Source organism: Periplaneta americana, chromosome 2 (assembly GCF_040183065.1).
Source record: "Periplaneta americana isolate PAMFEO1 chromosome 2, P.americana_PAMFEO1_priV1, whole genome shotgun sequence".
Classification (NCBI taxonomy): domain Eukaryota; kingdom Metazoa; phylum Arthropoda; class Insecta; order Blattodea; family Blattidae; genus Periplaneta; species Periplaneta americana.
Genome location: NC_091118.1, coordinates 34896488 through 34968576, shown reverse-complemented (window position 1 = coordinate 34968576; position 72089 = coordinate 34896488). Strand labels below are relative to the sequence as shown.

The following is a 72089-nucleotide window of genomic DNA, read 5'->3' as shown; positions in this document are numbered from 1 at the left end:
GTCTCACAAGTTTAAAATATTGTAGTAGGTTATTTTGTATGTTCTAAATATCAATTTCAAGGAATACTATATTTATATCTTTCATAGTTTAGCAGCAATCAGAATTTAAAATATTGGTTTAACAAAGAACACGGTTTCGTTCATTGAAGTTTTCTTACTATGTAAAGAAACATGGAAAAATGATTTCAATGCAATTCTAAAAAGGAGAGCCTTGTTTATAAATGCCCTTAAAATGAATATATATATATATATATATATATATTAAATGGTTGCCCTCCGTAAACTAATTTTAAAAAAATATAGAACACAAAATTCAATTCATTTTTAAGGCGCGTCTCCACTATTAAACATTTAACAACAACATGTTAAATTTAACATGTATATGGAAATTTCAATTCTCAATGACTTAACATGTTACTAAGTATGTTGAATTTAACACTTTTAACATGTTGGCATGTTTTCCAGCGGAAATGGAAAATATGTCAATTCATTTGCTCGTGCAGCATCGGTACAGTTCGGCAAAGTTCGTACAGTTTCCATAGCAACAACTATAAGTTCCGATTTTGTGGCCCGTATCTTGATCATTTTTATACTATCATTGGTCCTTGGTGTTGGCTGTAAGTTGTTCGAAATAATGGAGTGGGCGAAAGAAAATACATTAAAATAAAATTAATGCACTGATGGAAAGGCCTTGTTTGTGGGATGTGTCTGCAAAAGAATACACGGGTAAAACTAAGTGGCCGACTGTTTTAGAGAACTGGAATTATGATTTAATTTTATTGTTCTCGAGAACACAATAGAGAGTTTTCGCATTCTCTAAACGTTAATGCTATGTTGACGTTAGTAATAGTCGTATTTGGTGATGTATGTTAACGTTCGTAAAACTTCGGAAAGAATAATTATACGATATTACCCACTCCTTTAACATCTATCATGTCGTAGGTCCTATGATAATCAATCGCGCTGCAATTTTTTTAATTGAGATGAAATGGCTGCTCTTAAATTGTGTCTTTCTTTGATGTAACAGGAAATATTTTTGCAGCACTATATTAAAATCGTGTTCTGACATTCTCAGCACGTTTTCGAATCCAAATCGATACTGTATTCAACTTTAAGCTCGTTTAGAATGTATCCTGCATAGTGTCTTTTACTAAGATATTGCCGCATCCACATTCTCATTTTCTTCCTTTTCAAAGCCTTGTAACAAGCAATAGAGACAATTACAAAAGTCATAGGTATCATCATCTGAGTCCATTCTCCAAGGTTTGAAAATAAAACACTATCTATATTAAAATCTCATAGACTGTTTATGGTGGACTACGCAAAAAAAGTCAAGTTTAACATGTTTAACAATGTGGACAAAGTGTTAAATGAAATTAGCATTAACATGTTCAATCAACATGTAGGAATGTTAACGGTAAACAATTTAACATTTAACATGTTGTTAAATGTTTAATAGTGGAGACGAGCCTTTACAAACTAAAAAATATGTGTTTAATTCTTTTGGGTATATTGATTCCACTGTGAAAATGTCAGAATGGCGACTTAAATATCATACCAGTTTTTAATAAAAAAATAACTCACCGGAACAAAGGAGCTCAGCAGGTAGGCTCTCCCGTCGTACACAATGTTGCGCGATCAAGGTCAGAGAGACGGACGTTTGAGATTACTCATCGTTACGAAGTCTCGCAAACGCTGCGACCGCCACACAAAGCAAGCGATTTTCAACCGTCGGAACAAAAATTAATAATTTTATTAATTTAATTATCCACAGGTTTTTTGAGATAACGTCATAAAACTTGGGAGATGGATTGGAAATAAGATTTTCTTTAATACGAATGAAATTCTCATGAATTTAATTTCTTGCATTCGAATATAAAACTATTTCTTTTTTTCAATGAGGTGTTTTTATGAGCATGCTTTAACATATTCGGATTAATCTTTAAGGGTGCTATTCATAGACATTTCGCAGCACGCGCTACGAGCGTACTAAGCTAGCCCCGGCTATCCACTGGTTACTAGTACAGAATTCAAATCATATCCTATCGCTAACACTGGTTTATGAATACGAAAAACGCTGATCATCCACCGGAAACCCGCGCTAAAAATGTCTATGAATACGGACCTAAGGTATTAAAATATGGTTATTCAGGTTTACAATGGCGTCTGTTTAGTTTCGATGACACTTCATATAGGGTGTCTAGAATATTTTAAATAATGGATAACATGTAACTGCCACCCATTTTTAAGTCATCCGCATGACTAAAATATTAATGATATGGTGGTCATAGTTGGCAGTTTAATTTATTCTCATAATAACATTACTATATTAAAATCCCAAAAAAATTCATGACATCGTTGGCATTTTCTTAAAATTTTGTATGGAATGACTCATATATATTAAATGCACATCTTAGTCACAAATTATTCAGCATTTAGAATTACACATAGAATACAGGTACAGATATTGATTCATATTCGACATCGTACCTTTAAAATAACAGAATCACAATGAGAAACATAGGCCTACCTCATGTGAGAGACAAGAGCCATTCAACTCCCATTTAATTCAGTATAATATAAACTATGAAGTAACTATAGCTTTGGATAATAATTGTAAATTCTTCTGAGTGTTTGAATGTAATAAATGTTTTATTTATCACTTATAGGTCAACCTCTGAACACTACAGGGTACATGAAGTGGGCTCCGAACCAACCTGATAACGGCAGGGAGGGTAACTGTGGCATTATGGATCGCACTGGAGGTCTACACGATGTATCTTGTGGGCCTGCATTTCCTACCTTTTGTGAAAGAGAGTTGTAAATATGGTGGTAATTTGTTTTTAACTTTCATTATTCACTTTCTAAAGCTGCGCCTTCACTCACGACGTGAAAAACGTTATCTTTGCCAATGGAATTCTATGTCGTGTCTGCAAGAACTGAAAATCCATATTTATTTTCTCCATTTTCTCGAAATAAATATTTCATTCATTTCATTCTCTACGATTCTTTCAGTAACGTTTAAGGCCCATTCACAATGAAAATTAAACATAACCGTAACATAAACACAGAAGTTTGCGCCCAGGCTACCAAATGCGATCATTCACAATGATTCACATAAGCATTGACATAGGCCTAAACATTACCGTAAGACGTTAACATGAAAGTCTGCAAACTCCAAACTTTCATGCTTATGCTTACGTGATTTGCAAACAGAACACAATCGTGGAGCGATGAAGTATACAACAGAATATGAGAAAATGGCGTCGTTGTTATGTTTCCATGGTTACCAAGTATGTTTGCGGTTATGTGTATGTTCCCATCGTGAATGATGGTATGACTTCTTGATTTTATCGTAACGTTTATATTCTTAAGTTAACGCTTACGTTATGTTTAATTTTCATTGTGAATGAGCCTTGACTGATCTTGATTTTACCGTAACGTTTATTCTTAAGTTAACGCTTACGTTATGTTTAATTTTCATTGAGAATGAGCCTTTAGTATTCCTTTTATTTTCATTGTACCGAAATTACGACTTTCACGTCTTGACCGTTTTTTTCACATTTCTTAAAAGTAATACAATTATGTAGTTTAGTTTCCTTTGTTGTTAGATACACAAATATCTTTTTCAAATTCTAACGCAAAACAAGCGGAACTTATACATCTAAGTATGTCTCCAATTACCACTACAGTACTGTAATTATGTTTAGGGAGGGAATAGTGTTGTCACTTCAGACAAAATATACAGGCTACTGTAGTTTTGTTAATTCGGCCACAGAAGACGGTCATATTATGTTAGTCATGCAGAGAATGAAATTCATGACCGTAAAAAGTGCTGCTTGAAAGGATCATCATATAAGCAGCAAAATTAGATTTGTTATATTGCATCATTTCAAAGTTACAATTGCTAGTTTGTTAAAATGTGTAGGCCTATATGATAACGTTATGAAATTTGTGTACTTTTGTTTTGTGTGTTTTTGGAAAATATAATTTCAATTAATGCTCCATCATAAATGTTGTGACTAAAACCTTGTGCATTCCTCGTATTTATCGCACGGCTCGTCCTCCCCCCACACGTTACCAGCATTTTGTTTACGTTTTCACTGTGCCTAAACGAGACGCTGTACTGTAGCGTAGCCGAAATAATAGTAATAATAATAATAATAATAATAATAACAATAATAATAATAATTATTATTATTGTTATTATTATTATTATTTCTTTCAATCTGGCAGAGCTAAGGCCAGCAGGTCTTCTCTTCCGCCCACCCAAACTCTAATTGAATACAGTGGGTTTATATATGACAATATAGTAATTAATTACTATGATATGTCGAATGTATAACAATATGATATAGATTCTACCAGAGAACAGGGTGGAGCGAAGTATTTGTCCAAGGAAGTACCAACCCTTACAAATATACAGAGTGTTTCAAAAATACGGGTCATAATTTCAGGTATGTATTTCCCATATGTAGACAATCAAAATAGTTCATTACAACACTTGTCCGGAAATGCTTCATTTCCGAGTTATGGCCTTCACAACATTGAAATTCACCGGAACGTTTTTCTTTCCGCAGGTCGTCATTACAGAAGATATTCAAAATGTCCACCTCCTGCTTGAATACAGACCTCACATCGATGTCTCATTGACCTGCGAACACGATCCCAAACTCCAGCGCAGCATTGCCGTCCGCCTTACCGTACATGAAGTGTAACTCTGCCAGCTCTTGATTTGAATACATGTCGCACAGTCTAACGCCTACACAACACTGAATGTAACCAGAGCAGTGTATATTAGAGAGTACCGCATTCTCGGCGGCGGCAGCCATATTTACTCCTGGCTCGGCACAGATGCATAAGCAGTAATGCTAGAAGGAAGGTCATTAAAGGCGATATCATACATGTTGTTGTGGTTTATTGAATACAGGAGACGAGGATTAGTAAACATTATTGTCATAGTGGGATGACTGATTAGAGATAACACTTTATTATTGATATAATGTCCATTTCAATAGGGATAACATCAGCAATTTTCTATGCAGTTCTCGTACCAACACTTCGATTGCCACCATTTAGCAGATTGCTGTAGTGCATTTGCTATAACAGACAATTTTCTTAACAATAAATAGGCCTACATTCTAGTTCTAAAATACAGTGATAAGACTTTTTCAAAAATATTATGACAAGTTGGGAACGTATGAGTTGAAGTGTTAATAATTAAAGACTTCAAATCCTTTACTGTAAACTCATTTTCTACCAACGTTACACATTTTTCTACATTTACAGATTTACAAGGGCATACAAGTGACATATCCTTGTACGACTTGAGAGTCACTAATGTGCTAATAAAATTTACAGATTCATCCCTGTTATCAGTTATTACTATTAGAGATGAAAAACAGTTTTCACAAATACGATATGCCTATAACTTATTTTGTTTTATTTTGAACAAAACTGATCCCAACAAGTAGTAAAGAGCTTGTTGTTCACTCAAGTTAATATTTCTGTTTTCAATTAAATTACAATTTAGCCTATATCAATTTCCTTTTGCTCACATTCATCTTCACTAGACCTTTCTGCTTCGGGTTTACTTACATCTGTACTTAGAAACTCAACTAATTGTTCAGAATCACAAACTGCGTAATATCCATGCTCCGTTTATGAGAAAAATTGAGAAATCGTAATGCAGTTTTGAATTATTTTGCATCCGGGATTGGATTTATGGAATGGAAAATAGAAAATAAATTTTCTAATGCATCCTGCGTCGATCTATCTAGCATAAGATATTTGAAGTTCGCTTTATTATGACAACTTTCTTGAGAATCAAGAACTATTTTTTGTTACCAGTATTATACCAGTTTGGAATGGTTTCTAACGTCCGCTTTTACCCACCTTGATGTTTTCAATTATAAATATTATGTCATTACATTACTTACTTACGACTCACATAAGCTCCACATCGGTCCCTATTCTGTGCAAGATTAATCCAGTCTCTATCATCATATCCCACCTCCTTCAAATCCATTTTAATATTATCCTCCTATCTACGTCTCGGCCTTCCCAAAGATCTTTCCCCTCCGGCTTCCCAACTAACACTCTATAGGCTATGCATTTCTGGATTCGCCAATACGTGCTACATGTCCTGTCCATCTCAAACGTCTGAATTTAATGTTGCTAATTATGTCAGGTGAAGAATACAATGCGTGAAGTTCTCCGATGTGTAACTTTCTCCATTCTCCTGTAACTTCATTCCTCTTAGCCCTAAATATTTTCCTAATTACCTTATTCTCAAACAACCATATCCTCTGTTCCTCTCTCAAAGTAAGAGTCCAAGTTTCACACCCATACAGAACAAACCGGAAATATAAGATTTTTTGACAGCAGACTAGATGACAAAATCTTCTCAACCGAATAATAAGAAGCATTTCCCATGCTAATTCTGCGTTCAATTTCCTCCCGAATGTCATTTATATTTGTTACTGGTGCTCCAAAGTTATTTGAATTTTTCTACCTCTTCGAAGGATAAATTTCTAATTTTTATATTGTATTTCCATTTCGAATAATATTCTGGTCACGAGATATAATCATATACTTTGTCTTTTCGGGATTTACTTCCAAACCTATCGCTTTACTTGCTTCAATTCCCGTGTTTTCCCTAATTGTTTGTGGATTTTCTCTAACATATTCATGTCATCCGCATATACAAGAAGCAGTAACCCGTTCAATTCCAAATCCTCTCTGCTATACTGAACTTACCTAATGGCATATTCTAGAGCGAAGTTAAAATGTAAAGGTGATAGTGCATCTCCTTTCTATAGCCCGCAGTGAAAATATTATGTCATTGAGAAATTAATCATTGAAGTATATTCCTCCTCTTGTTTGTGACTAAGTGCTAATTTTGTACATCGACAATTGATTACACATTGATTAACTGACGACAACACGGCATTCTTCAAGATAACAATGAAATATCTCACTAGAAACCTCTGTTCCTACGCAAGTCTTGCGTTGTACAGTCTCTCCGCAGGAGTAAATATGGCTGCCGCGGCGGCATTTGTCGGATCAAAAGAATGCGGTACTCTCCAATATACACTGCTCTGAATGTAACCTTCGCCTCGGAATGAACTGTCAGAGTGCCCTCTTAATGTCTCCTTTGACGGCAACGACCTGCGGAAAGAAAAACGTTCCGGTGAATTTCAATGTTGTGAAGGCCATAACTCGGAAATAGAGCATTTCCGGACACATGTTGTAATGAACTATTTTGATTGTCTACATGTGGGAAATACATACCTGAAATTATGCCCCGTATTTTTTAAACACTCTGTATTTGCTACGAGTAGATGAACTACTGAAGCAAGTCATTAAGGATTTAAGAACAAGAGGAAAAAATCTTTATACAGTATGTCACTGATACACTTCAATTTATGGAGTAGTGATTTTAATGTAAATTTACATTATTAAGAAAATATTATAATAATTGCAATGTAGTTATATATGTATATATAAATGGTTTGTTTTACGACGCTTTATTAACTGTTGTGGTTATCTAGCGTTCGAATGATATGAAGATGATAATGCCAGCGAAATAAGCCCAGAGCCCAGTGCCGAAATTTACCCAGCATTTGTTTTAACGGATTAAGGGAAAACCCCGGAAAAACCTCAAACAGATAACTTGTTCCAACCAGAATTTGAACCCGGACCCAATCACTTCAAGGTCAGGCATACTAACCGTTACTCTACAGTGATAGACGATTGTATATTTTTCATGCAAGTCTGTTATATTAAATACATCAAATACCTTGTAATCGACAACAGAAATTGGAGTTGCGACATGCGATATTGCCACAGTCTAGTATATACAGTCGCGAAGCTCAATACGTAGTAAATATGCAAACATTAGATAGTTGCTCACCACAGGATCGCTAATATCGCCTCATTACAGGCAATGCAAAATAGTACCGTCACAGTCTATTGTTTCTAGCACCCTCAAAACTGAAGCGTCGTGATTGTATATAGTAGACTGTGATATTAGAGTGTGCCACCTCAGTCTGCTGGGCGCATGGCTGGCAATCAGTATTTCAAGATCACTTGTCGTCATTGTAACAAAGTTTCTCAACCGAGTTCCATCATTAGAATATATTCAGCATTTTCAAGACTTGGTTTAGAAATTGTCCAATGTCCTTTATTGCTTTTCTTTATTTGAACGCCAAAATTATGTAAGCGACACAGGTTTGCGACTGTGGGTGTAGACATTCTTTCAATATTTGTGCAAATGTTCGTGAGGCACCACAAACTTTACAACAAGCAGAGAATAGTTTTGGGTTAACCATTTGAAAACATTTATATACTAGCCGTACCCGTGCGCTCCGCTGCACCCGTTAGAAATAAATATAAAGTAATTACATAATTAAAATAGGACATTTTATCCAGGGAACATTCGTGTTTGATAGAAGGATAAATCGTTTAATATATTACTTAATTTAAATTGCATCCAAATAATTAAAATGCGATCATTTTGGTCCAGAGACACTCATTTGGTGCAATGACAATTCCTTTAATATGTTTCTTAATTTTTATTACATGCAACCATAGTTTAATGAAGATTGACATCATTTAGATTTAATGTGTATATTTTATTTTACTTGTTATAGGTTTCCATTGAATTATGGTAATAACTTAATTTTAACCCTTGTTTTCTACGTATTCAGTAAATGGCGCTTGGCCCACTATGGTTCTGAACCCTTCAAATAACTTAAATTATATTATATAATATTACATATTATATTATATTATATTATATTATATTATATTATATTATATTATATTATATTATATTATATTATATTATATTATATTATATTATATTATATTATATTATATTATATTATATTATATTATATTATATTATATTATATTATACATTATTATATCATATTATATCAGAAGTTACTGTAATAACATTATAGCATTATGTCCATCTAGAGAAACTACACTTTCCAATGGTGAAATAATAATTAATTATACAAATCGGTTAATTTAGCTTCCGATATTACTTCATACAAACACAGAAACATTCTCTGTAGGCTATCTTTCATAGCTTTCGATTGTTGCTGTCCAAGGCCCCTGATAGACGAAGCCATTTTATTTCATTACACGGCCTTAGATGGCAGTTATTTTAATTTTAAAACTCATTTATCTCATTAAATATCACTCCTATCAAAATTTTTCAAGGAATAAAACTTATCGCAGATTATTTTTAAAGAAACTTTTGTTATGTAACATTTTTCACAAAAATCAATAATAAGCGAGATATTTCGACTTATTTAATTCAGGCCCCCTTATAACCCCACTTTTAAATAATGTATTTTGAATGCCATATACCCTAAAATCTAAGTTACAACGAACTTAATTTATATTCCAATTTTCATCGAAATCCGTTCAGCCATTATCGCGTGAAAAGGTAACAAACATATAGACAGACAGACAGACATACAAACAAAAATTTCAAAAAAGCGATTTTCGGTTTCAGGGTGGTTAATTATATATGTTAGGACCAATTATTTTTGAAAAATCGAAAATTACCAGAAAAATTTCGGCTAGAGATTTATTATTAGTATAGATTTGTTTGCGAGTATTTGTAGATACGTGTGCACTAGGCCTAATTTGTGCAATTGCTTTTCAGACTAAAACCTTCAAAATCCAAAGAATACGTGAAAAGTAAAGCAAATTTCTATCATTTTAGAAAATTCAACCTAAGTGTATCTAATTTTTGCTGCTTTTATTACAATTCTCTCTGTATTTGAACACTAAAAAAACGTAATACCCTCGCTCTGCCTAAAACAAAACACTTCACAAAGAATTATATCCTCCTAAAACCAGAAGAAGGAACATAGTCCAATGTGTTAGCATACTCTGGAGGAACCAAAAAGTGCTGTACTAACACTATGTTCTTGGCCCTTTACTATTTACAATTTATATCGACATATCAGAATCTCTAAAGTACTGCCGACACCATCTCTATGCAGACGACCTTCAAATATACATAAAATTCCACACTGACGAAATAAATTATGCAAGAACTAAAATCAGTGACGATCTGGACTCAATCTGGATATGAACACGGAAATTCCGACTTAAACTAAATCCAGAAATATCACAGTCAATCATTGTGGGTCATTCACGTTTGTTAAGCACTATTACCATACCAAATTTGTCCCCGATTAAAATACACGGCACCGAAATTCCGTTCAGTGAATCAGTAAAGAATCTAGGTGTTTATATGGATAAAAGTTTAAATTGGAACATTCAAGTTGCAGAAACGTGCAAAAAAGTATTTTCATTAATCCACTCGTTTAGACGATTGAAGAATTTTCTACTCTTTTCCGTGAAAAAAATGTTAGTGCAAACACTCGTGATGCCCCACTTCGATTACTGTGATATTCTGTTTACTGACCTAAGCGTTACTTCGGCGCAGAGACTACAATGTGTTCATAATATGTGCGTCCGTTTCGTCTGCAATATTCGCCGGGCTGATCACGTAACACCATCCCTCGAAATGTTGTCCTGGCTCCGTCTAGAAGATCGTAGGAAAATCCACTGTCTTTCCCTTCTCTTTCACATATTGCATTTCTCCACTCCTGTCTATCTTGCGTCTCGTTTTCAAAATTTATCCACCCATCATAACCTAGACATACGATCACAACACTCCTCAATATTATCCATTCCCTCCCACCGAACATCCTCAAATTCATCTTCTTTCACTGTGGCTGTTCCTCGACTTTGGAATTCCCTACCGAGTAATGTCAGGGACTGTCAGACATCAAACCAATTTAAGAATAGGCTAACGAGATATTTTTCTAACAATTCTTGTTAACAATAATAGCTGTTTCAAGCTTCTCAATGTTTAATTTTTATATATTATATATATATATATATATATATCACAGATAAATATCTAAATTATCTCATTATTATTATTATTATTATTATTATTATTATTATTATAACTATTTCTTACCAATGTTTATTATTGTCACACTAACATTAGTTATCCAATTTTCATTATTTACTTTCATGTTGTTTTATGATCTAGATATTAATGTAATAATTTATGTAAGCAAATGTATTTAATTAGAATTAGAGTCTGGCTGGGCGGAAGAGAAGGCCTACTGGCCTTAGCTCTGCCAGATTAAATAAATAAATTATTATTATTATTATTATTATTATTATTATTATTATTATTATTATTATGTTTGAAAATCTGTTGAAAAAAATCTCTAATTCTTTGTGTTGTAGTCGATGTGTCCTATTGTAGACTAACTGCTATCAAATAGTGTCCAATCTTATATTACATTATTTTATAATTCATACGTTTCTAAATACAAGTGCATGAAAAATTCACGTTACAGATAAGATACCACTCTTAAAGAAGAGGAGACAAATGATTTGGTAAAATATGTAATGATGACATTTACGGCATTGCTTCTGTGAAAATAAAAGTAAGTTAGCCAGTTCAAGTACTTCGGTAATTTTATTGTAAAAGAAACTAGAATTTAGTTTATGCGAAATAAAAAGAATTAAGAGGAAAGTATTTTTATTTCAATTCAGCTATTACTAAAACTGAAGCCACCTTTTCTGATCAAGCCATCACGAGCGCTAGTGTAGGCTTGCTATGTCGTCAATCAGATGCATGTAAAATAAAAAATGTTTCTGTATTGTCGATGATAAAGTGTATCTAAATTGAGACACTAAAATATCAACACATTGTATATCGCATAAAAACAGACGTGGGCATTTAAAGAGATGCGCCGTACTACTCTGATTGCTGCAACACGCATCACCTGTTAACGTAGTACTCAGCGGTGGATCGCGTGAAGTATTGGAACACGGAACGTTAAGTAATTAAGCAAGACAAAAAGATACACAATTTTCTACAAATGTTATTTTTATGAATAATGACAATGAAAGAAAACAAATTTTCCAAAACAAATACAAACTATTTTACAAAAAGCTGAAACATAACTGTATTTCTAATGTAAACAATTACTGTAAAAACCTTATAAAATGATATAAAACGTACAATTCCACAACAGTTAAAAAGTAATGCCATAATCTTAACCTATTTGTTTTGAAAGGGCATCAGTCACTAATTTGCATTATTTGAAAATAAAATTAAGAAACTAAGGAAAAATAGATTCTTAACAAAATATCAAGCAGATTACTAAGAAACAGAAAAACAACAATTAGGCTATTTTTTAAACTTCTTACTGTAGTTCTTTGTTGTTTTTGTCAATTTACGTCAATTGACTCATGCCCTTAAAAGAAAGGATTCGTTTATTCTTCTTCGTCACGTAAATCAGCAAGTGTTTCAAAATTTGGAGTTATGTCAGACATTGCAATTGTGAGCTGATAGAATAAATTTTCGTCTGAAATGCGTGATCTTGATTTTGATTTTACAATGGCCAACTGAGGAAAAAAACTGTTCACAGATAAAGGTTGAGCCAAACAAAGAAGCAATTTTCATAACAAAATTCCGAAGATGTGAATATTTTACTTTGCAAAGTTGTTTAAGCTTATTTACATCTAAACCAGCCATATTTGTGCACTTGCACTTGGGGTTTCGCGGCCAGACGCGCTAACCGTTACTCCATAGGTGTGGACTACTATTATTATAAAAAATAAAATTAAAAAAAATTGTTCCATTAACACGAGTCTTTTCATAATGTCGCTAACGTGCTAGTAAAATTTTGTAGCATAATAAGCACCTAACGCTTTCCCCTTCTTCGCAACAAAAGAATTCATTTTCCCATTCTTTGTGGAAAAAATATTTTTGGACTTTTTTTACTTCAGGAGCTTCCTTAGAGAGCGACATTTTTATAGTGAAATCCACCGCTGACTGCAAGTACTTCAACCGGTCGGACAGGTACCCCAGCTAGGGGTGTGGAGGGAGGGAGATCACGTCCTTGCGTTCGACTCCGTTCGACATGTACTACTGATGCCCACGTCTGCATAAAAACATGTATGAAGCTAATAATAATCCATAATTTTCCAGGTAGAGTAACATAACAGATGTTTCAATTAAAAATAATCCAGCATCTTGATAATACGATTTCAACAGCAGTATATATAAGCAGTCGAAATAGGTATCCACGTTAATAAGTTCAGCAGTACTCAGAAGAATACAGCTCCAAAACTTAGCTACTTCCAAGGTAAAAAGAAATTTACATCTTCGAAAAAATTGTTAACATAATGGCTTCAAAATTTCCACAAAATTATATCAAATTCCTACTTTATTACACTTTGTTCTGAACAGCAAATATTAATTTCCAACAGTATTTGGAAAGACGTAAAATCTGCTGTGTGGTGTATGCTCTAGATCACGGGTGTCCAAACGCCTAAAGAACCTGGAGATATTGCAAGTCAAGCATGCTCTTCAAACGTCAATAACTGTCCATATAAAATAGGAAACACTACCTTAAAGAATATGCGCTGCGGGTTGCTTACGCCAGGGGTTACCTCGTACGAGTAACAATTGGATATTGCTATTCATAGACATTTCGCAGCACGCGCTACAAGCGTACTAAGCTAGCCCCGGCTATCCACTGGTTACTAGTACAGAATTCAAATCATATCCTATCGCCAACACTGGTTTATGATCATCCGGAAGCCCGCGCTAAAATTGTCTATGAATACGGCCCCTATGCTCTAGATCAGTGATCATTAACTCGGCCGAAAACGAGCAAGGGCGCTCAACGCTGCTCCCGTGCAGGGCAAGAGGGCATCACCTCATCCTCGGCATTATGCAACCCTATCTTCCTTTCCCTAGAGACGTTAGCCAGAAGCTAGCTGCAATGTTGAACGTCGTCGTCATCTTCTGCGGGAGGAATTTCATACACGACTTCAAGACTTGAACGTATGAAGTCAGATTTTATGATTTTCATAGCATAGTGTTGGGAAAAGTCGTTCTCTGTCCGGAACTTTTCAGGGTGCTCCGGTTCCAAGAAAGTGTTAGTTCCAAAGAACAGTTCCGAAATAACAACAAGCATCTGACGACGTAATAATTACCAAAATTAATTTTTAATTTATTAGTCTGACCCAATATTTTGGGTTTAACTTGCGACATAGAGTAGCTCACAATAAAATTTAAAATGAAAAATTATATACGTAGGTTTCAAACGTAAGAAATTAATACATAAAGAAAAAACTAAACATTTTTCCCCCATTACTACATATGCTAGTGGATTGTGGTGATTTTCTAGTTTGCAGGAGACTGGGTCACCATCTTCGGTGAGATTGGAGTATTTTTCCAGATATGCATGCTAGCAACTTAATAAAGTGTACTGGAAAGTAGTTTCTCTGTTCTATAGACTTGTTTCGTTTGTACCGTACTTATTCATCCACAACTTCACGTCCATAATTTTAGTTACAATAAACAACAAGCAACTTCTCAAGATTAACGCACAAACTTCTGTCACGTTTCTTGGACAAAATCAGTGTGACTGTGATTAATGTAACAATAATGAGACGTCGGTAGAGCGACGTCCTACCAGCAAGCACCGTCTTTGTCCACCGCAAATTATAGTTGGACTCACTGGGATTCGAAACCTGGTTATCAGCGTGGAAATACAACGCTTCATGTATTCGACTATTAACTGATGTTCTTTTGTTGTTTAGTCAACCGTACGAAGACAGGTTTGAACCTCACAAGTGACACCAATAAGACATCACTCATGAGGCAACTAACCCAGGAATTAATGGGGTAGGTCAGTGCTGGAGTCAGGTAGCAGTGCCGGGTAAGGACAAGGTCGATTCCGGAGTAAGCAAAACAACACTGCTGTACTGCAACAGGGTGTCCCATATCTATGGCTACTATAAAAACTGCAATTTTCTTAGTTTCGAACGCAAGAGACCAAGGCGCTTAATTCGAGGGGTTTCGTTCTTGGACGACAATCAAGACCCCACACAGAAAGAGACACTGCGGAACACATTCGTCGTCTAGGATGGGAGAGATTGAAACAACCGACCTACAGCTCCGATCTTGCCCCGTCGGACTTGAATCTTTAATTTAATGATCTCAGTAATGAAAAATAATTGGAGGCAGGTGTTTCTTAAAATAATCTGAATAACTCAGTTATTTTTGAGCGGCGAGTTTTAGACTTCGTTGCAGGTAACTTTACAGGAAAAAATTCAACTGCAACAGCATTACTGTAAATGCTGACAACCATTTGGTAATTTTTATATTATATTACTGTAAATTGAACAAAGAATCATAATACATTTTCATATTTTTTTTACTACTAAGAAAATTATGGCATTTATGCTTAGGGTACTAGAATGGAAGTATTATGGTACACGGTATAATCAACTAAATTATGGTATGCCTACTATAATTATGGTACGGTTGGCATTACTGAACTAATGGCAAGAGAAAAAGTGTGCCTGCTCTAACGTTGCGTGTGCGTGAGTTCAGTTTTCTTCTTTCTCCTGTAAATCTACTTTGATGGCAATTACAACGTTATGGTTTGGCACCATTTAATTGGACGGAGTTACGCAACAATAGACGAACCTACAATTAAAAAAAATTAGACATTTGCACAAAATATCTGTTGTTGTCTGGATTATTTAACTCATAATAAAAATCAATTTTGCACTCTGCTGCCATTTATAAGCAAAACTTGATAATTGCATAAAACTCGTTAATTTATTTCGCTTTGCAATACTAAATCAACTGCTGCTATGTTATTAAAAATCGACTAGCCTCTTTTACTACTTGTGTTATTTTTTCTAATAGTAGGTTCCTTAAAATGTTTAATAAATGAATAGATTTATTTCAATGTCAATATCTTGAAAACAGTTTTTGTTGGTCTCTCATTGCATAACTCGAGATCACTCTCTTTCAGAATTTCTGTATGTTTATAATAATAAAACTGTTTACAATTTACAATTTTATTATTCTTATTCAATATCAAAAGCACCATATTGATTCAGTTGATTGTTTCATAGGGAGGACCACATGATTTTTCACTGAACTTCTATTGCACTTTGCTTCCACTAGCATTGGAAATCTATTCTTTTCAACTTCAAGGAGTGTTCAATATTCCAGGTTCTCAATAATATTTATATTGTTTCTTACTTACTTACAAATGGCTTTTAAGGAACCCGAAGGTTCATTGCCGCCCTCATATAAGCCCGCTATCAGCACCTATCCTGTGCAAGATTAATCCAGTCTCTATCATCATATCCCACCTCCCTCAAATCCATTTTAATATTATCCTCCCACCTATGTCTCTTCCTCCCCAAAGGTCTTTTTCCTTCCGGCCTCCCAACTAACACTCTACATGTATTTCTGGATTCGCCCATATGTTCTACATGCCCTGCCCATCTCAAACGTATGGATTTAATGTTCCTAACTTTGTCAGGTGGAGAATACAATGCGTGCAGTTCTACGTTGTGTAACATTCTCCATTCTCCTGTAACTTCATTCCTTTTAGTCCTAAATATTTTCCTAAGAGCCTTATTCTCAAACAGCCTTAATCTCTGTTCCTCTCTCAAAGTGAGAGTCCAAGTTTCACAACCATACAGAACAACCGGTAATAGGCTATAACTCTTTTATAAATTCTAACTTTTAGATCTTTTGACAGCAGACTGGATGACAAAAGCTTCTCAACCGAATAATGACAGGCATTTCCCATATTTATTCTGTGTTTAATTTTCTCCCGAGTTCATTTATATTTGTTACTGTTGCTCCAAGATATTTGAATTTTTCCAGCTTTTCGAAAGATAAATTTTCAATTTTTATATTTCCATTTCGTACAATATTCTGGTCACGAGACATAATCATACACTTAGTCTTGTCGGGATTCATTTCCAAATCTATCGCTTTACTTGCTTCAAGTAAAATTTTTGTGTTTTTCCCTAATCGTTTGTGGATTTTCTCCTAACATGATAACAAAATTATCACTTCTTGAGATATTTTTGACAGTTAACAGAAATCTAACTTCTTCTTTTATAATCGAGCTTTGTTGTTTTGTTTCTTCTTAATTTCACTCAAGTACCTTTTTCATATGTTAACATAAAACAAGTTCACATCGTTGGTCAGGAAACGCGTTTCGCTCAGCCAAATACCGTTGACAGTCACTCCTATAGATCGAACGCTACTGTCATGTCGAGGAGATAGTGCGTACATTTCCCCTGGATCGAGAGTGACGAAGTAATAACTCTCCAGATAGAATAATATGGTTAAAGTCAGACATACTGTAATCTAGTATCAAGATAATCCGATTTCAACATCCAGTTACGGCACTTATAAGGTAAATCAATATTACTTACTTACTTACAAATGGCTTTTAAGGAACCCGAAGGTTCATTGCCGCCCTAACATAAGCCCCCCAGCGGTCCCTATCCTGTGCAAGATTAATCCAGTCTCTATCATCATAGCCCACCTCCCTCAAATCCATTTTAATATTATCCTCCCATCTACGTCTCGGCCTTCCTAAAGGTCTTTTTCCCTCCGGTCTCCCAACTAACACTCTATATGCATTTCTGGATTCACCCATACGTGCTACATGCCCTGCCCATCTCAAACGTCTGGAATTAATGTTCCTAATTATGTCAGGTGAAGAATACAATGCGTGCAGTTCTGTGTTGTGTAACTTTCTCCATTCTCCTGTAACTTCATCCCGCTTAGCCCCAAATATTTTCCTAAGCACCTTATTCTCAAACACCCTTAACCTATGTTCCTCTCTCAGAGTGAGAGTCCAAGTTTCACAACCATACAGAACAACCGGTAATATAACTGTTTTATAAATTCTAACTTTCAGATTTTTCGACAGCAGACTGGATGATAAGAGCTTCTCAACCGAATAATAACACGCATTTCCCATATTTATTCTGCGTTTAATTTCCTCCCGAGTGTCATTTATATTTGTTACTGTTGCTCCAAGATATTTGAATTTTTCCACCTCTTCGAAGGATAAATCTCCAATTTTTATATTTCCATTTCGTACAATATTCTGGTCACGAGACATAATCATATACTTTGTCTTTTCGGCATTTACTTCCAAACCGATCGCTCTACTTGCTTCAAGTAAAATTTCTGTGTTTTCCCTAATCGTTTGTGTATTTTCTCCTAACATATTCACGTCATCCGCATAGACAAGAAGCTGATGTAACCCGTTCAATTCCAAACCCTGCCTGTTATCCTGAACTTTCCTAATGGCATATTCTAGAGCGAAGTTAAAAATTAAAGGTGATAGTGCATCTCCCTGCTTTAGCCCGCAGTGAATAGGAAAAGCATCAGATAGAAACTGACCTATACGGACTCTGCTGTATGTTTCACTGAGACACATTTTAATTAATCGAACTAGTTTTTTGGGAATACCAAATTCAATAAGAATATCATATAATACTTCCCTCTTAACTGAGTCATATGCCTTTTTGAAATCTATGAATAACTGATGTAATGTACCCTTATACTCCCATTTTTTCTCCATTATCTGTCGAATACAAAAAATCTGATCAATAGTCGATCTATTACGCCGAAAACCGCACTGATGATCCCCAATAATTTCATCTACGTACGGAGTTAATCTTCTCAAAAGAATATTGGACAAAATTTTGTACGACGTCAACAAAAGTGATATTCCTCGAAAGTTACCACAGTTGGTTTTGTTCCCCTTTTTAAAAATAGGTACAATTATGGACTCCTTCCATTGTTCTGGTACAATTTCCTTTTCCCAAATAGCAAGTACAAGTTTATAAATTTCGTTATATAATGCACTTCCACCCTCTTGTATTAATAGGCTATTGTAATGTGTAAGTCGTGAGATTTTATTGCCGAAAACTGACGCGCTGAATCATCACTTCACGGACTGTTACCTGCGCATGTCACTTTTCAAACGCCACCGAGCAATCAACACGTACCATTACGCCATAGTCAAGCAACCATCAGATTGTGTTAAAAAGTATCTTGTGTTGCAAGAAACTACCAGTGGGAGATTATAGTAATATACGTTACAAGAGAGGTATGTTGAAGTTTTCATGTTCGAGGAAAAGTTTGAAAAAGCGAAACGTAGTTGAGTTTTTTTAATTTCCGAGAATTGAAAGAAAACATACCGCTCGTGTATCGTACATTATTTTGTGCGATGATTGTTTATTACATACCTGAAAGAGGAATTTCTAATTAGTTGCAATGAAATCTCCATCTTGGTTTCTGTTCAATGACGGCAATTTTGGAAAACAAAAATATCTATCTTCAAAATTGTTGCTTTAAAATGTTTTCTGTGTTTACTATACTCCACCAGGTCGTGATATATGTCTGTCTTTCCCCCCCCCCCCCAGTCTATAAATGCGAACTTAAAACAAACGGCTTCCTTAATGTTACATGCATCACGAAATGCAGTAACTTTAGTGGAGTTGTAGAGTTTACTTAATTTTTCCAAATATTTAAAAACAATAATTAACAGTGCAATTTAGGTGAAATTGCAGTGGTAAGTTTCCAATTTATAATTATTACTATATTAAACGTCTCTAAAAATAATATGTTAAAAGCCTAAAGCAGTAAAATCAATATGTCACTTAAGCGATAAGAAGAGGGAAATTGTTATGTGTGTTCGGTGGGAATACTGAATGTGGAATTTTAGACTTACCGCGGGTTGGTTTTGTGCGGAAACCAAGCAAATACGCACGATCTCGCACAAAAGACTTTTCGGTTAGCGCGTTTTGTGATAGAGCTTATATAATTCGGAAATCACGCAAAAACTACTTTCATTGTTCACATATTATGAGGAACACATTTCTGAATTTATGCCTCTTATTTTTGGGACATATATAAGTAATCCACGAGTATTCAAGACAATTTAGTATGGTCTTCAACTCTATATATATATATATATATATATATATATATATATATATATATATATATATATATATAATAGGCATACTCCATATTCCTACTGAAATAATAATATATCCTAATTGATACTAAAGTCATGAATCGAAATAATTTTATTTTCGGTATTTGACCGATAAGCCAGAATAGTAACTGTAAAACTGAACTATTGTACTAGACTCTGAAATTATGATTAGTTTCCTCAACATTTTATTCTAAAAAACAAACTGTAGCTAAATCTTCACAAGGACTTGAAAATAATACTAGGACTAAAAATATTAATAAATGATTACTTTTCAATTCCATTTCGCTTTTTCCTATAATAATAATAATAATAATAATAATAATAATAATAATAATAATAATAATAATAATAATAATAGGTATTGTAATTATTAAGAAAGGATCTAAGTATTTTAAACCAGTCCAGTGTTAATAAGCTTATAATAATAATAATAATAATAATAATAATAATAATAATAATAATAATAATAATAATTTGAGGGAAATTCAAGTTTCAAAAAGAAATTCTAATAAAAGAGAAGGGAAGTTTTACCAAAGTAACTTAAAATCACGGATGAGGCGGTTGGAAAACATTATTTTATGATATTAACATAAATCATATTTAGACTATTATTAACGGAGAAAAATTCGCTTCGACACTGGGGTTCGATCCCAGTAACTTTAGCTCTACGCAATGAATGCTCTACCACTGAGATAAGCCGGGACTCCATCCACAGCACCGGATCGAACTCCTGTCCTTGATTTTCCATCATTAAAATAGTGTTGATTTTGTCGTGCATGTCTTGTGCATTCATTATAACGGTGCAGTTTCCTTGATCTGCTTTTACAAACAATAAATTGTGTGCTTGTTGTTTTGATTTCATGTTTATCGGTTATCAAAAAATAAAATAAATACAATTCAACTGGGATTTACAAATTAAAATGCAATAACTGTTCAGATTTCCACATAGGACGACCTGGAAGACCATTCAAAACAAGGTACACATTAAAGCTATAACTAAACCATACATGACATCAAATTACGCACATCACATTACTAACAACAATCACAATTACAATAACATAGAAACAGATATGGAGATACTACACATCATAGCAATAAGTCCACAATTCAACATATTAGAACAATATGAAATCTACAAGCATATAATAGCATATCCACAACATATACTTAATACACAATTACAATTCAGCACACACACATTATTTGATCTAATAATACCCAACATACAAACAACCTCCACCACTGACAACAGCAATCTACAAAAATCAAGACGAACTGGAGCAGCAGTAGTTCGAGAGACACTCATGATGACACTACACTGGTGTAGAAACGTACCAGGCTGTCAATAGTGTGTATTATCTTTTTTAAAAGTTTTAACACTTCTAGGCCCAATTGTATAAAACTCCCTGACTAAAGATCAACTTTGATCGAAGATCGAAAAGTGAACCGAGTTCAGACACTTCTTCTATTGTATAAAACTTTTCTGCGATCAAATTACCTTGGTTCAAATGCAATCTAAGTTCACGTGAAAAGGATTTGGCAACATCGCATAAACAGGTGAAATACGTGACGCGCGGACCATGTTATACAGGTTTGTTCAGTGTTGCCAATCTAGCGACTTTAACTCTTTTTCAACATCAATTTCTTTTAACTTTTATATTGCTTAAATAGGGATTTAGTGACCTTTTTAGCACCCCATAGTGATAAAATTTAATCTTTCTTTGTTGATAATGAGAAATCTAGCGACTTTACAACTACTTTTTGGCGACTTTCCGTACACTCTGTTGGAGACACTGGTTTTTTGTGCAATGTAAATAATGGCGGGCAATAAGAAGAAGGTTGACTGTTCTCCGAGTTGTTATCATGTTATGTTTGATACTGCTAAACATAATGAAGTTTTATAAAACGACAATTTTCGTTTAGTAATACAGTTAATTGAAAATTTATGAATGTACTTATCATATCCATTAATAATTAATGGTTGTTATACACATAATATAATTATAGGTTATGTTATTTGATACTGCTGAACACGATAGAGCCTTATAAAATATAAGATTGTGTATTAAGGCAAGAAATTGAAAGAAATATATATAAAAGTACCTAACATATCTATTAATATTAATAATAATGGATATTTTATTTGCACTAGTTGTCACTCGTATATTTCAAACAGAAAAGAAATAACTGAACTTGGATCATCTAACTTACTTACTTACTTACAAATGGCTTTTAAGGAACCCGAAGGTTCATTGCCGTCCTCACATAAGCCCCCCAGCGGTCCCTATCCTGTGCAAGATTAATCCAGTCTCTATCATCATACCCCACCTCCCTCAAATCCATTTTATATTATCCTCCCATCTACGTCTCGGCCTCCCTAAAGGTCTTTTTCCCTCCGGTCTCCCAACTTACACTCTATATGCATTTCTGGATTCGCCCATACATGCTACATGCCCTGCCCATCTCAAACATCTGGATTTAATGTTCCTAATTATGTCAGGATCATCTAACTTAATCGGAGAAATTTCTTCAGTCAAAGTTGACTTTAGTTTGAGACAAATTAATCTCAGATTGGACTTTATACAACACAAAATTCCAAGTTCAGCTGAAACAAGGATCAATTTAACCTCTGATCTAAGATTAAATGGTTTATACAATCGGGCCTTAAAGTTTTAATTTTTAAGAAAGTTTTATATTCTTGCACAAACTTAATTGGCTTTAACTTCCCTTTTCAAGTTAAGTCGTCATTAGTTAAAGAGACTAGTGATATGTTTGTGAAACTGACCCTAAATAATGAGGAAAAAATTATTTTTTTTTTTGTCTTTGTTTGAAAAATTGTATTATTTTGTAATACAAAAGTACGAGACAAAATACGACCCTGTAAAAATTCATAGATGTTAGATATATGCCACAGCAATTTCCAGAAATCTAGATTTCTCTGACAATATAATGTTAGATTAATTTTCAGACCTTAATAGGTACATATAGGCCTATAACGAGAGTTAATTAACCACTGGCGTGACGTTTTTCGGTTCTCCTTCATGCAATGTCAAGTGGATACCGTATGAATTATGAAAATGTCATGAGTACGTTATCAACACAGATAAGCTACTTGCTACACTGTGTCAGCTATTATTGTGCACAACAGTTAAACCTTGGGTGTTAACGTTATGTGGGCATTTTCAGTATTCACAGGTCTCATGTCAAAGAATTTACAGAAGAACAAGAGATTTTACAGACAGTAACTACTTTCATGCAAATAAGAGTCCAATGGCAGAAAAAATATTCAAACATTGTGTTATAACAATACTCAAAAGAATGATTCAGTTTGGAATAGTCATCATCAGAAAGTAAAGAGGTATGTTTAAATTGTCAGTTCATTATCGATTAAGGCCAACATTACAATTCTTAGAGATGGTATCTAATTTTCGCAAATCACGAATTCGCGAAATACAGTTTTTCAGCTGATAATATAAAAATTTCACGTTTCAAGTAGCCTAATTCAGATTAAAATATCTTAAGCTTAAAGTCCGGAAATATAGCGAAATTGTGTGTATAGGCTACGCAAAAATTTCGTTTTTAGTACGAATTTATTCGAAATTACTGTTTTCCAAGGTAAGATAGGCTACATTTTATTATTTTTTTACGAAATTTTTATTTATGGTGCCCAAAAGATATCAATCCATCCATTTCTTTTATTGGAAATCACAAATATGTGCGCGAATTAATACAATAAGCTTCGATGAAGCTACGTTTTTTGCGCGTTGTGCTGTTGGAAGGCATGGCAGTGATTGGAGTTAGCTCGAGTTACAATTTTGTTTTAATCAGGTAATGGAATTTTCTTTAAAAGTTGTAAGTAATTTACATATAAATTACCTTGCATTCATATTTATTTACAAAATGTTTTTAAATATTTTATGTTTTGTGGTGCCCATTAGTTTATATTTTCACACAAAGTATAATATGAGACTATTACACTGTTGCCTGTAGAAAACTGTAAAGGCTCATTCACAATGAAAATTAAACATAACGTAAGCGTTAACTTAACGTTACAGTAAAATCAAGAAGTCATACCATCATTCACGATGGGAACATAAACATAACAGCAAACATACTTGGTAACCATGGAAACATAACAACGACGCCTTTTCCTCATATTCTGTCGTATACTTCAGCGCTCCACGATTGTGTTCTGTTTGCAAATCACGTAAGCATAAGCATGAAAGTTTGGAGTTTGCACACTTTCATGTTAACGTCTTACGGCAATGTTTATGTCAATGCTTATGTGAATCATTGTGAATGATCCCATTTGGTAGCCTGAGCGCAAACTTCTGTGTTTATGTTACGGTTATGTTTAATTTTCATTGTGAATGGGCCTTAAGTATTGTTAAAATATACAAAGATGCTTAAGATCCCCTTTGATGATACAAGCCTCTAGTCTTTGTAGAAATATTCAGTAGCGTAGAGTATTTTACACGACGAGAGTCAAAAAGTTACATTTTTTAAATTATAAATAACTCCAAACTTAACAAAGCTTTTATACACAAATTTAAGGTTTCTATTCGCAGTAAAGTAGCATACCTATCAATTCCAGTTAAAGAAAACAGGTATGTTTGTAGAAATAGAATCTGACCTCTCATATCTGCGGTTGACATTGTACCGCACAGCGATGGTAAGACTAAAGAAATAATTTGCCTTCGTCAAAATTTTTCTGTCGTTATATGATAAGGGAAAAAGATAGCCTATATATTTAGTATTCTGTATAACATTCGGAGAATCATAAAAATGGTTTGTAAATATGTAACAAAATTTATAACACGAACGAAACATTATTTTGCCAAAGTAAAGCAATTAAATTTAATTCCACTTATCTAGCCTTCAACAATGGGTACTGTTCGATGTAACTTAACTTTATACATAGTGTCCCATTTAGCTTGACCATCCAAAATTACTTTGTACGCAAACACCAAATGAAAAATTGTTTCATACAAAGGGTGTACAACTGAAAGGTATAAATAATGCTGATGGGAAGATAACCTTGTATAATAATAATAATAATAATAATAATAATAATAATAATAATAATAATAATAATAATAATAATAATTATAATAATAATAATAATAATAATAATAATCCGTGGCGCTACAGCCCATGAAGGGCCAAGACCTACCAGCCGTCTGCTGGCCTCACGGCCACATGCGAAGCAGAGGTGGACGATCATCCAACCAGAATGGAGGTATCATGTGGTTAGCACGATGAGGCTCCCAGCCGTTATAGCTGGTTTGCGTAACCGGATTTCGCTACCTATCGTAGCTCCCCAAGTGCATCACGATGCTGGGTGGGCACCGGTCCCGTACACTGACAGAAATTTCTTCCTCCATGGGGACTCGAACCAGCGCGCATTCCGTAACGCGAGTCCTAGGCAGGATGCCTTAGACCACGACGCCACGGCGCCGGACAGATAACCTTGTATAGTTACTTATTAATTTTGTTTGCATTTACCTTCACTCCACACTACACACAGTCATTTAGCTCCAGTAACATATTCCTTAGTGTCAACAGGAAGCTACAGCATTTGTTTGTTTGTTTTTTTTAAAGAAATACCGCTACATGTTGACAAGTTATACTGTAGAAAGTAGTCTTGATTATTCAATGAGGTTGGCGAGGCCTCATATACAGGAACATCATTTTATTTTTACTAACATTTTAAATATTAACCTGGCTATACCTTTGGATTAATGATTGAGATCCGGAAACATCGTTTGCTACCTCCTTCCACGACTGGAGTTCGATGGTACTGGCGTAAAATACAAACAAATCACTTTACTAGGTACAGGAGGGAAGAAAAGTAGTTCATCCATTTACGTAAAGTAGAAAATATCGCGACTTTGAGTTTGATAATTTTCATTAGGTTTTGTTTCATCAAAATACAGTACAGTGTTAACAATAAGTGTTTTTACTCACGAACTGAGTTATCCATGCGAACGTATTCATTATGCACCGTATATTATACTGTCTACAGCACATTAGCGTACAATATAGAGAGTGAAGTTAAATTGAAAAATAATCATAATATGGATTTTAAACACATTTTTGAAAATGGTGGCCGTTCATTTCGATACAGGCTTCAGATCTTTTGTGCCTATTATCGCACTATAGACTATTGCATCTAATTCCAATTACCAGTTTCGTCCTTCATACTTAGTAACTCATCTTGAAATAATTCTGTACCTACTCTATAAAAGAGTACCTTACGTACTGTAAATTCAGTCTTCATTTCTGCCCGACCCGCACAGATAAAATTACATGCTATCTACTGTCCGTCCAAGTGGTTATGTCGCAGGATCGTAGAAAGGGGGGGGGAAATCACGTGATAGTTAATTACTTAATGAGGCCCTTTTATTTAAGTTATTTTAAACAGTTTTATAATATTACGTAGACGTCCAATTAATTCCTAACAGAAATTAATGTTTTCAGAAAAGAGCTAAGAAAGCCCAGCCACTAGTCTTTACAGTGGAGCGAGCAGAAGCAGGTGGGGGAAATCGGGATGCGACGTAAGGAAACGGACGACAGTACCTGTGCGAAAATGTGATTCAATATTGGAAGTTTTCGTCACTGGAAAACGCGAACATATTTCTGAAACGTAGGCTACTATACTCACTAACTCAGTACTGTTCTGTGTGGAGGACAGTTTGAACTTCGCTAGTAGAAGGGGTGGGAGTGAAGTACATTCAAAAACTCAGGTGCAATAAAAGTTGAAGTAAAAATAAAATGATGAAATTGAATATTCCATTTTGGTTCAACATATAAATTTATAAATCTTGCATAGTAAATTCGTAAGTAGTAATATAATGTTATTAATGATATAATAACTATCAATGAAATAATCAATTACCAAATCCCCCAATTATAATTGGTATTACTATGAAAAAAATCATAATGTATCTGTATATCTGTATATACCTGTATCTGTATGTATATATATATATATATATATATATATATATATATATATATATATATATATATATAGACTATATTAATGTTAATAGTATTCGATAAACTGTTTTCGAAAATGGCCATAAAGTCATTTAAATATGCGCTGCTGCATACATGGCTTGTACGTCTAAAATGCAGATAGTAGGCCATTGATGATACAGAGGAGGAGAGTTCGGCCACGGCGCCGTGAATCGGATTCCGGCATAGCTCAGATGGAAAGAGCGCTCAGCGCACATAACTGAGAGGTCCTGGGTTCGATTTCCGGTACCGAAACGAATTTCTCTCCAATAATAGGTAAATACTGCTAACATTGAATTAACGACCTTGTGAAATTTCTCAGCTTGGTGAAACTTGCCTCATTCCAAGCTTCCTGTAAAACAAGTGCTGTTATCATTCTCGTACTTGCTCGCTCTATATGTCAGCATGTGTGACAACGTAAGCGGGAAAGAACCTGCTATCTGACCACAGGGCGATTACTGTTCAACTACTCATTACGACGCATTACAGAGTGTAGGATAGTCGTGTTTGCATTTCTACTCATGGCTGATTTGGGAATATAATCCTCGTCTCGTATCAACCTTACGAAGACGTACTTTGGTAAGAATACAAGTGTTTTCTTTTTCGTTGTAAGTACAGTAGTAGTCCGATATATCGCGCTCGGTTATGCATCGAATTCGGATATAACGCGGTGAGGAGTATGTCTCCCGAAAAAAAGTAACATTCTTAATTACAGGCATTCGAAAATTAGTATACACCAGTGGCGGTTCCTCGGGGGAGGGAAGGGAGGAACGTCCTCCTCACATTTTCTTCTTTTGAAAGTAAATACCAAATAAAATATGTGCCTTGAAATTCGAGGAAGATTCGATCATTTTCAAGTTCACAGCTATAAGAAAAACTCGGTTGATCGAGTTTTAAACGACGCGCGCTCATGTGCTGTAGAAAACTGTGAGAAAGATGCGAGATTGTCTGTGTGGAGGAAAGGCACTCCATTCCTCCTTTACTGCAGTTAACACACATAGACAACAGCGCACTAGCGACCAGAGTAAGAAGCAGAGTTTTAAAGCACGTAAATGAACGGAGAGGGAGGAGATCCTCCTCTGAATCAGTCATGGGCAGGAAATAGAAACCGACTGGTCGTGCAGCAAGCTCGCTACCGCTGCCACCTAACGACGTTGCATTCAACCGGACTATAACACATCTAGGGGGAGACACAACAAAAACAGTTTTAACGCAACGCTATGGAAGACACCATGTAAACTTTTTTTTTTAATTATAAATCAAAAATATTATTCATTGCACTTTATATAGGCTACTATTCATGGTTTGAAACTTTCGTAGATATTTGAAAGTTAAAGTCGGGTTTATGTAAAACAAAGAGGAATTAGTTCTACGTAGTTGGCCCCTGAAATTCACTTCTATTCATTGTTTACTAGACAGTGCAACAGCCAAGTTGTCAGTTTTGTACAAATATATTTGAAACTGAAAGTAGGTAATCCAAACTACATCATTTTTAACATAAAAAATTAATCGGCCACCGGCAGCTTTGAACAATAATGGTAGTATGATTTTACAAGAACTGATATTCTTCAAAAGCATGTGATACTGAACTTGTAAAATGTACATGTGGCAACACAGACCACGTGGGGGCAATGTTCTCGCTTTCCTCAGATTATTTCCCATTTCCCTTTCCGTAAAACGGTTCCGGTTACGAGTTAGTAGCTAGTCTCTTCCAACACATGTGATGCTGTAGTGTGCTCGAAAAATGCTACGAGGTTGTCAATTTCCTTGTAATTGTTAATTTGCGCAATTATTCAACAATGAATGGAAGTGAAAACATAATATATTTTGGACAATTTAGGAAACTCAGTTTACAAGAACATATTATTGCTATACAGAAGGGAAAGCCAACCCCAACACTACCTGGTCTTACATGTATGCATATAGGCTAATTTGTAGCATGTATCATTCAAGAAGGTGTCATTTCGTGCTGTTAACTTCTTTCCTCCTCTTAAGAAATATGCAGGAGCCGCCACTGGTATACACAGAACGATTCTGCATTGCAATTTAACACTAACCCTATCTCAAGTTCAGAGGGAGTCTCGTGAGATTTCTAGCCCTCTATTACTGTAATTCCGCATGACTGAATGTTTCGATTCTGAATAGTTTTGTCAAGTTCATGGAGTTTCTAACTCTACAATAGAGTTGACTCTGTGGCAGCAGATTTTGGCTATTTTTTTTTTTTTTTTTTTTTCAGTAAATCCTTTGACATAAGTTTTACTTTAAGTTCACGTCTCTAATCTCTGAGGGAGAAAAATCATATTAACTAAAAAAAAACGACGAAATATGCATGCACGCGTGCACTTAAAAACCAACCTAGCTGCACTAAAATAACATAATATGCACTTTTATAATACTTACTTATTGGCTTTTAAGGAACCCGGAGGTTCATTGCCGCCCACACATAAGCCCGCCATTGATCCCTATCCTGAGCAAGATTAATCCAGTCTCTATCATCATAGCCCACCTCCCTCAAATCCATTTTAATATTATCTTCCCATCTACGTCTCGGCCTCCCCAAAGGTCTTTTTCCCTCCGGCGTCCCAACTAACACTCTATATGCATTTCTGGATTCGCCCATACGTGCTACATGCCCTGCCCATCTCAAACGTCTGGATTTAATGTTCCTAATTATGTCAGGTGAAGAATACAATGCGTGCAGCTCTGCATTTGTGTAACTGTCTCCAATCTCCTGTAACTTCATCCCTCTTAGCCCCAAATATTTTCCTAAGAACCTTATTCTCAAACACCCTTAATCTCTGTTCCTCTCTCAAAGTGAGAGTCCAAGTTTCACAACCATACAGAACAACCGGTAATATAACTGTTTTATAAATTCTAACTTTTAGATATTTTGACAGCAGACTAGATGACAAAAGCTTCTCAGCCGAATAATAACAGGCATTTCCCATATTTATTCTGCGTTTAATTTCCTCCCGAGTGTCATTTATATTTGTTACTGTTGCTCCAAGACATTTAAATTTTTCCACCTCTTCGAAGGATAAATCTCCACTCCAATTGCACTTTTATGATGTAAAACAATAATTTGTTTTAAGAGTTTTGCGGTTATTGGTGGTTTATTGTTATGAATAGGATATTGAGAAAATGTTATTATTTCTGTTGGAGTGCCATATTTTCCTAATTTGTTAGACAACAAACTTTTTCTATCGATCACAAAATCTTTTAAGATGACGAGAAGCTCCTTTCAACATTTTAAAATCCCTTTTCAGAAAGAAAAGTTACAAATAATTGATTAAATGGCGATCTTACTCGTGTTAATTACGTAAGCATGTGCGGCTTACAGCTGTTTCGGTGCTACTTAACACCATCCTCAGAGCCTACTAGATCTCGGCGCTATCTCAACTTCGCTACTTGTTGTGTGGGTGCGTTCGTGTGATGAAGAGTTGTGTCAAATAGTGTGTGTGTTCTGAAATTGATCTGTGTGTTGTGAATTTGATTAGGGTGTGTTTTAGTGTGTCTGTATATTTCATATTGTTCTAGTGTGTTGAGTTTTTGGTTTTTGGGTTGTATGTGTAGGATTTCCATGTCTGTATTTATGTTATTGTATATGTGGTTAGCGAAGTTGAGATAGCGCCGAGATCTAGTAGGCTCTGAGGATGGTGTTAAGTAGCACCGAAACAGCTGTAAGCCGCACATGCTTACGTAATTAACACGAGTAAGATCGCCATTTAATCAATTATTTATATTCCAGTGTTAAAAGTAGTGTACGAAAGTTTCAACATGGAAAAGTTACATTTGTTCGGATCAAATTTCTACACATTTAAAGAACAAAATTAAATTATTTATTATTTCTTTTGGAGTTTATTATCATAATACACTGCTCTCTTAAACTGACTGAGCATATTGGAAATTAAATGAATGGCTTTCCCAAAACACGCTATGAAATGTTTCATATGAAGAAATTTTTCCTAAAAACGAGCAAAATTGTATTAAACTTTTTTGTTCGAAATATCTCAAAGGATAACATCTTGAAATTAATGACATTACTTACTCTTCACCATGTACAGTCTGATCCATTTGGGTATGGATAATATAATTTATTATTATAAAGCTATTATGATAGAAGGAAAAATTTCTTGCTAGTTATATTATGATTAAAAGATGGGAGTTTCAATTTATGACAATCAATAATCTATACTAATAATAAATCTGTAGCCAAAAATTTTCTGGTAATTTTCGATTTTCCAAAAATAATTGGAGTTAACATGTATAATTACTCATCCTGAAACCGAAAATCGCTTTTTTTTAATTTTTGTTTGTATGTCTGTCTGCCTGTCTGTCTGGATGTTTGTTACCTTTTCACGCAATAATGGCTGAACGGATTTCGATGAAAATTGGAATATAAATTAAGTTCGTTGTAACTTAGATTTTAGGCTACACGGCATTCAAAATACCTTATTTAAAAGGGAGGTTATAAGGGGGCCTGAATTAAATAAATAGAAATATCTCGCTTATTATTGACTTTTGTGAAAAATGTTACGTAAAGAAAGTTTCTTTAAAAATTATTTCCGATAAGTTTTATTCATCGCAAAATTTTGATAGGAATGATATTTAATGAGAGAAATGAGTTTTAAAATTAAAATAACTATCTAAGGCGGTGTAATGAAATCTATGCTAATAATAAATCTTTAACCGAAATTTTTCTGGTAATTTTCGCTTTTCCAAAAATAATTGGTGTTAACATTTATAATTAATCATCCTGAAAATGAAAATCTCTTTTTTGAAATTTTTGTATATCTGTCTGTCTGAATGTTTGTTACCTTTTCACGCGATAATGGCTGAAAGGATTTCGATGAAAATTGGAATATAAATTAAGTTCGTTGTAACTTATATTTTAGGCTATATGACATTCAAAACACTTTATTTAAAATGGGGGTTATAAGGGAGCCTGAATTAAATAAATCGAAATATCTCGCTTATTATTGATTTTTGTGAAAAATGTTACATAACAAAAGTTTCTTTAAAAATGATTTCCGATAAGGTTTATTCCAAGCAAAATTTTGATAGGAATCATATTTAAGGATATACAAGAGTTTTAAAATAACAATACAATACATTTTCACCGCCGCCTCAGATTATAGCGTCGTTGTTCCGTAACTCCTATGTGCAAAATATAAAATTTTTCAGTAGGAAGGAAAAACAGATTTATTCATTCTATGACAGTGGTACATAGGAGATCGTGAATTCTTACATTTTCAAATGAAGGAAATATAATTACATATAGGAGATTGTATTATTTGTTGTATAACTATTTAAGTTATTTAATAGAGCAAAAATCTGAAAATCAATATGTCACATAGGAGTTATTGCAGGAACGACGTCGATGGCTATAATGAAATAGAAACAAATGACTCCGACTATTTAAGTAACATATTAAACGATTTATCCTTCTGTCAACCACGAATTTTCCCTGGACCAGATGTCCTATTTTAATTATGTAATTACTTTATATTTATTTCTAACGGGTGCAGCGGAGCGCACGGGTACGGATAGTACATAATATGAAAGGACAAATGAAAATCGTAGATGTTTAAAATGCCTACTACAAATCAACAGCGGGCACTATTTGTTCTTTGGTATGCTAAATTTGAGAGTGTTAAAAGAGTTCAAAGGGAATTTCGACGTGAGTATGGTGTGCATAATGTACCTAAATGCGATTCCATAACGTTGTGGTATCGAACATTTGTACAAACAGGTTCTGTGTTAAAAAAAACATGCAGGAGGTTGCAGGCGAAACCCAGTACGAGAAGCAGCTATCTCTTGGCTTGGTCCCCAAACTCCCCAAATCTAACGTCTCCTGACTTCTTTCGTGTGGGGTTTTGTTAAAGACATTGTCTATTCATAGAAACTCAGGAACATTGATGATATGAGAGTAAAAATTACTCAAGCTTTTCAACAAATCGCCCCTCTTATGTTACATCAGACATGGGCTGAATTGCATCACCGTTATGAGTTGTGCAGGGTGCGCAATGGGGGTCATGTTGAGCTCTGAGGAATCTTCCATCTTTTAGTGTTGTATGCACAAAGTTTCAACAAATGAAGCTCAGTAATAAAAGTTTTACAGTGTTTTTATTTTATCTATACCCAAATGATCCTGTATAATACGAGAAAAAGCTACTTCGATATTATACAGAGTGGAAGTAAAATAACCCGTGGACAGCCGATAAGGGGTGGTCCTCCAGCTTGGGGGTTGGGCGAAGGGCTAACAACCCATCACCGTAAAAAACAGCTTGTTACGTATCCCTATAATAAGCCTCGGAATAGGACTGATTCTCTGGCACGACCACAGCAAAGGAATAAGGATTTGAGATTTGGCACTTGGAACGTAACTAGTCTTTATAGAACAGGAGGGGTAACATTAGTAGCAAAAGAACTAGCTAGATATAGAATAGACTTCGTAGGAGTACAAGAGGTTAGGTTAGATGGGAATGGCATATCACAAATAGGAGATTACTTGTTGTATTATGGGGAAGGAAACAATAATCACCAATTAGGAACAGGATTCTTTGTTCATAAAAGAATAAAATCAGCAGTAAAAAAGGTCGAATTTATCAGTGACAGGTTATCATATTTAGTACTTAAGGGTAGATGGTGCGACATCATAGTTATAAATGCTCACGCCCCTACAGAAGAGAAAGACGACCATATAAAGAATAGCTTCTATGAGGAATTGGAACATACTTTTGATCAGTTCCCTAGATATCACATGAAAATTTTATTGGGGGATTTCAATGCTAAAGTAGGACGGGAGGATATTTTTAGACCAACTATTGGAAAAGAGAGCCTACACGCAATTAGTAGTGACAATGGAGTTAGATTAGTCAACTTTGCCACATCGAAAAATTTAATTGTCAAAAGTACAACATTCCCCCATAAGGATATACATAAATATACTTGGACTTCTCCAGATGGATTGACACACAACCAAATAGATCACATCTTGATAGATAAACGGAGATATACTAGTATAGTAGATATTCGAACTTTCAGGGGTGCAGACTGTAATTCTGACCATTATTTGGTGATTGGAGAATTAAGAGAAAGATTATCAGTAGCCAAGCGAGTAGAGCAACAAGTTAATATTACTAAATTCAATATTTTGAAATTAAAGGACGAGGAAGCTAAGCAAAATTATCAGGTCGAAATTTCGAATAGGTTTGCCACTTTAGAAAGTTCCGACGAAGTTGAGAAAGAATTAGATGTTAATAGCGTGTGGGAAAATATCAGAGATAGTATAAAAATTGCAGCTGAGCAGAGCATAGGTTATTATGAAACTAAGAAAAAGAAACCGTGGTTTGATGAAGATTGTTGCATGGTAGTAGAAAGAAGGAAACAGGCAAAATTGAAATTCTTACAGGATCCAGTTGAGGAGAAGAGAGATAATTATTTCAATGAAAGACGGGAAGCAAGTCGTACACTTAGGAATAAAAAGAGAGGTTACTTGAAGGAAAAACTGAATGAGGTAGAAACAAATAGTAAGAATAAAAACATTCGAGATTTATATAAGGGTATAAAGGAATTTAAGAACAGATATCAGCCAAGGGTAAACGTGATCAAGGATGAGAATGGTGACTTGCTTGCAGACTCTCCATCAATCCTAAACAGATGGAAAAACTATTTTGCGCAACTACTAAATGTACATAGGCCATATAGAAATGATCGGGACGAATTTGAAATACAAACTGCTGAGCCATTTATACCCGAACCCACGCTTTCAGAAGTCGAAATTGCGATAGAAAATCTGAAAAAGTACAAGTCTCCAGGTATCGATCAAATTCCAGCAGAATTAATACAAGAGGGTGGGAGTGCATTATATAGCGAAATTTATAAACTTGTACTTGCTATTTGGGAAAAGGAAATTGTACCAGAACAATGGAAGGAGTCCATAATTGTACCTATTTTTAAGAAGGGGGACAAAACCAACTGTGGTAACTTTCGAGGAATATCACTTTTGTTGACGTCGTACAAAATTTTGTCCAATATTCTTTTGAGAAGATTAACTCCGTACGTAGATCAAATTATTGGGGATCATCAGTGTGGTTTTCGGCGTAATAGATCGACTATTGATCAGATTTTTTGTATTCGACAGATATTGGAGAAAAAATGGGAGTATAAGGGTACAGTACATCAGTTATTCATAGATTTCAAAAAGGCTTATGACTCGGTTAAGAGGGAAATATTATATGATATTCTTATTGAATTTGGTATTCCCAAGAAACTAGTTCGATTAATTAAAATGTGTCTCAGTGAAACATACAGCAGAGTCCGTATATGTCAGTTTCTATCTGATGCTTTTCCAATTCACTGCGGGCTAAAGCAGGGAGATGCACTATCACCTTTACTTTTTAACTTCGCTCTAGAATATGCCATTAGGAAAGTTCAGGATAACAGGCAGGGTTTGGAATTGAACGGGTTACATCAGCTTCTTGTCTATGCGGATGACGTGAATATGTTAGGAGAAAATACACAAACGATTAGGGAAAACACGGAAATTTTACTTGAAGTAGAGCGATCGGTTTGGAAGTAAATCCCGAAAAGACAAAGTATATGATTATGTCTCGTGACCAGAATATTGTACGAAATGGAAATATAAAAATTGGAGATTTATCCTTCGAAGAGGTGGAAAAATTCAAATATCTTGGAGCAACAGTAACAAATATAAATGACACTCGGGAGGAAATTAAACGCAGAATAAATATGGGAAATGCGTGTTATTATTCGGTTGAGAAGCTCTTATCATCCAGTCTGCTGTCCAAAATTCTGAAAGTTAGAATTTATAAAACAGTTATATTACCGGTTCTTCTGTATGGTTGTGAAACTTGGACTCTCACTCTGAGAGAGAAACATAGGTTCAGAGTGTTTGAGAATAAGGTGCTAAGGAAAATATTTGGGGCTAAGCGGGATGAAGTTACAGGAGAATGGAGAAAGTTACACAACACAGAACTGCACGCATTGTATTCTTCACCTGACATAATTAGGAACATTAAATCCAGACGTTTGAGATGGGCAGGGCATGTAGCACGTATGGGCGAATCCAGAAATGCATATAGAGTGTTAGTTGGGAGACCGGAGGGAAAAAGACCTTTAGGGAGGCCGAGACGTAGATGGGAGGATAATATTAAAATGGATTTGAGGGAGGTGGGGTATGATGATAGAGACTGGATTAATCTTGCACAGGATAGGGACCGCTGGCGGGCTTATGTGAGGGCGGCAATGAACCTTCGGGTTCCTTAAAAGCCATTTGTAAGTAAGTAAGTAAGTAAGTAAAATAACCACGCAAATTATCAAGATGAATAGTTCATGTTGCATATAACAAAAAAAGTTGATCTTTCCTTGTTGTATCAGTTCCTACTTTGGAGAGGCGGCGAGTTGATTAGTGCTCTTACACACACACACACACACACACACACACACACACACACACACACATAGAGCGTTCGCCTACGGGTGAGGCCAGGAAAGCGGCATGTACTGATACTCCGCTTTGTGCGCGCAGTTGTTGAGACACGCTCGACAATCAAGAACATCAGGGTCGACAAGTTATCAGTTGTGAGCCAGATGTTGCAGTATTTAACACGTACAGTGCAGTTTCTTGACACAGTTGCATAAATATTCAGCGTGTGTGTAATATTTGTTAACAATGCAAAACGCAAAATTCACGCTTGAACAAAGAGTTTTTATATATGATGCATATGTGAAAACAGTCATGTAGAAAGGTGCGTAGGCAATTTGAAGTGAAATATTCGGGTGCTCTAATTCAGGGTAGAGAAACTGTTAGACGTCTTGTTAACAAATGAAGGACAACAGGGTCGATAAATGCTACAATTCCTAAGCGAAAACGAAGAGTATTGACGGGAGAAAAAATTGATGAAATCAGTGCATCATTTACACGCTCTCCTAATAAATCTCTAAGACGTGTTTCACAGGAAGTTAGTGTTTCAAAGACATCAGTCTTTACTGCTGCTAAACCTTTAAAATTAAAACCCTACAGAGTATAGTATAGAAAGCGGAAGCTTACGGATAGACGATTCCCGCAAGCGACACCGCAGGCAGGCCGCTTTCCTGGCCCCACCCGTAGGCGAACGCTCTGTATATATCAGATATTGCCATGATTTTCGAACAGAAAATATCTTGATATATTAATTTACGAAAAAACACGATGTAGTTCCCTTGCAGCTCAAGTGGTTTATGAAGAGCGGTATCTTGAGTGGAATATTCCATTCCATAGACATTTATCGCAGTCTGTCAGCGAGTTAGTGATACTGGAAGTGTTGTTTCAGGCTGTCGTAACCGTGGGCGGCAACGCCCTAACGAAATAAACGACAAAGAGGAGGATATCTTAAATTAGGTGGAAGAAGAGCGATATTGCTCGAGAGGTTGGTACATCTGTACTTAGAACATTTAAAGTACAGTTGCGTATTTTCCAGGTAGCTAGAGATATCAGAAACGACCCAAGGATCTTCGCAAGAACGCGTCAAAATTGGTTGAGGAGGTGTCAATCATGTGTAAAAGCAAATGGGGGCCATTTTGAACATCACCTCTGAAATGTTCGTGCAATGCTTCAGGCGAGTTTACCAATGTTTTAATTGTTGTTTGATATATAATGACTCTAGCGTTAAACATTGTTTGAAGTATAATTAAATTATGAATAACACAACAAAATGTAATATAAGTTTTGCCATAGTTATATAGGTCTCGCAACCACAGATTACCGACGGAAGGAATGCGAATCAGACACTGCGATAAGGAAGAGCGGGCTAGAGGAAAGGTCACGAGATAACTTGAATGATATTCAAGAGTACAGTCAGAAAAGAAATGACATCAAATACTGTAGATACTAATACCGGAAAGCTGGCTGTCATATGTGCGACATCGACTAACAGCGCTCCAAGCGGAAAGGTTTGAATAAGTTGACGAGAGGGTCGGCCGTGCGAGAGGAGATCGAAACATTTCTTGTGTTGCCTGCAGCGAGCTAGAAGCACAGTCTACATAGACTGTGACAAAAGTAAGATACAGTACTACCTGTTCTAATATAACCTATGCATTCTACAAAGTCACAAACTTTTAAGTAAGCCCTGATTGTTGTATTTTTATATTCCTGGCCCTAATATCGTAATTGTTATTTAATAGCAAATATGATTACAATATAAAATGTTTCGAAATATAATATTGTAAGCCTTATAAAGCACAAAATTTATCTTGTTACAGATAACTTGGAGAATGTTAGAACTCCAAAAAGAGAAAAAAATTCGTCTGAGAAAAAAATACAATTTCTTACTAACAAACTAAGGAATGCGCAGAAAATTATGTCAAGACAAAGGAAACTCATTCAAACCCTAAGAGCTGACGTACAAAAATTGAAAAAATCTCATTCATCTTTAGAATGTGATCAATCGCTGGTAGAAGATTCATTTCTTAAATCTCAGTTGAAGCTAAGAAAAACAAAACCTATGGGAAGGCGATACACCGAGTATGAAAAAAATTTCGCACTGGCATTGCATTATTATTCATCAAATGCATATCGATACTTGAGGAAGACTTTCTGTCTGCCGACTATTCGCTCCTTACGTAATTGGCTGCAACAATTGGGTGTGGGTCCAGGTTTCAATGGGCAATAATGCAACTGCTTAAGATAAAATCGAGAAGTCTGACACCAGCTCAGAGAGTTGTTTCCATTGTACTTGACGAGATATCTTTGAAACAAAGTTTCTCGTATGATGCAAAATCAGATTTATTCGATGGCTTTGTAGAATTTGGACCGTACGAGAGTCAAAATCAAACAGAAAGTGGAGAATTGAAACCCGCAAATCAGGCTTCAGTATTTATGATTAGGGGCTTGCAAACCAACTACAAGCAGATAATAGGATATTTCCTACCTAATAATTCCACGCCCGGTGATGTTCTAAAAGATCTTCTTTCCGAAGCCATCCGCGAGGTTAGTAAATATGTGGCTAATTTCCTAAAGTAGTCGTTAGTGACCAGCCAGCCAGTAATATTAGAATGAGGAATTTATTGGGATGCGAGGTTGATAAACCATTTATTGAAATAGATGGAGAAATTGTGTACTTCTTGCATGACACACCACATCTCCTAAAGTCAGTACGAAACAACTTTAAGCGGCACGACCTTTCGTACAAAGATGAAGTATACAAGTGGCAACATGTTGTTGAACTGTATAATAAGGATAAAGATATGAATCCACGATTATGCCCAAATTTGAGACAAAAACATATAGAACTTCCACCTTTCTCGCCCATGAGGGTTTGTCTGGCTGCACAGGTGCTAAGTCATTCAGTCAGCAAGGCCATAAAAACTCATGTGTCGTTTCAGTCACAACCTGAAGAAGCTCTTCAAACAACAGAGTTTATAGAGCTAGTGGATCGTGGATTTGACTGTTTTAATTCATCGACCATGAACGATGCTAAATCCTCACGCAGGGCTTTACAAACTACTTCTTGTCATTGAACGACTCTACAAAAACTGGAAAGTCTGTTTTCAAAATTAAAAATTCTGAGCGAAAAAAAGACGAACCCACCTTGCTTTAAGGGTTGGATACAAAATATAATAGCTCTACGTCACTTGTGGAGAGATCTGGAACAAAATTTTAACTTTCGGTTCCTGCTTACAAGACGTATAACACAAGACTGTATTGAAAATATTTTCTCTGTCGTGCGTTCTAAGGGTAGTTATAACAGTATCCCTGACAGCTGTAAATTCAAGTCTGCCGTCAGAGGAATTATGAGCTGCCAGCTCTTAACACCTTCAGAGAAAGGCAACTGTGAAATTGAAGTTAGTGATTTTTTAGTTACGAAGAAGGAGATTGAAGAAAGTTCATTTAGAATCTGCAGTGATTATCCAGCAACAGAAAACAGTTTTGTAGAAATCGCTGAACTTGAAGAGGACAATCATGATCAAGTATGATTCCAGATAATGCATTAACATATGTGACAGGGTGGGCTTGTAGCAGAATACCACATGAGATTTTCAAACTGGAACTAGCTAGTTTCAAATCTGAAAACTTGACAGGCATTTATCAGCATATTGCAAATAAAAAGTATGACAGTGCTAATTTTCTAATTCCCACAAGTTATTAGTTTCTTTATCTAAAATTATTCGATCAACATTTCACACGCACTTTAGAAAAATTCTTTCATCAAGCAGACAAGGTGTAAAAACCAAGTTAATGGCCCTTACTTTTAAACAAATAGATCAAACTAATTCAGTATGTAAAGATTGTAAACATGTTTTCGTTAATAAGTTCCTTAACGTAATGATCAATTGTTTTGTAAAAAATGAATGTGACAGAGTAAGTTGTAGAACAGTGACTGGAAAAAAGAACAGAAAGGTTAAAATAGTAATGCATCAGTAACCTGGAGAATAGAGAGTTAATGGGACAATTAAAAAGTATGTGCAGTAGCTATACTGTAGCTTTAATGATGTTTTTCACCAATGTGATATCTCTTTTAAAACATTTTATAATATTATTATTAGCATCATAATGTTCGTTCAATAGTTATGACAATTAAATTAACGAGAATGTAAATCTGACCGTTCTGTACTGATTTCTTTAGCTCTCATGTAATATCTAGGAGGGGTTGGAAGGAATTGTGGTAGGCCTATATAGTAATAGGCCTACCACAATTCCTTCCAACCCCTCCTAGATATGTACGTAATCAAATACAGTAGAGAGCTTCGTACGTTATTTGAAGCAATACATATTGGAAGCATTGTTCAAACCAAGCCGCTAGACAGCGCTAGTGTTCTCGTGTCGCCGCCCGACACCATGTTAATCGCGTTGCTTTCCGGTATTAGCTCTCTACAGTATTTGATGACATCGTTAGAATGAGTCTTGCGTTGTGATAGTTACATTACGACTTTAGTTTGTTCCATTGCATGTGAATACGTGTCTTGTATCGCACGGTATTATTATTTCATTCGTAAACATATATTGCGCGTTTAATTAGCTTCGAATTTTTCTCTTGCTACGTTCTTTATTTCCACAGCGATGTCCTCATTTGTTCATCTTCTTGGAAGAGACAGTACTTCCATCGGCTCGCACCTCTCCCCTCTCGGCATGCCTACATACACACGTCAAAACAGACAGCAACGCCACCATTGGTTTTCGGTAATCGTTTCTTGCGCGAGCTATAGCGTTCTCTTAACGTCACTTGAATATGACTGGTTATTTTAATTCCACTCTGTACATTCCTTTAATCATTTATGTGTTCCGTCGCATCCCTGTACCCTGCCCTAAACCATTAAGAAGGCAGTAAGTAAACAGCCACGAAACAGTCTGACGGAGATAAATCTTGTGACCGCTACTAAAACACATGGTCCCCTTTCTCCCTTAAGACCGGATCTCAAACATCCAAAATGCTATAGGCGGACTCCTCCCAAATCCAAAGAAAAGCTTTCTCTTTTCCTCAACCTACAAAATAATTGTATTTAGTAGCATTTAACATTTTCATATTTCATGTCCTCAGGCTAACTAATTTTTGTTTCAGGTATAATCGACTTGGAAATAAAACACATTCTCCTCTCTCTCTCGCCCGGATTTTTTGGGGACTGGGTAGTGATTAGGGTTCAGAAATCCGATTTTTATTTTGTGTCCCCAAAAAGTATAAAACAAAATATATTGTGGGGGGGGGGATATCTGCAGATAAGCCCTTTAAATGGCCTCTTTAAATTTGGCAGTGCATGTAATTCATACGCCCTACTTTTTTAAATAAAGTTTTCCGTAAGTTGATATTTTTCAAACTTAAGTGCATTTCTCGATGAAACTGTTTAATCTATTTACATTAAATTTTATAGAGTTTTCTGCAGTCTGTGTTCTGCAAAGAACATTTACGCGTTTATGAATATCACACACACAACACGAGGAAAAAATACAGAATGATTAACAAGAATTCACCGCCACCTACGGAGCTTATTTCCGAAGACATTCTGAGAAAAAAAGTCATATAAACATTTGTCCTAATCTCAATATTTTCAGAGTTACACTAATTTGAAGTGTTAGTAAAATTCCTTTTTTTTTTTTTTTTTAAGGGTAAAAGAACATTACAAACAGAGAGACTGAACTATTCAGAAGTATCATTTCTTTAATTGGCTGAAGCTAAAAATGTGTTGTTAATTGCTTTGTACAGATTCTGTTTTTTTTTTTTCAATTTTTTAACTATTCTTACCCACTTATCACAAAAAACTTTAAAAATCATACGACTTCAGGAACAATTTAATTATGCATCCTAATGTACTGGGTGTTCATTTCAAAGTGTGTCATGACGTCACTGTTGTTGAGTCAGCGATTTGAAGCGAGTTTCAGCTTTTGTGTCAGAGAATTTGCCTATTAATCAAGGCGTTCAATTGTTATTGAGAACATGTACGGTATAACTTGAACGTCGTAGCAACAGATGGCGGTCTGTACGGTCTGTGTGCTACCATAACCTCTTTCGAACTGTGTTTTGTGAAGCCAAGTCGTACGCAGGGTATTTGTTATCATCGGTTGCGTGAGGCAACATTCCACAACACAAATCAAATGCTCCGTGTCCATGTTGACCGTCGAAGTTAATGTCAACAAATACGTAAGTAATCGTCTTAACCCTCTCCCCATATCTCGACAGTAAGAAAAAACTCACCTCAGTACATGTTTCGAAAGTTCGCATTCCTGCCACCACCGGCATTACCGTACGTATCGGTAAGTACTCTTCAGAATGAACGCCGTACTTGCTAGGCAACTTCTCTGGCAGATAAGTAATACACCTCTGCGGAAGTGTAGGAAGATTGAATTCTCTAGGCTCATCGACTAGCCACGTGACGGCATACAGCGAGCCATGACATACTTTGAACTGAACATCCAGTATAGTCTTGAAGAATGTACAAGAGCGACATGATTTGTAACAATTGTTGTGATAAATGCACAAAAATGTAATTTTGTAGTTAAAAATCGAAAAAAAAAAAAAAAAAAAATTCTGTACGAAGCAACTATGAAATTCACAACACATTTTTAGCTTCAGAATACTAGCTACTGTAATTAAAGAAATTATACTCCTGAATAGTTCATTCTTCATGCGTAATATTCTTTTACTCTTAAAACTAAAGAACAATGGTATTTTAGAAACAAATTTAAATTACTGTAACTCTGAAAATATTGAGATTAGGACACATGCTTATATGACATTTTTTGTTCAGAATGTCTTCGAAAATACCTAAGCTCCGTAAGTGGCGGTAAATCCTCGTGAATCACCCTGTATATGCACTGAAAAAATTGCGAAAATTGTTATTCAAAATTCAATATTTTCCAGTTTCACTAAGGGTAAAATATTTCACTAAATTTGACTTTAGAATTACAATATGCATTACTTGACTACTTAAAAAATACAAGGCATATAAGTAAAGATTGTAGCAAGTAATGCGCACCTGAAATTGGGGTACATTTAGCAAAGTGGGAAAAGAGGTTATCAATTAGGGCCTTTCTTTTGCACTTGGATAAAAAACTAATTAATTGCCTTTTATACTACTGAATACCGAGAGGGCTAGCGGAGTCGTAGAGAGCTGGCCTTGCATTCGGGATGTCCGGGGTTCGATCCCAGGGGCCGGCAATCCTAACTGAGGGTTTTCATGGTTTCCTCAGGCAAATGCCGGGATTGTACCTCTTGAAAGTCCGGCCACGGACGGCGATCCTTCCCTTAATCCTTTCATATGTGTGAGTGAATGCTGTGTAATGTCTTAAATGTTTATGTTGTATCGGAGGTGGCACTGGCACTGAGCTGATCCCTCGTCCGGGGAGGCCTCCATGTCCTTATGTGGTCAAAAAAGTCAACTTCTGGGAAAGAAAGAAAGAAAGAAAGAAAGAAAGAAAGAAAGAAAGAAAGAAAGAAAGAAAGAAAGAAAGAAAGAAAGAAAGAAAGAAAGAAAGAAAGATACTACTGAATTCAGAATTATTTATTGTATAACTATGAAAATCTTTATCCCATTTAACACTAAGAAATCTAGAAATATTGACCTAAACTATTGTACTGAAAGTCTTTAATAGCATATGATCACTACAAACTCCCCTTAAACATCCTCTCTCCCCCCCCCCTCTCTCTCTCTCTCTCTCTCTCTCTCTCTGTACCTTAGTTTAACTTCTCCCTTTTAGGTTCATTTACACGACCCACGCCACACGGGCCTTACAGGGCCGCGACCTGTCGGGATCACATACATACTTTTTGACCACACAAGGACATGGAGGGTCTCCCCGGATGAGGGATCAGCTCTAATGTTAATGTCATGTTTTATTTAACGACGCTCGCAACTGCAGAGGTTATATCAGCGTCGCCGGATGTGCCGGAATTTTGTCCCACAGGAGTTTTTTTACAGGCCAGTAAATCTACTGACATGAGCCTGTCGCATTTAAGCACACTTAAATGCCATCGACCTGGCCCGGGATCGAACCCGCAACCTTGGGCATAGAAGGCCAGAGCTATACCAACTCGCCAGCCAGGTCGACGATCAGCTCTATTCTCCTTAAACATCCAAAATGCAATAATCGCACTTTTTCTATATCCAAAGAAAATCTAAAAGCTTTCTCTTTTCCACAACCTTAAAAAAAATTATTTAGTAGCATATAATATTTTCATCTTTTTTTTTGTACGTAAATAATTTTTGTTTCAGATATGTTCGACTTGGTACTTCTCGTCCTCCTCATGACCATCAATGTACATCATATCTTTGCGGAACTGAGTATGAAGAGCAACGACACACTGGATGAATCTAAAAAGTATGAAAGAAGTGTAATATCCGATTTTAAATTAGCCAAGTTTCTTAGTAACAATGGAACACATGACGAAAGTAAGATTACAACGAAGAGAAAAACTGAAGATCATATCGACTACATTTCATACTATGCAAACAATTTAATTTCAGACAAAGTTTTCTCGCAAACACACGTTGAGAAAGAATGTAATATTCCCAGAAACCTTACGTGTGCTTTACTGGCCATACTCGTCGAAAACAGATTGTTGACTTTGGAAATGTTGCCACTAAACAGACTGAACGAATTTCTGAACCGTAACTTTACGCACAGGTTTGCTGTAAACAACATATCCGATCAACCAACCACGCTCCTCAGAAATGACTCTGAGAACATGGACGTACGTTATTACAAAAAACTTCTGTGGTGTTTTCGATTACAAATAACGAATCAATTATATACATTGATGTACTACAATAAACAGTACACAGAAATGTTCGAACTTGTACAAAACTTAACCAAACAAAATACAAGTCCGTCTGAAGCTGAATCGTTGGAAAACACCCTTGAAGATCACAAACGATTTGTCCAAATGTTACACGAAATTGACGAATTAGAGAATATTACTGAAAAATACAAGCCACTAATTCTCTACTTAAATCAGGCTCTTGAAGAATCAAATCGTCTGCAAAGATTCATGACATCTTGTAATGTATCGCAATCCAGATCTGAGGTTCAGGATATTCAGGTTATTTTAGACACGGACACATTGAAAGCAGAGTTACACAATCGGTCAGAAGAACTGCAATTTCTTGAGCAACAGTTAGAAGACAAACGCTTCAAGATGTATTTAACCGAATACGTGCAACCCAGCGTCCAAGGTGTTATATTTATCATTGGGTCGATAGGGAACATCGTCCTTTTCTGTGTATTCTGGAAGCATGAGGACATGCGCACCGCTCCTAACATGCTGATCCTCAACTTGGCCATCGGAGATTTTCTATCCCTCTTTGTAGGAGTAGTTGTTTACGATTCCATTGTCATCCTTGGTAATTGGGATTCTGGTATTGAACTGTGTAGATGTTTCTTATTCTTTCGCCAGTTACTTTATGGTGTGAGTGTTTATTCCATAGTATTCATTAGTATTCAGAACTGGTTTGCAGTGACGAAGTGCGACAATCGAAGTTTCCCTAAAAGATTTCAAACTCTTTTCGTCGTCGCATGTGTGTGGATTATTGCAAGTGCCATTGCTGTGAATAGAACCATGCACGCACAAGTTTACGATGGTTCCTGTCATGCTGGGAATCCAGATCTCGTAGAATCCTACCGACTGATGCGTTTGATAGATCTGCTCGCGCTTTGTGTCATCCCCTTAACAGTGATCGCCATTTTCTCAGGACTGTCGTCCAGACGCCTCAAGCACAGTACAAAGAGCATTCCTGGAGAATCAATTGGTCACAAAAGGATTATACAGGCTCGTGTTTTGAAATCAAATATTTTAATAGTTTTAACTGTTGTGTTTGCTCTTTGCTACATCCCGTATTTTCTGTTAGCATTCATCATTGCCTGGTTCAAGCCTGATATCGATACGACTGTTATTAGATCATTATACATAACCACTTTCTGTCTTATTTTCTCAAATGCATGCATTAACCCTACAGCTTTGTATTTCTCTAGCAGTAAGTATAGACGATATATTAAAATGCTTTTTTCATGTAAGAAAATGGCATGTCGAAATAATAATAATAATAATAATAATAATAATAATAATAATAATAATAATAATAATAATAATAACACAACTTTAGTTAATGTACTTGATCATCATAGAATAATAAATTAAATTTGAAATTTAAAACTGTTTTCCATCATCTAAGTCGAATACCGATATTATTTGTGTTACTAATTTTTTGTTTCTGTATTATTTCAAAGAAGTACAAACATCCACCGTTTCGGAGGCCAGTATTATTTCCATCAAGAAAAGACAAGGAAAGCAGAAGTCTTACGTCCCATACTAAAGGTTTTCTTGAAGATGTTTCTGAATGTGTGGTAAAGTCCTGCAGTGCCGAGTATGCGAGCACAAAATAAGAGGTACGCCTAGAGCAGCCCAGCTGGTAGACAAGGAGAGCAAGGAGAGAACAAGGGGAACACAAGAAGAAGGAAGGAAACAAAATGAGAACAGAAGGAATATATGAGAACAAGAAGAAGACAAGGAGAACAAGAGGAACACAAGGGCAAAAAGGAGGACAAGGGGAACACAAGGAGAACAAGGGGAACACAAGGAGAACAAGGGGAACACAAGAAGAACAAGGGGAACACAAGAAGAACAAGGGGAACACAAGGAGAACAAAGGAAACACAAGGAGAACAAGGGGAACACACGGAGAACAAGGGGAACACAAGGAGAACAAGGGGAACACAAGGAGAACAAGGGGAACACAAGGAGAACAAGGGAAACACACGGAGAACAAGGGGAACAAGGGGAATACAAGGGGAACAAGGGGAACACAAGGAGAACAAGGGGAACACACGGAGAACAAGGGGAACACAAGGAGAACAAGGGGAACACAAGGAGAACAAGGGGAACACAAGGAGAACAAGGGGAACACGAGAACAAGGGGAACACAAGGAGAACAAGGGGAACACAAGGAGAACAAGGGGAACACAAGGAGAACAAGGGGAACACAAGGAGAACAAGGGGAACACAAGGAGAACAAGGGAAACACACGGAGAACAAGGGGAACACAAGGAGAACAAGGGGAATACGAGGAAAACAAGACGAACACAAGGAATAAGGGGAGCATAAGGAGAAAGGGAACAAAATGAGAACAAAAGGAAATAATGAGAACGAGAAGAATACAATGAAACTAAGGGGGGCACAAGGAGACTAAGGGGAACACAATGGAAACAAGGAGAAAATAGCAGCAGCAGCAGCAGCAGCAGTAGTAGTAGTAGTAGTAGTAGTAGTAGCAGCAGCAGTGATAGTAGTATTATTATTTCATTGCTTTCTTTGTTGCTATTATTTATTTATTCATTCATTCATTCATTCTGGTAGAGTGAAGGCCATGAGGCCTCTCCTCCACACTACCGAAGTGAAATAGGCCTACACAATGAAATAATGACAAAAATAGTAATATTAATAGCATACTTAAATATAAAAATAATTTTCCTGCACATTAACAAGCTTACAGTACATATAATGAAATATTGACTAAACATGATACATAATTAAGTGATTTACAATTCATATCCTAATTCTACTTTATGATAGGCCTAAATGACAATTTGCACAAACACACAGAATAACCTATAAAAATCGAGTAACGCTCACAAATGAATTTCGTGTAATTCTTAATGTTTAATTTAAATTGATTAACTGTTCGGCAATCTCTGACATGACGAGGTAAGGAGTTCCATAGGCGACAAACTGACACAGTGAAAGAGGATGAATAGAAAGAGGTACGATGACGAGGAATGGATAGTAAGGCCTGATATTGATTCCGTAACGTTGAATATTCTAAACAGAACAGATAAAGAATGTGCTGTTCTCCGCTCCTTTAGGCGGACCCATGAAAGAACTTCAAAAGATGGCGTTACATGGCCAAATTTACGAGTATTGCAGATGAAACGGGAACATACATTATGAACACGTTGTAGTCTTTCAATTAAATTGGCAGTTATATTTGTCAAGAGAGAATCGCAGTAATCAAAATGGGGCATCACTAGCGATTGAACAATATTTATTTTTATGGAAAGGGGCAGACAATTTCGCAAATGATTAAGAGAGTGGAGCAATAAAAATACTTTCTTACAGATGTGTTACTTGACTACTCCAATTTAGATCTCTGCCCATTAATAATCCAAGATAATATACTAGTTGAGGTCCATACCTGTAGAGTAACTGTCAGCGCATCTGGCCGCGAAACCAGGTGGCCCGGGTTTGAATCCCGGTCGGGGCAAGTTACCTGATTGAGGTTTTTTCCGGGATTTTCCCTCAACTCAATACGAGCAAATGCTGGGTAACTTTCGGTGCTGGACCCCGGACTCATTTCACCGGCATTATCACCTTCATATCATTCAGACGCTAAATAACCTAGATGTTGATACAGTGTCGTAAAATAACCCAATAAAATACAATAAAATATTAGTTGAGTGGAAGAAAATGCCTTATAGTCTTAAATGTGCCAGTAAAAATAAATGAATTTTTAAATAAATTAACAAATAATTTAAGTTGTAGGAAACATCGTCATAGTATCAGTCTTTATTACTACAATGCATTTCAAATAAAGGTGACGCAAGAAGAGCTTGCCACGGAAAGCTGCGCGAACTTTCGGAAACGTTCGGGTGCACTCGACCTCGCTTCGATTCGATTGGCAGTTCTCAGTCGTCTGCTGGCTTGATGGTTGGAGTGAGATTTAGTGAGACTAGGGGCCAACAGGCTTGGAGCTCACATATTTAGTTTTGTACAGCCCCCAACCCCTTGCAAGGACGCGTTTTGCGTACCTTTTAAATTTGTCCTCCCAATTCTCTTTCGATTTTTCGATTTTTTTTCGATCACAGGGCGTGTAACGTAACCTAAACCTTGTTGCAGAGTAACTAGTAACATAACATTGTTGAAAATACAGAAGCACGAATTTTTTACACATAAAATCACTGAATGAAATGACAAAGATGTTATAAGAAATATGTAATCGTGTAATAATTGATATTTGACGTTGTAATAAAACACTAATACTATGTGATTTTATTAAAATGTTCCGATAACTAGGGTATTATGGTCGGTTTATTTTAATCTGTATATACTCCTTATGTTACAAGCAGAGCCTGTTTCGTTTTTCATAAATTTATAAACGTTATAAATAATTCCCTAGTTTGACTGTGTAACGTTTTATTAGCACATACTAACTTAGAGCGAAACAGGGGCATTGTTAAGTACATAGAATGTTATACAGAACTCTGTTATTTAACAAACACACTTTGAACTACATAAAACTCCTGATATCAGGGATAAAACGCATAAAATGTAACGCACACGCTGGCTTCTACCCGCTCTGCACAATACACTCCACGATACGAATAGCTCAAGACCGCGCTTTCGAATGCGCCCTGTAATCAGCATTAGGTGATTCATAGCAGCCCTGTAACGAGCATGGCGGCACGAGGATCGAATATCGTTCTCTGCGCATCAGTCAAATGGGCAAGCTTTCTTTGCGCTTCCTCTACTCTATGAGGTCTAGTTTTGAATCATGAATAGAACGTTAACTGCAGCACCAGTGTTGCCAATTCAGCGGTTTTCCCGCTAGATCTAGCGTTTTTCGGTGTTAGTTTAGCGGGTAAAATTTACGAAATTTGTATTGCTGATATAGGGATTTAGCGGGTATTTTTAGCACTCACAGCGGCAAAATAATATAATTTTACATTGACAATATAGCAATTTAGCGGTTTCTGCACGGCTTCACAGCGGAGTTTTAAGAATCGAGTTGGCAACACTGTGCAGCACAAAGATGCTGTGGCATGCTCAAATATGACATCACATCAATATAGTCTATGAACACCTCATTTCCGTATGCCCTGGGACAAAATACGGTCTCTACTGGTAACACTGGAGAAACAGAAATTTTCGAACTGAACATCCGAGATTTATTCATTACGCTAAAGCAGCCGTCGGCAAATTTTTACTCACGATGACATTACTGGACGCAAGCCGCAATACATAAGATGTAATATCAATCGAGGAGTACAGAGCACTCCGTTCGGATCCCAGTGGTGGACTCTCAACCCAATCATCTGACGTAGACTACACAATATTGATTTATACAGGGATATCATTTTATTTTTACTTCAATTTTTATTGTACCTGAGTTTTTGAATGTACTTCACTCCCATCCCTTCTACTAATGAAGTTCAACCGTCCTCCGTCCATACAGATCCAAGACCGCATATAGTCATAGTAGCCTTACGGTCATAGTAAACAGTACGTTCCAAAAATATGTTCACGTTTTCCAGTGACGAAAGAGCTTTCATTATTGCATTATTTTCCATTTCCCTACGTCGCATCCCGGTTTCCCCCACCTGCTTCTATTCGCCTCTCTGTAAATGCTAGTGGCTGGGCTGTCTTAGCTCTTTTCTGAGAACATTAATTTCTGTTAAGAATTGGACGTCTACGGAATATTATACCCATACAATTGTTTAAAATAACTTAAATAAAAGGGCCTCGTTAAGTAATTAACTGTCACGTGATTTTCTCCCTTTCTACGACGCTGCGAAGTAATCACTTGGACGGACAGTAGATAGTATGTCTGAGTAATTTTATCTTTTCGGATCGGGCAGAAGTGAAGATTTAATTTACAGTACGTAAGGTCTCTTTTATAGAGTAGGTACAGAATTATTTCAACATGAGTTACTATACGAAGTACGAACCTGGTAATTGGAATTACGTACAATAGTCTATAGTGCGATAATATGCACATTAGAACTGAAGCCTGTATCGAAATGAACGGCCACAATTTTCAAAAATGTGTTTAAATATCCATATTATGATTATTTTTCAATTTAACTTCATTCTCTATAGTGTACGCTAATGTGCTGTAGACAGTATAATAATATACACTGCATAATGAATACGTCCGCATGGAAAGCTCAGTTCGTAATTAGGCCTAAAAACACTCATTGTTAATACTGTACTGTATTTTTATTAAACAAAAACCTAATGAAAATTATCAAACTTAAAATCGCGATATTTCCTAGTTTAAGTAAATGGATGAAGTACTTTTCTTCCCTCCTATACCTAGTAAAGTGATTTGTTTTTATATTACGCCAGTATCATCAAACCCCAGTCGGGGAAGGGGGTTAGCAAACGTTGTTTCCGGTTCTTAATCGTTGAACCAAAGGTATAGTCAGGTTAATAATAAAAATATTAGTAAAAATAAAATGTTGTCCCTGTAGATGGACAGATTATATTTTATTTCACCTTTATTTTTACTGTGCTACAACAACCTAGGAAAATACGTCACAAATTGTCACTCTTAATACAACTCGTAATTTTCGTCTGCTAGTCACAATCTTTGTTTACATATTACAAGTTTTCGTAGAGAAAACAAGTTAGTGATCCGAAATATATTGAATATGCAGCCAAACATAGCAACTAGAAATAAAATCAACACACAAGTTATTATTTTTTCTATGGAGAGCATTTTAAATGAATCTAAGCCAGTCTGGTGTGTTATGCAATGACAACGTTTTATGTCCTCACTTATTTCCACTGTCTTAATAACACGTTAGTCCATCTAGTAGACTTTTTTAAAGTTACTTGATGTTCAGATTCATTTCTTCCATATATTTTATTCATGCTTGGAAAACTCCTCTCCTGTCGCATTTTCTTTAAGTGTGCAATGACATCGAGAAAATATTCATACAGAGAGATCCTTCGTAACTCCGCGGGTGAACATCATCAATTCTACTCTATCAATATCTGTATTTCCACCTAAACCGAGAAATAAGACCACTGTTTATGCATCTTTGATTTTATTTCTAGTTCAGCTAGTGTTTCAATATCCCTCATCCTTCTTTATATTGTCCATGTGGATAATTTCATACTATTGGAAATATCAGATTATTTGGGACAAATAATGTTAGCAACTTTATTCAGACATGTTTTAATGAACTATTCTTCATTATAGGACTTCGATTATTTTGCGATTTCCAAAGCAATAACATAACTTGGATGGAGTTCCCTTTGATTCATAGCTTGTTTCGTCATATTTTAGTACCGGAACGATTGTTTCAATTTAGTTTTTTAACGCTTTAATTACTTCGTTCCATCTACGAAAAGAAAATTATGTTTATACTTATTTTCCACTGTATACATTTCCGTTTACAATTACACTAGATATGTTCATGCTTACCTCTGATTTCGTGATAATCTTAAGACGTGTAGAATATCACTAGATGTTCGATTTATATGTGCCTATTAGAATAGAACACAAGAGGCGTCTACATTGTCACTAGAGCGGTGCAGACGGAGCACATGACTGACAGAATGGCATCATAGCAAGGGTTCCGACGCTACTCGGCGTGTTCCCTGTGTACAAGCGACGGTCATGTACACGATGTGTTGACACAATAGAAATGACACAGTTCTCTAACGTTTCTACAATTAATTTCCTACAGATACTTTAATAAGATTTCAAAATTACAAAACTAATTAACAATTTCATCCCAAACAAATAATACATACTTTACATGTATGATTTCATATAGAACACAAACAAAATCACTGTTTATTTGTAACGAGTTCACGATATTCTATTCGCAAAAGCACTTGAACAATTGTTTTTTGTCTTTACTTTTCTTTACAATGAGTGTGATTTATTAATGCACATGTGTTACGTTATCAGATTTCTTCCAAATATTGTTACAATGCACAACAAGTGACATTTGTAAGTTATGAACAGAAAACGAATGTCGTCTATCTGATAGCATGGCCTTATATGTGGAGAAGCTTCTTTCTACGTCTGTTGAAACAACTGGGGCATACGTAAAATCCTGTACAACATTTTTTTCAACTTCTGTTAGTTCTTCAAAGGAAGCCTTATCTCCAGAAATACTGTCACTAATCTTGCAAAGTTTATAATATCCACCATATTTTTTCAACATATTTGTTATTTTCGCAGATATTATTTTACCAATTTTATCGACTACTTGAGTCACTTTCTTCCACATTTCTTCATGGAACACGGATGAAGAACTATGACCCTCCTCACATTTTCCACCTTCTTCTTTCAACTTCATGAGAGCACGTTTGTGTACATCCCTATTTACATGTCTTCGAACATTACATACTCTATTTACTGCTGGTTGGCAAGTTGGTATAGCGCTGGCCTTCTATGCCCAAGGTTGCGGGTTCGATCCCGGGCCAGGTCGATGGCATTTAAGTGTGCGTCGTTAAATAAACCATAACATTAACATTCTATTTACTGAAACTGATATTTTACACAATTTTCAGAATAGTTTATCTTTGTTGCGACAAAAAATATCACCATATTCGGAAATAAGTCTCTTAAACTTTGCCGAACGAATTTGCTCCCCCTTAGGCATCGTAACACTACGTAGAACCGAACTGTTCTTATGTTTCTTCAGTACTGACGTTAGCTTTACTACGCTGTACCTACTGCTTGCAGCTATCCTGTGTACCGCAGAGTCAGACCTCTGCAGGTACGCAAGGTGAATTAACAACCCTTGCCCTGTTGCCGGTGTGTCGAATAACTGCTCCCTTTGCACTGCTCTAATTGTCACAATATGCACAACAAGTACGGTTCCTCCCATTCTTCCTTAAACACACGTTTCCGAACATACTTTGAAGGTTTTGAGAAAGAAGAATCTAAATCTAATCAGGTAACCCGCCACTGACAGAAGCCTGTGAACTAGAGTTGTAGGGGAGTTGTATGAAAGAGAGGGGGTGAAGCAAAGACAGTTTACAGCGCTGCCCCTGCGACGTCACTATTGTCACTAAAGCTCGGAACTTGGGGACTTGTGTGTCATGTGCGTGAGTAAGGTTACAGGTGCATCGAACAAAAAGCTCACACTTGCAAGTGCTCAGGGACAGTCGTGTGTACTAAGAAAGTGGTCACATCGAATGGCAAGAAGACGGACTAGGAAACTGTGTCATGTCGAAACCAATGACATTCAGAGACTTACAGGTAAACGACCTGTTTGAGAAATTAGAAAATACGTGTTATTCGAATTGGTATTATAGAAGTTTAAGAATACAGTACATTTTTTAAATTTTAGGTAAACAATTTCGTTAAGGAATTCGGAGGCGATACATTACTTTCTTCGAATGATGAGTTTATATTTTGTAAGTTGTGCCACACGCAAACTAGAGACTGGAAACGGTGAAAAACATTGCAGTCCCTTAAATCGGTGGAAAATTTGTCCACAGCCATGAATCAAGTCGTAGAGGGACCTGCCCTAGTAGTGACACACAAATTGAAAACTATTTTCGAGAAAAATTTACGATATACTTATCTTTCTCACATACAAGATTAGCTAGCAACTGCTGAAAATCTAACAGAAAACAATGACAGTGAAAACATTCAGTATTTTAAAGTTTACTCCCGTCAATTCATGTGAAGTGGAAATAAGTTTTTCTCTTTTGAAATTATGTTTAACTAACAGACGAAGAAGTTATGGGTTCAAAAATCTTCGAATGTACGTAGTCAATCACTGTAATAAGATGTACAGAGCAGAACAGTAAATTTTATACAGTATATTTACTATTTTTATTTTCATTATGCATATGCTATAAAATTACGTGTTTCAACCTACCTTAATATTATCAATATGCTGCTCCAGTCAGAAACCACTTTTATAGCAGACTTGACAGTACCTCCGTGCTGGAAGCATGAGTTTGTTGACATTGAAGTCCGGTCGCTTAGCCGCGTGCAAAGACACAAGTCCCCAAGTTCCGAGCTTTGAACAAAAGTAGACAACACACATTCAAAGTATACAGAAAACCCAGAACAACAACAACACACATACATAACACATCCAACCACCCCACACAACACAAACAAGCTGCATTCCGCACAATGGTACACAGAGTACTCAACATACCAATGAACCAACAGTATTACAAAGATGAGCTAAACACAACCAAATACATAGCACAAGAAAACGGATACAATCCTAACATAATAGACAACACAATACGTAAGACAAAACATAATCACAAAAAAACTTAAGAATACAACACAAACACAAGAACACAAAAAAAAAATACATTACATTAACATACGAAAACAAAAACACACACAAAATTGCAACCTCATTCAAGATATTAAATTACAACATCGCATACAGAACAAATAACACTCTACAAAAATATCTCAACACACAAACAACACAAACAAATACAACCACACAGGCGTATACAAACTCAAATATAACATCTGCAACAACTTCTATATAAACAGACAGGCAGATCATTTCAAACACGTTACAAAGAACACATCACAGCCATAACAACATTACAAAACACCTCCACATATGCAGAACACATCACAAATGCTAACCACACCCACAGAGACATCAACACAGACATGGAAATACTACACATCCAACCAAAAAGCCAGAAACTAAACACACTAGAACAATATGAAATATACAAACACACGAAAACACATCCCAACGAAATTCTCAACACACAACTCAATTTCAAAACACACACTCTTTGACTCTACACTATACCACACGAACGCACCCTCACAGGAAACAGAACAAGAGGCGCCAAGACCAACAACGACCAGTTCAGAGGATGACCCATAAATAGGTCGAAACATGTAAACAAAGTACGTTAGAATTTAACACAAGAAAGTTTTATCACACATATTCCGAAGTGATACAGTGTTAAAAGTTGTGTAATCAAGATGTATATTTAATGTTATGTATTTAAATTATGTATGTTATTCAAAGGTACGAAATCGTTTCATGTCGACCAAATGCTATTTCGAGAATGATGAACAAGACTCGAAGCGCACGAGAGTTACGAGACGAGACACGAAAGGCAAGTGCAACAAACACAGAGAGCGAGAGCGACAGTTAGTTTTGTTCATCTCTAGTGTGCGCCGTCGTTATCATGACATAACTGAATGCGACGCCATGTTCGACGAGAGGTTTTGTGAAGAAAATCTTCTGTTATATTCCTGAATGCTTCTGCCACAGCAAAATTGCAATAAAATTGATTAATTGCAAATATTAAAATATTACAGGGGTAACGTGACTTATAGCCCTAACTGTACAGAAAATATTTCCGAAAGAAAAGATGAGAAAAGTTCCTCCTTATAAGTAAAACTATGAGCGAAGTTTATTTTAGTTGCATTTAAGTAGACTTTTGTTAATTTGTATGTTCCGATTGTGGTGAAGTGATGGTATACACACTTTTCATAGGTTAAGTTAAATTACAAATTAATATAAGTCCAGGTTTCTAATTATTCAGATATCTCATCTGATGATATTGAAATTCACCGTACTCGTGTTTTTCACGAACGAGGAAATCCGTTCACTGAATTCTATGACAATTTAATATTAAATTTTGGTTACAAGAATTTGTATGAAATAACTTCAACAAAGGTTACGTCCTCAGCTACAACCACAAACAAAACGAAGTTCATGTTTCTTCTTAAGTATTGAACCGCTGAGATGCATATTCAAGAGGTGGTGATGAATATGTTTTCTCTCATTGGTGAAACAGTTGAATATTAACTTTCTTTACACATGAATAAATGAATTCATGTTTAGAGACTTTGCCATAGATTTTACTACATTTATCAGTTAGTATTGAACTTAGTTTATATCTTCTTAATTTATACGACATAATTACGTAGAAACTAACCTTGAGTTATTTACTAATATTTAGTTAAAAATAGCCTAGTTAGCGACTTTACAAGTGGGCCTAAAATATACACGACTGAGAGTGACTCGTTTGCAGAAAAGCAAAAATACTAATAAATCCAGAAAAGTTACCGGTAACAGTTGGCACAAATCACTTTTCTGGGATTTATATTTAAGAGATATCGAAAAGATGAGATAGACCTAAAGGCCAAAATTTTGGTTGACAGCTGAATAGCGTTTGGCAGACTACTTTAATCTGATTGCAGTGTAGGCTACGTTTCTTCCATCCCTCTAGCAGTAATTGCCACTTCGCCACTTGGCCCTCGCACTTGTATGCAAACTATACACGTATGTACCGTGCTAGTTTTTCCCGCGTTCTTACTTCAAGAAAGAAATTACCACGCGTTTCAACCGAGGTATTGTCTAAGCGCCAGCTTTGAAACCGCGGCAGGAATGCAAAGTGGAACCCAGTAGACTGCATTACACTTGCTGAGTCACGTCCGCCCTTTCCCCACTTCCTCATACGACGCGGTTTCAGAACTGGCGCTCAGACAGTACTTGCCGTTAGATTATATTGTATTGTATTTATTAACATTCCATGGTATTCATACATGCTTACAGCTAGAATATGGAACAAGTCAAAAAACTTAATACTATTATAAAATCTTAATTTATAGTCACAGTCTAATTGAAATATATACAGACGAGATTTACAATATAGTCTACTAGTACAACACATAGTTTTAGTATCAATTTCATGAAGTGTTATTGAATGTCATGAATTCACCTACAGTGTCCTACAGAATAGAAGGCGTGAGAAATTAGGTACTTCTTTAATTTGGCCCTAAATAATTTTATGTTTTGAGTTTCATTTTTTATATCGATAGGGAGGCTATTAAACATTTTTACTGCCATATAACGCACTCCTTTTTGATAGCACGATAGACTTGCCGATGGAGTATGAAAGTCATTTTTTTGACGTGTATTTATGCTATGAACTGTTGAATTAGTTACAAAGTTTTCACGATTACATACGAGGAAGACTGTTAATGAAAAAATATACTGACAAGCCATGGGCATTATTTGTAGTTTTTTAAAATAGTCCTACACGATTCCCTACATTTGGCACCTACTATTATTCTAATTACTATTTTTTGTAATAGAAATATATTGTTACTATCTGTGGAATTTTCCCAGAATATTATTCCAAAACTCTTTACCGAGTGGAAGTATGCAAAGTATATTGTTTTTAAGGTATTGATATTTACTATCTTTTGCATAGATGTAATAGCAAAACAAGCTGAATTTAGTTTAGGGGTAATTTCTTTAATATGATTTTTCCAATTTAACACATTATCGATTTTTAAGCCAAGAAATTTGGTTGTTGTTTGTTTCTAATAGGGATTTATTGTTAATTATTGCGCTAGAAATTTGCGACGTTGAATTTGAACAGGATTTAAATTGAATTATGTTAGTTTTGTTACAATTTAATACTAATTTATTGACTAAGAACCAGTCACATATTTTTAAGAGAATTTCCTCTGTTTAAGATTGGAATGTGTTGGAGTTATTGGCTGTAATTACTATACTTGTGTCATCTGCAAATAATATGGGATGACCTACATCTTTTATAAGGGGGGCAAGATCATTGCTGTTGGAACTTTTGCATTAATACAATTTATAAACTGAACTTTCAACATGTTTTTGTAGGGCATATAATTAATCAAGGAAATATAAACATGTATGATCTACTTACCATACCGGAACTCTCGGCAAGTGACAGATCGTAAATGTGGCAGGACCCTGAAATAACACAACAGTACATGTGTATGATACAAATTACATACGATTCTTCTAACTTGTGAACCAATAATAATGCAATTACTGTATTCATTATTTTATATTTGTTTTGCTACTGTAATAATAATAATAATAAGAATAATAATAATCATCATCATCATCATCTTTTAAGGATTAGGCCTAAGTTCTTCAGGCTTGTATCACAGTCTACTATATGCAAATCTCGTGATAAAGCGCTCCAAGCGGTTAGCAACTAGAAACAATACACTGTCCACGGTCGACTTTGGACTGTGTCGTATTTCCATCGAGTGCTAGCTCGTTGCGTATTTCACATTGATGCTTGTGAAATGTTCGTTATTGGTTGTAATGAAAATGTTAATGGCTAAAATACAATAATTGGAATAATAATATTTTACTAGAAACGTAGAAAAATTAAGTTTGTTTTAATGAAATTTATTGATCACGTTTTATTTTCAATTCTGGTGGGATTATTATTGCTTAGGCCTACTTTTTTTTTCAAAGGATATGTTTTTAATTATAGCTGTTAATTTTGTTGTTATTTTTATTTGTTACTTTACTAGAGACGTAGAAAAAGTATGTTACAATAAAATTTATTGATCACGTTTTATTTTCAATTCTGGTGGGATTATTATTGCTTAGGCCTACTTTTTTTCAAAGGATATGTTTTAATTATAGCCGTTAATTTTGTTGTTATTTTTATTTGTTACTTTACTAGAGACGTACAAAAAGTCTGTTACAATAAAATTTATTGATCACGTTTTATTTCCAATTCTGGTGGGATTATTATTGCTTAGGCCTACTTTTTTTTCAAAGGATATGTTTTCAATTATAGCTGTTAATTTTGTTGTTATTTTTATTTGTTGCTTTACTAGAGACGTAGAAAAAGTCTGTTACAATCAAATTTATTGATCACGTTTTATTTCCAATTCTGGTGTGATTATTATTGCTTAACCTCATCCCACTTTGTTAACTACGTAAGCCTACACTACAAGTACCGGTACACGTAAGTTACTCCATTAATTCATATTTCCATTATTATTGTTGTAAAGGAAAATGAAAATTAATATTTATTGGTTTCATAGTTAATTATCGCCATAATCCTGAATGAGTGAAGCGATTATAGTAAATTTCAGTTCGTTTTGCACAAACAAAAATAATATTAACCTATTTCTTGCAGTAATCTTCCAGTTTATGGTGGAATTTAATATACTTCATTAAAATAATAAATTAACTTTATGCATTTAATGTTTCAATAATGGAAGGAAGGTGTTAATTTTTCCAAAAGAACACAACGAAAGTGTAACATATTTTGTCGTCTACTAGGAGAGAGATCTGCGATGATGAGACGATAGTAGCGATCCTAGTGGTGGGCAACTACCCATGTTTGCATTTTTACTACATATTGAGCTTCGCGACTGTATATAGTAGACTGTGCTTGTATCCTAAATCTTAAAAATAAATGTTCATGGTCCGTCCATCCATCATCTTTGGGAGTCATTTGTGTATGTCCATGAAGTTGACTGAAGTATACTCATTTAGGTACACGATATAACATAGATTATAGAGTTTGTCAAAAGTAAGAAATAACTTTAATTTGATTTCCAATTCTTTCATAAGCAAAAAGTCACTGTTCTCCTATCTGAAAATGGTATCAATAAAGTCTTACCAATATTTTAATTGACTATTTAACTACGTTGTATCAACTACTAGGTTATTTAGCGCCGATGAAAATGATGATAGCGAGATAGTATTTAGCAATATATGGGCAAGAGTTCGTCATGTGATTACCTGACATTCGCCTTAAAATTGGGAGAAACCTCAGAAAAACCCAACCAGGTAATCAGCCCAGGCGGGAATCGAACCCACGCCAGAGCGCAACTCCAGGTCAGCAGGCAAACGAGCTACCGTCTGAGCTACGTCGGTGGTAATTTACATGCTCCGCCTATTTTTAAGTACACAGCGGACATTTTCAGAAGGTACGCGCATTATATTTAAAGATCTGAGACACGCCTCCCTCGCTCTTTTCTCATTTCTTTATTTTCGACATTTTCTTGTGTATAAAATTCTTCTTGCATCATAGTTCTTATCCGATTCAGTTGAAAATTTCTGAGAATGTTTCAATAAGTAGAATTATTAAAATTTGTTGTGGGTTTTATGTCCATTGAGTTTTCATATAAATTTTAATAAATTGAATTATAACAATAAAGTAATATTTAAGCAATAAAAATGAAAGTTTAATAATTTATGGACAGGAAACATGTGGCTAGAATCAAAACTGAATCGAGAAGACCTGATAAGTCACTAAGGCCAGTTTAGATACAATAGTAAATTGTGTAAATTATGCAAGTTTATGTAAGGAGACAAGGAATTGCCTATCTTGACAAGGTTAAATTACATGACTGTATGCTGAAACAGTAGTTTTCCTTTAATTAATTTTCTTACTGAGAAATAATTTCACTCCACTCCCTGTTAAAATTAAAACTTGTATACCCCTTTCCAGAAAACGAAAAAAGTGAAATGAATGCAATTCGAGTATAGCCTCCTGAGAGTATAGTATACTATACCATACTTCATACCATATAATTATGATATAAGATGCATGTGCAGAGACCCGAAGTATAGTATAATATACCTGCATTTGTGCCCTAACTGTAACCTGCAGCATTTTTTAGCATTTTTCGATGTCAGTGACTTTTTAAGTGTAGAATTAGACCTATATTGAACTTTAAAAATAAAACAACAAATGTCTTAGGACTCAGGAGGATGGTCATATGTGATGTACCATTTTAAACAGGGACTGCAAACGCCAGTGGTCGTCAGCACTAGCTGAAATGGGTTAAGGGTAAGCGGAGCAACGTATTGTGCCCAGTGCAGTGTCTTCTTCGCGGGTAAAAGACGCTAGCCCGAGGCTGCAGTGTGCTGATGACAGCTGGCTTACGCTCAGTTCAAACAAACTGATTTTAATATTAGTTGTGCAAGCTATCGCGTATCATTTTTAGTTTTAATTCCTGTACTAGTCTGTAGCTCAGTTTTAGTTTTAGTACAGAGTAGGATCCCTTGATAGCACCTAACAACTTGCGAAGATTAGCTTACCTAATGAGTAGGGAACGGAATTTGGAGCAGTAAAAGCTAGTATTTGCATCTACACAGCCATTTGTTTACAACCCTTTATACCAAGTCCTCCCCTCCATGACATACTCGCAGATCTCTGCACGTCAACAACAGGTGAACGGGACAGTTGTCGCATAAGAACGTCAACATGCAGGTTTGCAGTTCAGAGTAGTGAAGTGCAGGTACAATGCCGAAAGTGAAACCAACTAACAATACAAAATTGAAAGACTATATTTGTAAAACCTCCAGATCGAGTATCAAAATTCAGGAAACAATTCCATAAATTGTCGCTTCCCCCATGTCCAGTTCGTAAGAGATTGGGATCATGGTTAGAAGCTTGCAATTATTACGCACATCACCTCCAATCTGTGAAGAAAGTGGTCCAGTCTTTCGACAACGATGACGCGGCTGCGATCCAAATACGCCAGGAACTGCTAAATGATAGAACAATCGAAAAAGAAGTCATGGATATTATGTCAAATTTGTTATATTTACCGGATGCCATTATTCGATTAGTAAAGTCAGGGGTAGAACTAGTTGAGCAAATAAATATTATGAGGACTATTGTAAATAAACTGAGTGCAGTAGAAGGTGAAGTAGGAAAACGTGTTGGTGAAAAAATGAACAGAGTTTTGATTAAAAATGATAGGTACAGTATTCTTAGTCGGATTTCAGATGTACTAACAAAGACGTGTCCCAATGACGTCATTCAACATGTGAATTTAATTGACGTATCTTGTTTCAAGTACTCTCCAATTGTTTTTGCAGATGTAGAACGGAGTTTTTCCATGTTAAAAATGTCCTTCCTTGCAACAGAGCAAAGTTGTATTTTGAAAATTTGAAAATGATATTTGCAATTTATTATAACAAGGCACAGCAGGAATAATTGTTTCATCAACAAAACATAGCATTAACTGAAATTGTCATTTAATGATACTGTATTAGGCTATATTATAAATATTGTAGTATATGGATATATTGTAAATACTATAGTATACGTTGTATACATATTATCATATTATATGATATTGTAAATAAATGTTTTAATTTAACACGCTCCCGACAGAAAAACACACATATTCAGAGGCGAGTTCCATACAGAAGACAACTGTCTATCAACCATCAATATTTCCACTGACACGCGAGGACGCAGAGATTGATATTTAATTATGTATATTTGTAATGTTGTTTATTGGTGTCTTGTGCGTTGCCAAGAAAAACACGTGTAGTTCAAAATGAAATGCAGATTATGTATGTAGGCCACTATAAGTCACTAAACTATAACATTTGTTTATTCTGAAATACGTTTACAGCACGTTGCGTGTAAATTTCTATGAAGTGAACTGTACTCGTCCATGCAGCTCGCTTGACAGTCACTGAACTACGAATATCTATACTATGTTTCACCATTCGTTATAATACTCCAAATCCCTTTCCCTGCTAATGAGTATCCAGCGAGCTCACACTGCGAAAATACAGAGCCTTCGTCCTTATGAGATTTTGAGGCTTATTTTTATTGTATTTATGTTATTTTATAAAATATACAGAATGAACCGTAAGTAATGTCCGTAATTTCTCAAACAAATAGTTTAATACAATTTTGTTCGATTTTGCTTCCTTTTCGAGATAAAAAATGTTTTATGTTAAATACTCGTATTTCAAAGCTTGTTTTGGGAACGTCATTGATTTAATTCCCAATTTACTCAGTCAATTTTAAGAAAGCAGTGTATTATGGTAATAAATGATTGAAATAATTTTGGTTTTGTCCTTTAAATGTGCTGAAATTTGTTCAGAACAAATGTAAATTTTCGTCCTGCAAAGGAATTTTACAATGTCATATTAGTTGGAATCAAATTTTTATTGGTCCTAACATATATAATTAACCACCCTGAAACCGAAAATCGCTTTTTCGAAATTTTTGTTTGTATGTATGTCTGTCTGTCTGTCTGTATGTATGTATGTATGTTTGTTACCTTTTCACGCGATAATGGCTGAACGGATTTCGATGAAAATTGGAATATAAATTAAGTTCGTTGTAACTTAGATTTTAGGCTATATGGCATTCAAAATACATTATTTAAAAGGGGGGGTTATAAGGGGGCCAGAATTAAATAAATCGAAATATCTCGCTTATTATTGATTTTTGTGAAAAATGTTACATAACAAAAGTTTCTTTAAAAATAATTTGCGATAAGTTTTATTCCTTGAAAAATTTTGATAGGACTGATATTTAATGAGATAAATGAGTTTTAAAATTAAAATAACTGTCATCTAAGGCCGTGTAATGAATTAAAAAACAAATGACTTCGTCTATAAGGGGCCTTGGACAGCAACAATCGAAAGCTATGAAAGATAGCCTACAGAGAATGTTTCTGTGTTTGTGTAAGTAATATCGGAAGCTAAATTAACCGATTTGTATAATTAATTATTATTTCACCATTGGAAAGTGTAGTTTCTCTAGATGGACATAATGCTATAATGTTATTATAGTAACTTCTGATATAATATAATATAATATATAATACGGTCTACAACAAATTGAAGTAATAGGCCTTATGGTTGGAGCGCTTGGAACTATTTCCGGTTTCTTCTTCCAGACCTGGCAACGTTTCGGCCTACAGAGGAAGGCAATTGATGACATCGTTCTTGGAGCTCTGAGAGGATCAATATTTATACTCCGCAACCATCTCTATGGTCAACAATGATATTCAACTAATTAGTAGCTACTTATTTATTCAGTCATTTCTTGTAAGACTCCCTTCAACTTAAACATGTGTATATTATTTATACTTCCAACTGCCTATTGCTCAATATGCTCTGTCTCTGTGGCAGCCTGTTAATACAGGGAGCTGATATCGTTTAGATAAATAAATGATATATAATATAATTTAAGTTATTTGAAGGGTTCACAACCATAGTGGGCCAAGCGCCATTTACTGAATACGTAGAAAACAAGAGTTAGAATTAAGTTATTACCATAATTCAATGGAAACCTATAACAAGTAAAATAAAATATACACATTAAATCTAAATGATGGCAATCTTCATTAAACTATGGTTGCATGTAATAAAAATTAAGAAACATGTTAAAGGAATTGTCATTGCACCAAATGAGTGTCTCTGGACCAAAATGATCGCATTTTAATTTTTGGATGCAATTTAAATTAAGTAACATATTAAACGATTTATCCTTCTATCAAACACGAATGTTCCCTGGATCAAACGTCCTATTTTAATCATGTAATTACTTTATATTTATTTCTAACGGGTGCAGCGGAGCGCACGGGTACGGCTAGTTTAAAGAATAAATCTAAAATTCTTTCAATCATTTATCATCATAATACTCTGCTCCCTTAAATTGACTGAGCAAATTAGGAATTAAATCAATGGCTTTACCAAAACACGCTATGAAATAGTTCATACAAAACAATTCTCATCTCGAAAAGGAAGCAAAAAAGAGCGAAATTGTATTAAACTTTTTTGTTTGAAATATCTCAAATAATAATCCACTGAAATTAATGACATTATTTATGGTTCATCCTGTATTCACTCGATTAATCTTATCTGCTGCCTATGTTGAATCTTTACAAGAGAAGGCAGGCAAGCGGTCCGTTCAAGTTCGTGGTGTATAGGGTAAGGAAGTCATATACAACAACTCAGGTTAACATTACTTATATTTCCATACACTCTCAGTTGTTAATTACATTACAGTCATACATATGCAAATGTACATGAGCGAGCTGCTCTAGGCCTGTCTGACACCCGCTTGTCATAATAACAGAATGCAGAGTTGGCCAAGCGACACTCTGTTGTTTTTTTTTTTCTTTTTTTCCACATTTAAATGTATAGGAAGGAACACACTCTCGATAGCTATTGACAAGGGAATGTAAGGTTAACACTTAATGTCTACACTAGTTCTACAGCAGAGGTGGGCAACTGTTGTATAAAAAAGTCATTGTCATGCTCTCAAATCCAGGTGGATCCCACCCCTGGAAGAAGGCAGGACCAGAAGCGCTGATATGCTGGTTCCGGCGACCTCTACAATTGTGCACAACACATAAGGCTCTCTAGTCCTCGCGAAAAAACTGTACATAATAACACGCATATTGGAAATGATAGCGCTCACAGGACACATTTTCCTGCAACATCGTGGATTTTTGCATTGTGTTGAAAAATCAGTACAAAATAATGAAACTCTATATGCCTGCGTAACTAATTTCTCAGAAATTATTTATGTAAAACAGTATCAAATATATTGCAATGATTTCTATATTGCTTCTATAGTAACCATGATTATATTATACCAGTAAGGTTTGAAACTGTTGGAATAATTGGTGTGAAAATTGGGTCTGGAATAAATAGTAAACGTAGTATGAGGGATGGGAATTAGATTTAGATTTAAATAGGTTTTGAGTGACTATTACACTTTTACTACGTCATACTACTTTTGACCAATAAAACTGTACGAAAGGACGTCTTACAACCAATCATGGCTGCTTATTGCACAATTTTATCGCTTCCTTAGCATTTGTATAATTTTATCGCTTCCCTAGCATTTGTTTGTTTTTATCACTACCCTAGCATTTGTTTCTTTGTTTGCCAACATTTCAAACTGCAAATTCTTTACGGTACTATAAAACATGCTTTGCGATCGTCATTTGTTCACCGCATAGACAGCCAACTCACTGAAAATGGCGGCTCCGTTCAAACGTTTTGGTGAAGCTAACATTAGTGAAATATAATTTCAGTAAGTCAATATTTTATTGCATTTCTTCTAATATTTTATATACTTTCTTCTAATCGTGTAATAGCCAATTAAATCCCACTCGAGTTTTGATTGTCTCTAGATAAATCAAAACCTCTAGTGAGATTACTGTTGATAAACAGTGTCGGACGAGTAAAGTACAAACTAGACGAAGTGATAAGGGAAAAGAAATGACATGAAAGGATAGAGTGTAGAACAATGGAAGATAAGTGCACGAGTCATTTAAATTATGTAAAGTGTAAAAATATAGCGTAAAGGTAGTAAATTAATTAGTGAAGTGATGTAAATAGCAAAGTGAATTAACCATGATACATGTCAGTAAGGACTAAGAATTAGGAAGGTAAGGAATATAGTATCAGGTGGGATAGAGAATACGAAAAAAGATTTTTATATCACATGAATATAACAAGAGATAGAAACAGCAATTAAAAGTATGTAAAGTGAAAATAGTCTGAAATAACTAGTATGCCTAAACGTAATGGTAGAGATAGGGATATTAGTTTTAGATAGGTTTTAGAACGTATTGTCATATGCATAAAGTGCGAAATAGTTGAAGTAAAAGAATTGACACGGAAGGACACAGCATTGAAGAAGGTAAGTGCATGAGTCGTCCACTAAGTTTAAAAATTACGTAAGTAATGTAAGAATGGGAATGCTGGCCCGAATACAGGACCAAACGATTGAGTGACGATAAATCATATCATATTGCTTCTATAGAGATGTGGATTTTCTTACCGAACGAAAGCAGACTGACGTTAGGGAAAATGGACAAAAGGAGAGCTTACAAACCTGATGGACTAGTGCCGAGAGGGGAGAAAGTAGGGTGGAATTTAGAAATAATGGAGAAAGGTGAGAAAGTGCAGGTAAGTGGCCAAAAAACTGGTGTAGTAAGAAAGAAGAGGAAACTTAAGTGAATAGGAGTGCAGAGTTCTACAAAGGAATTCTAAAATGTTACGTTTGTTATGATGAAATTTCTGCACATTTGAAGGACAAAAATAAAATCCTTTCAATAATTAAATATATTAAATTGACTGAGCATATTGCACATTAAATCAGTGGCTTTTCCAAAACACGCTGTATATACAGGGTGTATCTAAATTGGTGTCAAATATTTCGGGGACATGTTCCTAATACCAAAACATTACAAAAAGTTCATATGAACATTGGTCTCAAAATCATTTATTTCAGAGTTACAAGACAAAATTTAATGTTACAAAAATTGCTCGGAGTGGCTTCCTCCTGCTTCGATGTGTCCCCTAAACCTGTGTTACATGCTCTGGCGTGCTCTGTTGAAAATTCCTGGAGTGTTTCGTATTTCGTGAAATCCAGTTTGGATACCCTCTCAGAATATCAACATTAAGTACAGGAGTCGCATAAACCAGGGACTTTAATGTCCCCAGACGAAATCCATTGGATTCAAATCAGGCGATCGAGCAGGTCATGCAATGAATCCCCTTCGACCAATACATCTTTGGGGAAATCGATCATTAAAAAAAATTACGAGCTATCAGACTGAAATGAGCTGGAGCAGCATCGTGTTAAAACACATTTGTTGGATGACGTCCAGAAGCACATCATCTATTAAATGATGCAAATCATTTTGTTCTGTTCACTCACAGAATACATTTTCTTCTGATTTCTTTGCTCTACAAAATACAAACAAAAAACCATCAAACAATCAGCGGTCAATGAAGGGACAAATCCTTTAATAACTCCCTAATGAATGGTCTGAAAACCATTTTCAGACCCATGTTCTTATTAACTTTTAAAATTGTTTTGATGTTAGGAATACGTCCCCGAAATATTTGACACCAATTTAGATACACCCTGTATAATGTTACATATAAAACAATTTTTGTCCCGATAAGGAAAGGAAACAAAACCAGCAAAATTGTATTAAACTTTTTTGTTTGAAATATCTCAAAGAATAACCCCCTGAAAGTAATTACATTACTTACGATTCATTCTGTATTGTGCATGTGTACCTAAACAGACGTTTTCGATTATCTTAAAATCAGAAACTCTAAATTATATCATCTCATGCTTCTGCAGGTTCGGAAAGCAAGATTTTTTTTTTTTACATCAGCTAGTTAAAACGGTTGAGAATTACGAGTCATAACTGACATATTTCAAAGAAGTGTCTTCAACCGGCGGCCACAAACAGACCGTGGTAGTTTATGATTAATTAAAATACCAGTTGAAATGTTTACATGTACATGAACTAAGACTTCAATTGACATTCAAGTTTTTGTAGAGAAAAGACCACTCAACAGGCTGTAGTATATTGGCGGAAAATATTTTGAGCCTGTTTGAAGTATATTTTACCGAGCCATTCAGTTAGGTCACCGATAGTGAAAAAGCGGTGAAATTTCCAATAAGTGATATTTTGTATTATGATTATTACGTGTAATATTATGTTGGTTGGTTGTCCTGAAGGACAAATAATAATAATAATAATAATAATAATAATAATAATAATAATAATAATAATAATAATAATAATAATGACGTGTAGCACAATGATAGTGAATTATCGAAAACCCAAGTTCAAATACCACAGAGTGTAAGTGCAATTTGTGATGGGCATGGATTCTATTTGAGGTAAATATAGTGCAACAAAAATAAGCTTACAGGTTAATTGCATGAACAGTACCTAGGCCTATACAGAGTGTAAGGAGTATAAGTGCCGTCCTTTTCACAATTGTTGGAGACGGTCTACAGGATCAAAAAATGTCCATACAATATAGGGTCAAAACTTAATAGTTTTCCCAGAAAAAAAAATATTTCTTCTCTTATTTTATTCGCGTTATACTGCTTATAGCGTTAGTAAAATTACAAAAACAATTACATCAGTTAATTTGAAAGAATGCTGTCCATTGAAGAACGAATAGCAGTTGTTTGTGGAAGGTTGCGTGGATGGACATACCAACGGATCCAAGAGGACTTCAATCGTAGGTTCTGAAAACCTGGGCCAAACAGGAAGACCATAAGCAAGTTGGTGCACAAATTCAAGAGGACAGGCAATGTTGCCGATGTTAAACGTTCTGGGCGGCCATCCACATCAGATGACACCGTGGCGCGTATTGAGGAGGCTATCACGCGTAGCCCATCTGCTTCCACCAGGCGGCTTAGCAGAGAACTCGGTACGGTATCCCTCAGTCGACAGTTTGGAAAACGTTACACTATCGCCTGCACATGAAAGCGTACACAATTCAAGTCCTGCATCACCTTGAGCAAGAGGACTATACCGCCCGAGAGGCTATGTGTGCGGCAGAAGAAGAACAATTGATGAACAATGTGTTGTTTTCCGATGAGGCAACATTTCACACGTGTGGCGTAGTGAATCGTCACAATTGCAGAATTTGGGCTACGGAACAACCACATGAGGTCCGAGAATGGCAGAGGGATACACCGAAAGTTAACGTTTGGTTGGGAATAATAAAATCGACGGTTTATGGACCTTTCATGTTTGGCGAACCGACAATTACTGGAAACAGTTACCTAGATATGCTGCAACAATTTCTTGAGCCTCAGTTGGTAGCCAATGGAATTCTGGACACTGTTGTTTACCAACAGGATGGGGCACCAGCCCATTTCGCTCTCATTGTCCGGGATTATCTTAATGCTACATTTCCGGGACGATGGATTGGCCGTGGGTCAACAAGGTTGTGGGCATCCCGTTCTCCAGACTTAACACCACTAGATTTTTTTGTTTAGGGATTTGTGAAGTCTGAAGTGTACAGGGTCAAGATAAGAGATGTGGACCAACTCAAACGTCGCATCAGAGACGCTGTACGCCTCATTACACCGGATATTCTGGAACGGGTATTTCGACACTCGGTGCAACGCTGGGAGATATGTCGAGACATGCGAGGTGGTCATGTCGAAATCCGGTGATTTTGTATGGTATATCACTGTACTTCCTTATAATTATCATTTCAGCTTCGTTGAAGTCCGTTTTCCTAGAAATGGGTACTTACTTTATAATCACCCTGTATTAGTTTAAATACATAATAAATTTTCGTGAAATTAAATAAAATTGCATGCTTAAATTTGTTAATATTTTGGCATGAGAGACGTGGCAACGTGTTCAGCAGGCAGTACTCTGCACAAATGTACGTTCATGTCAGCTGAGTTCAAGCTCCCCTGTCAGAGCCATCTTAAGTTACAAGGCGGAGCATGGGTAGGTTTGGCAACGCTGAGTGGAGGCGGGCGGAGGCAAAATAAAGACTTGACATTTGACGTTTTAGTGCTTTGATTTCGTTGTCACATGTACATTTTCGACATTAATTGAAACAAAACTAAGTGCAGATGATCAAGATTCAGCGTATTGATGTACGTAATTTATTACGGAATCCGAAATGGTACTTTGAGTTCCAGAATACCGCGTAAGTACTTGCATACAGCCACTTATAACTTTAAAAAATTCAAAGCATACGTGTTTTTTATTGATGGTACAAGGGGAAATAAATAAGTACTTAAAGAAATGTTACTTGCACCAAAAGAAAATAAAGTAACCACATACTTTTGCAATACCATATTCCAATCAATTAACCATTATGTGGCTAGTAAATTGACAATGTTTTGCCACTTTATGTTGTTTCACCTCTGACGTGGAAGGTCTAGGATATCATATACATTTTAATTTCATGTGATTATCTGTCGTGCTTTTCTATAAATATTTCAGATGCCCAGGAAGCCAGTTTTAGTCTGAACCTCGCCAGTCACCATAACAATACTGTTATTATAAATTATTTGTTATAACTTTTTAATACAATTTTAAATAGGCCAAGGCCAACTATAAAGATCTATGAAAAAATGAAGAAACATACCTTCAACATAGTACGTAACAAAACATCTATTCTATTTATTTATGTGCCAATTAGCGTAAACTCGGTGAAATTTAAATCCTGTAAATACGAAGTGAAAAAAACATGTTTATAGCTAATAAACATACAATATAAATATATATATATATATATATATATATAACACAGTTGTATGAACACTTTACAATGATGATAATTAAGATGGGTAAAATTCAGACATGTTTCGGAGGGTGCCCCTCCATCTTCAGTGACATTACCACGACGCTGGTACAGGTGTTCGACCGCGATGTGTTATACACACACACACACACACACACACACAAAAACACACACACACACACATATATATATATATATATATATATATATATATATATATATATATATATATATATATATATATATTGTATGTTTATTATCTAACCCATGAACACTTTTAATTGACTT

The 72089-nt window shown here is 35.5% G+C and overlaps 1 protein-coding gene and 1 long non-coding RNA gene across 3 annotated transcripts in view; both read left to right on the top strand.

Annotated features, from left to right (window-relative positions):
* The window catches only part of LOC138692192 (hemolymph lipopolysaccharide-binding protein-like), a 17911-nt gene extending 13960 nt beyond the window's left edge, over positions 1-3951 (top strand). The window contains exon 4 of the mRNA XM_069815266.1: positions 2670-3951. Within this exon, the coding sequence (XP_069671367.1) occupies positions 2670-2824 (155 nt within the window). The 3' untranslated portion in view covers positions 2825-3951. The remainder of the gene's footprint in view (positions 1-2669) is intronic.
* Positions 3952-23092: 19141 nt separating this feature from the next.
* LOC138692180 (uncharacterized) lies at positions 23093-46888 on the top strand. Of its 2 annotated transcripts, none has more exons than XR_011330026.1 (3): positions 23093-23280; positions 37427-37564; positions 44649-46888. It is a non-coding gene; the product is annotated as an uncharacterized lncRNA (long non-coding RNA). The 2 variants fall into 2 exon arrangements; XR_011330025.1 differs by lacking the exon at positions 23093-23280 and adding an exon at positions 27374-27521 and having other exon boundaries at positions 44649-46887.
* The last annotated feature ends 25201 nt before the right edge of the window (positions 46889-72089 follow it).